Source organism: Anguilla rostrata, chromosome 11, assembly GCF_018555375.3.
Source record: "Anguilla rostrata isolate EN2019 chromosome 11, ASM1855537v3, whole genome shotgun sequence".
In the NCBI taxonomy this organism is placed as follows: Eukaryota; Metazoa; Chordata; class Actinopteri; order Anguilliformes; family Anguillidae; genus Anguilla; species Anguilla rostrata.
The window spans coordinates 37,737,186-37,798,133 of record NC_057943.1 but is presented as its reverse complement, the minus strand read 5'-3'; the positions used below and the strand labels follow the sequence as shown (position 1 = coordinate 37,798,133).

General features: G+C 45.2%; 2 protein-coding genes across 2 annotated transcripts in view; both read right to left on the bottom strand.

The window, feature by feature from the left end:
• Positions 1 to 2,106: 2,106 nt before the first annotated feature.
• Positions 2,107 to 35,263, bottom strand: cry3a (cryptochrome circadian regulator 3a). Its single transcript, XM_064299847.1, has 15 exons — positions 35,104 to 35,263; positions 32,360 to 32,523; positions 17,391 to 17,499; positions 17,047 to 17,189; positions 16,247 to 16,431; positions 15,898 to 15,986; positions 15,318 to 15,458; positions 13,919 to 14,230; positions 12,686 to 12,837; positions 8,007 to 8,209; positions 7,601 to 7,702; positions 7,376 to 7,483; positions 6,157 to 6,237; positions 5,781 to 5,890; positions 2,107 to 4,944 (listed from the first exon to the last, which is right to left on the bottom strand). The coding sequence occupies exons 2-15, from the start codon at positions 32,515 to 32,517 to the stop codon at positions 4,936 to 4,938; spliced, it is 1,902 nt and encodes a 633-aa protein (XP_064155917.1). The 5' UTR covers positions 32,518 to 32,523; positions 35,104 to 35,263; the 3' UTR covers positions 2,107 to 4,935.
• Positions 35,264 to 58,110: 22,847 nt separating this feature from the next.
• The window catches only part of LOC135235088 (uncharacterized), a 7,849-nt gene continuing 5,011 nt past the window's right edge, over positions 58,111 to 60,948 (bottom strand). Inside the window, exons 4-5 of the mRNA XM_064300283.1 lie at positions 59,998 to 60,093; positions 58,111 to 59,574 (exon numbers count right to left, since the gene is read on the bottom strand). Of these exons, the coding sequence (XP_064156353.1) occupies positions 58,111 to 59,574; positions 59,998 to 60,093 (1,560 nt within the window). The remainder of the gene's footprint in view (positions 59,575 to 59,997; positions 60,094 to 60,948) is intronic.

The window sequence follows — 60,948 nt, the reverse complement described above, 5'->3', positions numbered from 1 at the left end:
TAGTAGGGTCACAACCATTGTACTCTGGCTACATTTGCTGAATGAATAAGCCATTTAAAACTGGTGGTAAAATATTGGAGTTGATTTGGATAGTGAATATTGAATTAATTGGTTGTAGTTGTTTTTGAGGCAAATGTGGATGAAAATGTGAAACATTTAATGTGTTTCTTCAGTCCGGTGGGATTTCTGATGATGAGGAGGATGATGAAGTGCCATGATAATGACTGAACACATTCTGTGAATGTTGCCATGTGACAAGATTCCAAGGGCTGCAATGTCATTGACAGTGTGTTAATGAGCTAATTATGAGTCAGTGATTGAATGAGTGAATGAGTCAGTGATTGAACACACTGAAACAGGAGTAGCTTGTAACCTAAATCCAGTAGGACGGCCACATCTCACCTCTCCACACATTTTACCACATTTAACCTGTAGTGCGGATGCCACAATCTCAGTTGAAACTTCTCTCTCGACACATAATTTCATTTCTTCACCATGTTAACACCCGGAAATTTGCTGTACCTAAAATGACAGAGGTTACACGAGTCATGTCTGTTGAGACTTCTCCGGGGGTCCACGTAATCTTGTGTTCCACAGGTCCACAGGAATGGCTGGGTATTGCTATGATGGATCAGTGCCTGTACGTCAGGACCAACGGCTTATGGTCAGGACAGCAGAGCCCATCGTGTGCAACAGCTCAAACCCCACAGTCAGGCAAGCCAGTTTGTGCCGGTGGCTTGTGCGTTCGCACCTGAAGCCTCGTGCCGAACTTCCGTCGGACCCGAGAGGTGCCGACGCCCCGGTACACCCCCCGGCCACACAGCGCATGGTGTACCGTGGGGTGAGAAGAAGGGGCAAAAACTTGGACTCGAAGGGGTGAAACTTGGGCTTTCAAACTCCGCTGAAGTCTGGAAGTGCCCATGATAAAGCAGTAAGCACTGGACACGGCTTTAGCACAGTGAGGCTGGTGAAGTTATTTTTCCTGGTTCCGGCTGGTGGGTACCATGTGCAGCCCAGGGTCTGAAATGAAGCACGTGGCTTCACCACTATGGACTCCCAGACAAGACTGACTCAATACCAACACCAGGATTCTACTACCGGAACACTCTTAATGCAACTGTAAAATGTCAATCAAGCTGCAAACAGCAAGTATGGAGCAGTGTGGAGTGCTCCCCTAACCAGGAAGGATGCCTTACTGCATAGGCAGGCCAAGTGCGGAGGATCACGTGACGCATGGTAACAAGGCACACCTGGGCACATGCACCTGGGTGAGAGATCTCAGGAGAATGCAGCTATGTGCAAACCACTGTGTGTAGCATGATACGCTGTTCAGCTGAACACGTGATGCAAGTTCAGCTGGTGATTCTGAGGTGCTCCAGGAGAGAGGAAGGTGGAGTAGAGAGAGCTGCTTCTCTTTATCTTTTTCGAAAGCCTTTTTCGGAACCTTGCTACAGCTTAAACAACAACAGCCTCACCTACAGACAGCTATGCTTCACCTATAGGGACACGGCTGAGGCTACTATAGGTATACCAGCTAAACCTGCAGACAATCACAGCTGACGCTTCACCTATAGGGGCACAGCTGAGGCTACTATAGGGAGACCAGCTGAACCTGCAGGCAGCGCTGCTGATGCTTCTCCTATAGGGACACAGCTGAGGCTACTATAGGGAGACCAGCTGAACCTGCAGGCAGCGCTGCTGATGCTTCTCCTATAGGGACACAGCTGAGGCTACTATAGGGAGACCAGCTGAACCTGCAGGCAGCATGGCTGAGGTTAAAACGACAGGCAAATTGGCCGTGAGTAACTGCCTTCGTCAAATTGCTGTGAAGGCAGTTTACTCTACCTTTGGAGTGACTCTACACAGATGCATGGTCCAGACCCCCTCTGATATTTGTTTTTCACAAATACTTTCAAAAATACTTTTTTTCTTCTTCTTAGTTTTAGTTGTGGTGTTTTTACCCCAGAAAAGTAGCCATTTCACTGCCCCATTGGTCTTTGTATTCTTCATCAATCACAACTAAGTCCATCCGAAATTGACAAAATCGTGCAATTTGTTATTTTATATTCAGACAAATAAAAGAAAATTGGACAAAGAGCAGATGAATTCGCTGTTGCAACAAATTTATTTTCATGTCCTGTTTAAACACGAGCACGACATCACAGAATAGGGAAGAGAGAGAGTATACCAATAATAACACAGTATATTCGCCTTTCTTAAAGTTCTCCTCAGAAATTAACAGAATTTAAAAGAAAATGAGAAGGAAAAGGAAAAAAAGGTTGGTTCATTTTGTTTGTCATAAAGTACAACTACAATAACAATGTACAGCTTCAATAACACAACATATGCATGTCTACAAATTACAATACAGAAACACCCCATTCTGACAGCCTCTACACCAACTGTACAGACACTCGTATCCCAGGAAACGCACACCAAGCGGAACATTTCCTTAAAGCATCGGACACAAAACAGGGTGGTTGAATTCCACAGCTAAACACGAGAATTCCAACTCCTGATTTGAAAATGAACATGCAGTTGTACAGACAAGAAATGTTTTCAACCGCAGTGATTTCTCGGGAGTTGATAGGATTTCACATATCGCTGCAGTACCAACAGTTTAGGAGCAGTTTGTTTGTTTGTTTTTTTCACCTGCAGTGGTAAAACTAGGAGTTGGACAGTCGCCATTTTGTGCCAGAATAACCTGTAGCTGCCTCGGGTGTTTCACACCGCTTTAACACAGGGCAGTTTAGCTGAACAGCAACTGACAGTTCAGCCAAAATGAATGCGTTTTCCTGAGGGATCATAGGGCAATAAATCTGAGGGAAATACTAAAATGTAATCTTTTGTATTTTGACCACATGTAGTGTAACTATTCCCAGCTATTTTTATATCAAAATATTAAGGTCTACAAGAGTTGGGGGGGGGGGGGTAACTATTTCTTGACAGCAAACAAAGAGACAAAATAGATGCTGGTAACCAAATGAACCATGCACTGCACAGCCTTTTAAAGGGAGGGCAAATTCCCATCAATTCCACTTCCTTTTAAACATACTTAGAACGTAAGGAATGTTTTGTTGTTAAGGGCAACGAGACGCAGCTGTTGCGTTAAGTGTGCTGTGTTTAAAACGATAAAACCTGTCCAATCACATATCTGATACAGATGTAGGAACTAGTGGCTAAAAGGCTCATACACAAAAGTTTTGTTGTCTCAGCTTAATCCCATGTTTTTTCTTTTCCGTTTTTATTAAAAATATTTGTAAAATGTACAGACGTTTTTTTTTTTTTTTGCATTCCCTCGTTGACACTTTGTATCACTCATGAGTATTTGACCACAGTATTAATATGAATAACAGTTTTTTTTTCAGGAAGCTTCTGTTCTCTTGTGCTTCCGCATGAACACGAACAGCAAACGGCCTTTCGGAGAAAGGCGAGAACGAGTTGCTAGCTTTGGACGGGGGCGCGAAACGGGGAGAAACAGACTGCTGGGAAACATAACGAGACCTCACAGAGCCCGTGACGCAAAACAACCTTCACGCCTGACCGCGGAGCAGCTGCTGGCTAAATCTCCGAACAGCCTCGAGCAGTCATCGCCCACCAGTTGCTCCCGGGAGGGAAAACGCATCACAAACCATTTTTATCCAGGTCAGAACGCTGATGGCTGGGATATTAGAAAAGTGTAATCGTCCGGAGTCTTTTGTTAGCGGCTTCGCTGGCGGTACAGTAACTGCACTTTCCTCACTGTTCCTTCAGACAGTAATAATCGAGTGTTAATGCTGCCCAGGCTGTTCCAATGCGGACATGTACGGAACCCCTTCCCTTCCCGGTCAGCAGCTGCAGTTCCTTCATGTCTGCGACAGTGATGAAGCTAATCTACAAAATCACATATAGCCTATGCAGTATCAAAATATATATATATAATAATTAAGATGTATTTTTATGTACAAAAACACTTGCATGAGCTCATGCTAAGTGGACACAATCACGATGTAATGCGAGTCAATATGTAGCCAGTACAATAAAAAAAAAGACTTGGGCACTAGGAGCTATGACGAGGAAAAAAACCAGAACTGAACACCCTGGTATTACTGCAGTGTGCTACTGGACCAGTAGGGGGGCGCCGGTAAGTTACCAGCTGATAATAAGCAGCTTATTCCTACGCGCATTCTGTGGTCTCTGCTTTTACAAAAGCAGCGGTCATAAGAACGTACATGGGAATTAAGGTGCTTATTTTTGAATATTTCTTGATTTTTTTTTTGGGGGGGGGGTGGTTTTGTTCCTAGCACATGGGGGAAAAAAAGACTAAAATGCTAATGACCTTTCTGAGAGAAGCTGCCCATCATCCCGGTACATTCCACACAGTGTCCCAGGGGCCAAGGTTTGGCCAGCATGAAAGGGAAAGTGAACTAACTTCTGATAAGGGCTAAAAGCATGTTGCTTTGATGCAAGTTGTCTCCTATAGGCTTGCAGGTTACAGCTGCCCTGGGTTCGAACCCAGAGGAACAGAACTGGTGAGGGGGAAAGGGAGAGGGGGGTGCTGCAGAGTGGTGGGGTTCAGACTGACCTCTGACCCTGATGACCTCACTCATCTTAAAGTGACCCAGTCAGCTCTGCCACCAGCCCACTATCTGCCCACTAACACCCCCAATTCTCTTCGAGCTGAACCCCCAAGTGTTTTCACCCAACCATCCAAAGCTTAGCCACTCTCACATTTACACCTTTGAATGTGACCGTGAAATCTTCTCGAGATTCACATGGGGCACAAAAGGTTGAATCTTAAGAAACTGTATACACAATCGGCACAGAATAAGAAATGCAAACATTCTCAGTAAAATTAAGGTAGAAAAGTGGATCTTGTGGATCTGTGTCTCCCTGGTGCGCCTTGCGTCCGTGCTGAGCAGGGACTTGGTGAGGTGCGGACCGATCCTGCAGACCCTAGCTCCTCTGTGGGGAAAAAAACACATTATGCGTTCAGCCATTTTATTCCCCCCCCCCCCCCCCCCTATTTCTCCCAAAAGAAATTGGCTTATTGACTTCACACAAAGAGAAAGCAGGACCTGCTCCAGCTAAACCTCTTTATTAGAGAATGTTGACGATGTAAAAACAGTGTTTTCGGCCGCCGTGGGCCTTCCCCAGGTGCACTGTGGGAGTTGTGACTCTTTCCAAGGCAGTGGCAGAAGCAGCAGGGTGACTCAGCTCTGTGTAACTGCAGCCCCTGTGGTTCAGCTGGATGCACTGTGCTCAGGAGTAACCCAGGCTCAGGCTTAATCCTAGGCTCAGGTATAGGCACATCCAGGTGTAACCCTGGTCAGGCTCAGGTATAAACCCTGCTCAGGTATAACCCAGGTTCAGATGTAATCCTAGGCTTAGGTATAAACCCTGCTCAGGTATAGGCTCCTCCAGGTGTAACCCTGGTCAGGCCCAGGTGTAAACCCTGCTCAGGTATAGGCTCCTCCAGGTGTAACCCTGGTCAGGCTCAGGTATAAACCCTGCTCAGGTATAACCCAGGTTCAGATGTAATCCTAGGCTTAGGTATAAACCCTGCTCAGGTATAGGCTCCTCCAGGTGTAACCCTGGTTAGGCCCAGGTGTAAACCCTGCTCAGGTATAGGCTCCTCCAGGTGTAACCCTGGTCAGGCCCAGGTGTAAACCCTGCTCAGGTATAGGCTCCTCCAGGTGTAACCCTGGTCAGGTATAGGCTCCTCCAGGTGTAACCCTGGTCAGGCCCAGGTGTAAACCCTGCTCAGGTATAGGCTCCTCCAGGTGTACCCTGGAACTCACCTCAGTGTTTTGTCGTGGTATTTTGCGTGAGGAGCCCCGTGTTTCGTCTTCCCCTCCAGGCCCACGTTCCGACTCCAGCTCCCTCTTCCCCCCGGGGTGACTCAGACGGCCTGGAGCACAAAACCCACCCAGCGTGAAAAACCCCCACAGCCTGAAATCCCCCACAGTCACTCCATACCATAGACTGCATAAAAATAGCAAATTTATACAAACTCCTGCCCATCTTTCCAGAAACAAAACCCCTGCCCTCTCCTGACCCCCCCGTCCTCCTTCCTGACTCCACCCCCTTCCTCCTTCCCGACTCCGCCCACCTGTCCTCCCTCCTGACTCCGCCCCTGCCCTCCTGACTCTGGCCAGGCAGGCCCCTATCTGGTACCTGGGTGCTGTGGCACAGCAAACTCGTGTGCACTGCCGGGCTGCTGGAGCCGGTGGGCTGGATCCGCCACAGTGGGGAAGCCTGGGGGGACAGACAGGGCCATGGTCAAACAGAGAGAGGGGTACAGAGCAGTCAAACAGAGAGAGGGGTACAGAGTGGTCAAACTGAGAGAGGGGTACAGAGCGGTCAAACAGAGAGAGGGGTACAGAGCGGTCAAACAGAGAGAGGGGTACAGAGCGGTCAAACAGAGAGAGGGGTACAGAGCGGTCAAACTGAGAGAGGGGTACAGAGTGGTCAAAAAGAGAGAGGGGTACAGAGCAGTCATACTGAGAGAGGGGTACGGAGTGGTCAAAAGAGAGAGGGGTACAGAGCGGTCATACAGAGAGAGGGGTACAGAGCAGTCATACTGAGAGAGGGGTACGGAGTGGTCAAAAAGAGAGAGGGGTACAGAGCGGTCAAACTGAGAGAGGGGTACAGAGTGGTCAAAAAGAGAGAGGGGTACAGAGCAGTCATACTGAGAGAGGGGTACGGAGTGGTCAAAAAGAGAGAGGGGTACAGAGCGGTCAAACAGAGAGAGGGGTACAGAGCGGTCAAACAGAGAGGGGTACAGAGTGGTCAAAAAGAGAGAGGGGTACAGAGCAGTCATACTGAGAGAGGGGTACGGAGTGGTCAAAAAGAGAGAGGGGTACAGAGCAGTCATACAGAGAGAGGGGTACAGAGCAGTCATACTGAGAGAGGGGTACGGAGTGGTCAAAAAGAGAGAGGGGTACAGAGCGGTCAAACAGAGAGAGGGGTACAGAGCAGTCAAACTGAGAGAGGGGTACAGAGCGGTCAAACAGAGAGAGGGGTACAGAGCAGTCAAACTGAGAGAGGGGTACAGAGCAGTCAAACTGAGAGAGGGGTACAGAGTGGTCAAAAAGAGAGAGGGGTACAGAGTGGTCAAAAAGAGAGAGGGGTACAGAGCGGTCAAACAGAGAGAGGGGTACAGAGCGGTCAAACAGAGAGAGGGGTACAGAGCAGTCAAACAGAGAGAGGGGTACAGAGCAGTCAAACTGAGAGAGGGGTACGGAGTGGTCAAAAAGAGAGAGTGGTACAGAGCGGTCAAACAGAGAGAGGGGTACAGAGCAGTCAAACAGAGAGAGGGGTACAGAGCAGTCAAACTGAGAGAGGGGTACAGAGTGGTCAAACAGAGAGAGGGGTACAGAGCGGTCACACTCACCATGCTGCTGCACTCTACTTGGTCTCGGCTGATCCTCACTGTCAAAGTTTAATAAGATGCTGCCGCTACCGTTGCCACTGGCAACCTTACTCCCCGATACACCTGTCGCTGTGAGTAGGAAAGGGCAAAGTCAGTGTGCATGTGATATGCAATGTGCAGTGTGTTAGTGTGATGTGTGTAGTGTGTTAGTGTGATGTGTGCGGTGCGTTAGTGTGCTGTACGCACTGGCTGTTGCTGAGGTCCCAGTCTGCTGCTCCCCAGGAGAGTACGCCATCATGGCGCCGTTCCCATTCCCGTTATGATTGGTCGGCACTGAGGCCAGCAAACCTGTTAGAGACGGACACCGTGTCAATAACAAGGTCTTGGAGAAAACTGTCAGAAAGCAGAGACTGAACTGTGACCACGTGGTTTTGAAAGTTCTTTCCTTGGGCACAGACCCTCTGATCAGCCAGTTTCCTGTGATGTCACTTCCTGGACTTAACATCTAACCTACTGACTGCTTTGGGCTAGGACATGCAAGTTCAAGGCATTATGACACTGTGCAAGGCATTAGGGTGCTAGATATTAGAACACTGGCCAGTAGACATTAGGATGCTAGGTGCCAGGTATTAGGACACTAGGGCATGCTTACCTAGTCCCCTGTAGCGGGACAGCTGCTGGTAGATCTGTTTCATCCTCTCTATGTTCAGGCGGCTGGCCTCTGCGTGGTTCACCATGGGCTTGGGGTAGTGGATGCCGATGATGCACTTGGCAGCCGCCTGCACCGAATCCGGGGCGTTCCAGGGGTCGTAGATGTACTTGGCGGGGAAACCTCTGAGAACAGGTAAATATCGTCTGCAAGCAGAGGGAGAGATTAAAGCGCAGAGTCTCGTAATGAATACCAGAGAAGCTAACAGACAAGCTACGAAAACCAGAGAGGCTAACAGACAAGCTGTCCACCAGGGGAGAAGTGCTACTCACAACGCTATAAACACGCTCTCACACACACACTGGACTCACACACTCTCACACCCTGAGAAGCGCTTTAAACACACTCTCACACACACTCTGAGAAGGGACAGATGGCTTTAAACACGCTCTCACACACACTCACACACCCTGAGAAGGGACAGAGGGCTTTAAACACACACACACACACACACCCACACCCTAAGAAGGGACAGAGGGCTTTAAACACACTCTCACACACTCTCACACTCTGAGAAGGTCTTTAAACATGCTCTCACACACTCACACACCCTGAGATGGGACAGAGGGCTTTAAACACACACACACACACACACACACTCACACCCTAAGAAGGGACAGAGGGCTTTAAACATGCTCTCACACACACTCGCACACCCTGAGAAGGGACAGAGGGCTTTAAACACACTCTCACACTCACCCTGAGAAGGGACAGAGGGCCTTAAACACACTCTCACACACTCAGACCCTAAGATGGGACAGAGGGCTTTGAACACACTCTCACACACTCACACCCTGAGATGGGACAGAGGGCTTTAAACACACTCTCACACACTCACACCCTGAGATGGGACAGAGGGCTTTAAAAAAGCTCTCACACACTCACACCCTGAGATGGGACAGAGGGCTTGGTTGCAAAAGGAGTATTTTGAGGACAGTACAGAGGGAATTTACCAGAGAAAGGAATGGGTGGCTGATTGGAGCAAAAGAGAACATTAGCTATGTGTATGTGCAAAAAATGTGTAGTTGGGTTCCAGATATTATTACATGTTTTTCGGAATATGCACAAATCTTAAGAGCAGACAGAATTGTCGGTCCTTGATTTGAATGATACCTTCGTACACGAAGGGCTGGGTATAGGAAGTGAACCTGGACTCTATTCAGGCCAAATCAGATTAAAGAGAAATTAAGATTTTTAAAGGTTTTAAACATGAAGGAGCTTTAACTGTCACAAAAAATCTGATTCTGATCTTGTCTCCCTTTAAAATGCAACTACCTTTTACAGTCATATAACCCTCTGCAAATCTACAACCATAGTTATCACAAGTAATATGAGATTTGCAAACAAACAGTTTCAATTTAGGAGGGAGAGAAATCACGATAAAAAGACTGGTATGCGGTTTTACAAACAAATCAATGGTAGTAAACAAGGATAAAATATTAAACATTTGGCCTTATTATATTACATTCCTACTACAATGGAAAATAAATTGGTTGATACATTTATGCTTTCACCAACTTTTAGAATCCAAGAAAAATTCGGGAAGGTGTTTTTCATGTATTGAGGTGCTTGTGAGTGGCTGCTGTACGCATGCTGGCAGTTTGACTGATTTTAATGATGGAGCGTACTTGTATGGCTCTTGATGCAGCTTTAGTATAAAAGGTCTGTTCCTTCAAGATGGAGCCTGCTCCAGAACTGGTACCTTCCCACAAGAATCATGGTGGAAATTAACAAAGTCAGGAGACTGGAAGTCCACACCACCAGCCAATAGGAGCTCGGCGTGAGGGAGGGGCGGAGCCACACAAACCCAGTGCACAGTGGCCCTCAGCAGGAGCTCTCAGCTTTGGGCGTGTCGTCACATCACGTTGTTTTTTTTTTTCTGTTTTTTTTATTAATTTCCTGGACAGGGAAAGGCCACCTACCTACTTGGTCCACCTTACCAGAGCCGGACAGAGGGTGTGGGGGGCCTGCCGCGGACAGAAGCACTTTTTACCCACGGTCCTGCCAGCTTTGAGGGCTACAGAGATTCCTACTATAACACGCGTTAGAAAGCAGAGGCAGTGACCCCAACCCCCAACCCCGCCCTCCTCCTCCCCCACTCCCACCCTGCCCCAGGACAACCCCTCCCAAGCTGTGGGCTGGATAAGAGGTTCAGGTCCACTCCCTGCCCCTCCGACTGCCATTGGTCGCTTTTGAGACGACAGTGATCCCAAGCCAAAGCAGAGAAACCTGCTAACCGCGGAACGAGCAACCCGGTAATCTGCCGCCTGCGATTGGTTGGCCCCTCGTTTTGCCAAAAGGGACAGCAACCATTTCGCCAGGATGCCTCGCAACCTGCCCACTCAAGCTCTTATGGAGAAAGCTGGGGGGGGGTGTCTGAAAAGGAAGGCAGTCTGCCGTCAGAGAAAAGCGACAGGTCTCTCCCCGAAGTGCTGGATTCCACACCATTTACCTTCCGTTATTGGACATCTCCAGGCAAGAAGGACGTCCTCCACATGCAGTGCGAGTCAAAGGGCTAGTGTTTAATTCTCTTGAAGAGGCAGGGCTGCAGTGAACAGGCAGAATGCCATAAAGCGTTAAAGCAAAAAGGGCTAATGGGAAGTGAAGTCCAGAGCCCATTACACGCATAGTCAGAGCGTCGACTCTGGACTACGCCTCCCATCAGTCTCCTCCGCTAAACGCTCCGTGGTGCTCTGCCCACGGAATGCAGCCCAGGTCAGCACTTCCTTACCAAGCGGTTCAAATCCCTTTTGATGAAATGAGATGCTACCAACTTCAAGAACAGGCCACCGCGCCATGACAACGCCTCCACCCGAATCACAGTTAACAGGGCTCCCAGGTGCTTTGGCTGAGAATGGCTTTCGTCTTAAAAGCAATCAATCGCAATTTACAAAGGGGAGAGGGAAAGCTGAACTTTTCACCCAATCCCCAAACCCCAAACAGAGAGCAAAAAACAGTGCCTGACTGCTGGTACGGGAAAAAAATCACACTCACACACCAATACAAAATCTCCCAGAAGAGACTCACCTCATGAAAACAATCTCACAACAGACAGACAGAGAGGGCTGCACATTAATCAACGATCGACTTCACACAATTAACGGCCAAAGGCCAAAGGTTTACAGAAATTCTCGCTAAAATCAAACTGAAAAGAGTCATTTGTGTCATCATACTACGATACTTAACGAAAGCATAGAGAACACATTTCCCTAGAACAAAATTACGCCCTAGAGTCGACATCCAAAACAACAAAAGAACGTCACAGACACGGCATAAATAAGTCAAGGTGACAAAACAAGATGGAGGCTGGCTCTGTCTCAGGCTTCCCTCTCAAGCTGCAGTGGTCTGGAGCTGCACTTACCGGCAGGTTTGGAGGGTTCCCTCCCTCCCTCTCTTTCTTTCTCCCTGTCGCCCCTGTGGGTCTGCGGCTCTCCTGTGGCGGAGGAAGAAAGGCATGCCCCCTCCCCCTCCCCCTCCCGCCCCCCCCGCCCCGTGTGGTCCTACCCGAGACAAATCCTGCTGAAACTTGCCCCCCCCCCCGTGTGGTCCTACTCGAGACAAACCCTGCTGAAACTGCCCCCTCCCGCCCCCCGCCCCCGCCCGTGTGGTCCTACCCGAGACAAGCCCTACTAATCATATAAATCATATAGCACTGCAAAACCCATCGTGTCTTCTTCCAAAAACATATTATTCTTGTAAAATCCCCAGTTTGAGTTAAATACAAGAAGATTCTGGCTAGCGTAATGTTGCCTTATCTCACTTGCTTAAAACTAAGGAATGCTATCCATTCAAAAACATCTTGCCGTTCGTGTTAATGCTTAAATATGAATTTAACAGTGAGATTACTGAGTATACCTACATGTACATAGCCTGAAGTATAAATTACAATTATATTACATTTAAAAAAATGATAAGGGAAGTGGATCAATGTCGAAAAGTTGTCGCCGTTTTTCTTGAATGTTTGCTAAATTTGCAAATATTCCTTTACAGGAACCATAAATTGTTGTGCTATATTTATAGTCTGATCTCACTGCAAATGCATTGGCTCATTCTCTACTAATTATGAAATTATTATTACTATTGTAATATTACTAATAATATTGCTGCAAATGTCCAGTTACTTATTGTCCAACAGACAACATACAGTATTTCACTGCGGCAACCTCACCAAGAGGTGAAAGGCCAAATATGTTCCAAGTATTTCCCAGACGTACAAACTCAATTATTAAATTGCCATAAAACAATAATAGCTAACTACCAAAAACCTAGAAATTACCGCAAGCATTAGGAAGCAGGATCTTCCCATGCTCGGCACAAGTTTGCCAAAATGAGGCAATTCACACCCCCGTCAGAGACGAAAAAAGCGCTGTCTTCACCCGCTTCTGGAGAAAGGTGTCCCCCGCTAACTGCCTTCCAGGTCAGAAACCTGTCGGTCCCAATCGGTGCGTGTGCTGCGGTGTGCGGGATCAGTGCTGATTGGACGCCCGAAGCCGAGTTCCCGTGAGTTGATTGGCCGACAGAGGTGGAGGTGTGTGAGCGGTGAGTGGCACCCCTGGGGGGTGTGTTTAAGGGGGGGGGTTGGGGGGGGTGGGAGAGGGGAGGTGAGGGCGGGGGACACCCACCTGATGAAGTCGCCGTTGGGGTCGGTGCGGCGACCGAAGCCCACGGGGCAGTAGCAGTGGAAGAACTGCTGGAAGAAGGAGCTGCAGGAGAGCCACATCCAGCTGCCCGCGTTCACGCTCCAGTCTGCGTCCAGCAGCAGCTCCTCAAACACCTGCAGGGGCACATTTCCACGGTCACCACGGGCACAGGCAAGGTCTGGCCACGCCCAAAACAGCTCCCCACTACACTCAGGAAAGCCGGGTCATGAAGGCACACTGAACACAAACCTGCTTGCACTGGGACACAGGCAGAACCCAGAGAACTCAGAACAGTGTAGATAGGGCACACGGCCCTAGCCCTCACCTTCATGCTCTGCTCATGGCCCCTCCCTCCCCATGGCCCTGCCTACCTCATGGCCCCTCCCTCCCCATGGCCCTGCCTACCTCATGGCCCCTCCCTCCCCATGGCCCTGCCTACCTCATGGCCCCTCCCTCCCCATGGCCCCGCCTACCTTATGGCCCCTCCCTCCCCATGGCCCTGCCTACCTCATGGCCCCTCCCTCCCCATGGCCCTGCCTACCTTATGGCTCCTCCTCCCATGGCCCGCCTACCTCATGGCCCCTCCCTCCCCATGGCCCTGCCTACATTATGGCCCGCCCTCCCCACGGCCCCAGCCCTAACCTTCATGCCCTCCTCATGGCCCTCCCTCCCCATGGCCCCGCCTACCTCATGGCTCCTCCCTCCCATGGCCCCGCCTACATTATGGCCCCACCCTTCCCACAGCCCCAGTCCTCACCTTCATGCCTCCTCATGGCCCCTCCCTCCCATGGCCCGCCTACCTCATGGCCCCTCCTCCCCATGGCCTGCCTACATTATGGCCCCGCCTCCCCACGGCCAGCCCTAACCTTCATGCCCTCCTCATGGCCCCTCCCTCCCCATGGCCCGCCTACCTCATGCTCCTCCCTCCCCATGGCCCGCCTACCTTATGGCCCCACCCTTCCCACAGCCCCAGTCCTCACCTTCATGCCCTCCTCATGGCCCCCTCCCTCCCCATGGCCCTGCCTACCTTATGGCTCCTCCCTCCCCATGGCCCCGCCTACATTATGGCCCCACCCTTCCCACAGCCCCAGCCCTAACCTTCATGCCCTCCTCATGGCTCCTCCCTCCCCATGGCCCCGCCTACCTCATGGCTCATCCCTCCCCATGGCCCCGCCTACATTATGGCCCCGCCCTCCCCATGGCCCCAGCCCTCACCTTCATGCCCTCCTCCCAGCTGATCCACAGGTCCCCCCTGGTCAGGAAGCAGGCCACGGCGTGGCGGGCCAGGTGGTGGATCCAGCCCTCCTGCCGCAGCTGGGTCATGATGGCGTCGATCCAGGGGAAGCCGGTCTTGGCCTCGGCCCACTTGGCCAGCGCCTCGGGGTTGCGGTCCCAGGGGATGCGCACGCAGATGGGGTTGCCCTCCATCTTGTCGAAGCGCGGGTTGGTCGTGGCAGCGGTGTAGAAGAACTCGCGCCAGAGCAGCTGGCCGTAAAGCGAGAGGGGCGGGGAGCTGTTCTTCTTCACCTGGGAAATGCAGGTACGGAACAATTCCAATATAGCATTCATCCCCACACCGATTCCTTCAATTCTATTCTCTCCTTAAATCACTCAGATTCAATTAATGGTATTGGGGACAGTTCCACTTCAATTCAGTTCATTGAAAAATCCCTATAGAACATTATGGCCAATAAAAATGTACAGAATTTCAAATTATGACATGGGTTCATTAAATTAAAATGGAAACGGAACCAATGCTGATTCCTACCAACAGTGGTCACGTCAACACAGGGTTCTGTGTTTTTTATACAGAAAAAACAGCCAAAATGCAGGGGGAAAACAAATACACTGCTTTATATATTTTGTGGTCTTACAATGGGTGATGACCTAGACTTGAACCACAACACAATGACTCCTGTTTCTTTGAGACAATCATCTTTCGGTGTCTGACATTTGTGTGGTTTATTGATCATATTTCCACAGCCGTTGGTAGCATCGTGAACGCCAAAACATTATTTGTATTTTATTTCATCCCTTTAATCCTGCTATTTAATCCCACTTCTGTTACAAGTGTCATAATAAAATTATGAATGACAGACATTTATTGTATTATTGTATTACTGAGTTGGCAAAAATAGTTATTTTTGGACTTGATAAATTCCAATTCCAATGTTTAAGACATGAAATAGAATTGTCCCATGAATTTCACAATGGTATGAACCCCAACCCTGCAGCATTTTCAAGATGATCTACACTGGGCCTCTTGTACCTGCAACTCCGTGGTGCCTTACCTCACGCACACTAGTGTGAACCATTCCTTTCAGTTCAAACCACAGGCCATTACCCCTGAGCTCGGGCAGGACGGCTGCAGGCTGGCTGTACGTTGCGGTAGAAGTATGCAAGTTGCGTATCGTGTGGGAGAAGTATGCAAGTTGCGTACCTTCCGAGAGAAGTATGCGAGTTGCGTACCTTGCGAGAGAAGTATGCGAGTTGCGTACCGTGTGGGAGAAGTATGCAAGTTGCGTACCGTGTGGGAGAAGTATGCGAGTTGCATGCCTTATGGGAGAAGTATGCGAGTTGCGTACCTTGCGGGAGAAGTATGCGAGTTGCGTACCTTGCGGTAGAGATCGGTGAGTTTGAAGTAGAAGAGGCGGCAGGACAGACAGCCAAAGCGCAGGTAGGGGCTGAGGCCGGTGGGGCTGGCCAGCAGCGAGTTGGCGTTCATTCTGGGTCTCTCGAAGTTGGCCACCCAAGCCTGACAGACAGACAGACAGAAGGACATAGTCAGCCTGTTGCCTGGACAACACTTAATTCTCTTAGCAACGCAGTATTTAGCAACAGTTAGCTACCTAGTTTTCCATCCAGTAGTCACCCCTATGGATAACTGAGAGTGTGACACTGAGTTGGAAAGTGCATACTGCATTCCATCATATATCGCCAGTCTGGCTCTGATATTTGTTATATTGTTGGTGGCAGACGTGAACTAAAAAAAGTGTAGATAATGTGCTGTCAGTCTGGATCACTCACTTTATAATAACGAAAGCTAGCTAGCTAGCTACAAGTTAAAAAGCACAAGAAATGGGAAGATTGGGGCCCTTCTTGTCCTCTTTATGAAGAAGGAAATGGAAGGCGCTCTGTTCTGTGGTGCCCGCTCTGTTCCGTCCCGTACTGTGCCTGTGAGGAAGACCACTCACCTTCCTCTCGAGGTGCCTCTCTATCCTGGTCAGGGCCTCCGTCTCGCCCCCCGGCCACACGGCAGACGGGAGGCCTTCCGTGTCGAACCCTGATCGGAGTGCAGATACCAAAATTCAGGGGACAAGCAATACCCAGCATGCCTGGCGAAATAATACCTATATGTGCGTGTATGTGTGTGTGCAAGCGCGCGCGTGTTTGTATATGCGTGTCTGTATATGCGTGTCTGTGTATATATGTGTGTGAGTGTGCGTGTACGTGTGTGTGTATATATGTGTGAGTGTGTGTGTGTGTGTGCGAGTGTGTGCGTGCGTGTATATACGTGTGTGTGCGTGTGAGCATGTGTCTTACCCAGCTCTTCCAGCGAGGGCACGCCGTACTTGTCTCCGTGGTCGTCGGCGACGGGCGTGACGCAGCGCCCCATGAAAGAGGCACACAGCGGCTCCACGGGGGGCTCGGGGGGGTCCATGCGGCTGATCAGGGTCTGGAAACGCTTGTAGGTGAGGGGGGGCTGCCCGCCATTGAGCTCGATCACCCTGCAAAAGACAACCCCCCAGGAGAGTGAGCATCAGGACAGTCACTCAGGAGAGTGAGTATCAGGACAGTCACTCAGGAGAGTGAGTATCAGGACAGTCACTCAGGAGAGTGAGTATCAGGACAGTCACTCAGGAGAGTGAGTATCAGGACAGTCACTCAGGAGAGTGAGTATCAGGACAGTCACTCAGGAGAGTGAGAGTGAGTATCAGGACAGTCACTCAGGAGAGTGAGTATCAGGACAGTCACTCAGGAGAGTGAGTATCAGGACAGTCACTCAGGAGAGTGAGAGTGAGTATTAGGACAGCCCCTCAGGAGAGTGAGTAACAGGACAGTCACTCAGGAGAGTGAGTATCAGGACAGTCACTCAGGAGAGTGAGAGTGAGTATTAGGACAGCCCCTCAGGAGAGTGAGTATCAGGACAGTCACTCAGGAGAGTGAGTATCAGGACAGTCACTCAGGAGAGTGAGTAACAGGACAGTCACTCAGGAGAGTGAGAGTGAGTATCAGGACAGTCACTCAGGAGAGTGAGAGTGAGTATCAGGACAGTCACTCAGGAGAGTGAGTATCAGGACAGTCACTCAGGAGAGTGAGAGTAAGTGAGGGGCGTTTCCTACCTGTCCAGATCGTAGAGGGTGTGTGAGGTTTTGACGCAGACTTCCACCCCGGCCTCCATCGCCAGCTTCTTGATAGCAGCATCCCGCTCCTTGCCGAAGGGCTCCGAGTCGTACTCGAAGGTAAGCCGGGAGATCTTCCACTCCTGAGGAGGAGAAACAGAGCCCGTGCATAAGCAGCTGAGCGGCTTCTCAAGTCTGGCCAAGGGAGGTACGGGAAGGAGCGGAGCAAAGGGGCAGTTTTAGGGTGCAGCAGGATGGGGTGGACTAAGGGGGGTGGGGGGGGGGTGTTATGAGGCGGGGAATTGGGAGGCAGACTGTTGAGAAGACTGCGGGACGGGACTCACCTTAAAGAGACGGGGAAAGACGTTGGCAGGCTGGCCACGGACGACAAAGAGTCGGGAGTTGAGCTTGCGGAGGCTGGCGTCAAGATCTTCCAGGCACTGTAAGAGGAACCTGCAGGACAGACAGGAAGTGGCATCACAGTCCACCCACAAACGACGAGAAACACCACATTCCTACAACACGCACTTTCCCGGAGTCAATATAGGGGCACGTGATGCGCATATCCAGAAGGACATAGCTGCCATCCTGTGACAAAGGCCTACCTGGGGGATGTGTTGTTGTTATGTTGCTTTACAGCACATAAGCCTCAACAATAAATCCAGGATTACGTTCACAATAATGTAATTAAGCTACAGTACACGCTCAGCATAGTGGAATTAAGCTATAATTAAATCTGTCGCCACGTTGTGTGGGGTACTTGAAAACAGAGGAGGAGATTTCTTTGATTGTAAAAACAGGACCACAGCAAGGCTAAATAATCCTGCATAGTATGCCTTGAAGATATGAAATAATCCTTTGTCTCAGACAACTTCCACTTTTCAGTATTCGCTACAGAGAAGAGCAGAGGGCGCTAGCCCACCACGGCGAGGACGCTAGCCCACCACGGTACCAATACAGTTGCCAATTTATCGTTCCTACTTCCTCTTTTAATCACAGGGTCAACCCTTGTGAATCTGAATAGGGACACAGCCCCCAACTGGAACTGTTACCTGTATCGGGAGTGTGGGGGTTTGTGTGCGATTCCACTAAAGGGGGCGCTGGGCGGGGGTGTATCGATCTCTCTCTACATCTGTCCTTCAGCGACCACACGCCCTCTACATCCCCCTCTCTCTCTGCATCACTGCCTGTTTTTCCACAGTGACGTCAGTCTATGCTTTTGTGCCGTTTAGTCCACAATGTTCTGCTACATTTACTACGCAGAGTTACCATCACATTGAGCACTAATGGTTTTAATTGGTATGATGTTTATCGTGGCCTTCGGACCACATTAGTAAAACACAGAAGTGGGCTGACCTCATTGTAGCACACCTGCTCGCTGGGGAAAACATCCGTTCTTGATGTAATCACTTTTGGATATGTAACTGGGTTCCAGATAAATGGAAGCGCAAGAAAATTATGCATATCAAAGATGTAACTACTGGGGTGGACTGAGCCGGTTTTGGTTAGGAATATTCAATGAACTGGTCTATTATGCAGAGGATGAGGCCTTTAAACTGCAGCCAATTATGGACAATCATGCACAATATGATGGCCTACTCCCCAGCCTGGCAGAATCAACAATTCCGGCTTCCTGGAACACTGTGAAACCTCTCCGGAAGAGTGAAGCGAAAGGCAGCACACTGTCCTGGGTGAACTTCCCGTTCGGCCCACTGAAAGATCACAGAACGCTAAGGTGTCACAGAACGTTCTGCCTTTTGGATTAGCACTAAGTGAACAAGCTAAATTAGATAAATCTGCCTCAGCACAGTGTGGGCTGACCCACCCAAATCAAGTGTTTCAGAAATGATGACAATATACAAATCGCTTGCCTGACAAACAATACGTGAACAGCAGTGTTTCTGTTCAACTTCCCTGTTAAAATTCCCTGTTTCCTCTCCCAGGCTGAGGGAGGGATCAGATATGTATTCCGATCAGAGTTCATATATTGGTCGCCAGTAGTACCATCCAATCAAAAGGGTATTATAGATTAATTTCTCTGTCAAGCAGCTTATCTATTTGTAATATACCGATTTTATTATGCCGATTATTTTTTCCTGATTTTGGATTTCTCTAGAAATAATAATATGCTTGTTGCAGTCCTAAAATTGTTGTGAGCTTGACACTCAGGGTCCCCCTGCTCGTTAATGCAGATAGCCTGCTTCTCCAAACAGCGAACAGGTGGCCGCAACTCAGTATATACTGTAAAGCATGCAGACATGGAGAAGAGGTTTAGCTGTTGTTTGGCCAAATGTGAGAATGGGCAGGATGGGTGATCTCGGTGACTTTGACCGTGGTGTGATTGCTGGTTCCAGGCAGAATGGTTCCGGTATCTCAGAAACAACTGCCCTCCTGGGATTTACACACACTACACTCTCTAGAGTTTAGAGAGAATGGTGTGATAAACAAAAAACATCCAGTAAGTAGCAGTTCTGAGGGCAAAAACACCATGTTAATCAGAGATGTCAGAGGAGAATGGGCAGGCTTCTTCAAGCTATCAAAAATGCCACAAATGCTCAAATAACAGCTGTTTTGCAACAGTGGTGTGCAGACAAACATCTCTGAATGCACAATACATTGAACCTTGAAGCAGCTGGGCTACCGCAGCAGAAGACCATGCTGGGGTTCCACTCCTGTCAGCTAAGAACATGATGATGAGGCTACAGGGGAGGCATGATCAACCCTGGTCTTGTGAATCTCGATTTCTGCTATGACATACAGGTGGTAAGGTTATAATTTGGTGTAAAGAGCATGAATCCATGGACCCATCCTGCCTTGTGTCAGGCTGGTGCAGGCTGGTGGTGGTGCAATGGCGTGGGGAAGGTAGCCCCCTTAATGGCAACTGAACATCAACGGAATGCCACAGCATACCCAAGTATTGGTGCTGGACACAGTCTACCCTTTTTCAAATGGATACTTCCAGCAAGATAATGGGCTATGTCAGAAATCATGCATCATCTCAAACTGGTTCCACAAACATGACAATGACTTCAATTTACACCACAGTCCCCAGATCTCAATCCAATAGACCACCTTTGGGATGAGGCGGAAAGGGAGGTTCACAGCAAGAATGTGTGGCCGAAACATCAGCAAGAACTACCATTAGAAAGCAAAAGGCACTGTCACATGTCGCTAAAAGCTCTTACGCTGATGTTCTACCCGTCTGTATGTTGCTCTTACACTGATGTTCTACCCGTCAGTACGTTGCTCTTACACTGATGTTCTACCCGTCTGTATGTTGCTCTTACACTGATGTTCCACCCTTCAGTATGTTGCTCTGGATTAGCGTATGCTAAGTGACTGTAATGTGAATGTAATGTTCCCCTGTGCCGTGCCCTTACTCTGCATGTGCGGAACCAGCAGGCCTTCTAGGGTAGGCTTAAGGCAGAGTGGAGGGATGGCAGAGTAACAAACAATGCTGGCTGCTGTCTTCACCACACCTGTGGCTTTCTAACCTCAGAGGCCAATTGCCTCCACCTAAGCACCTGATTAGCTGGTAAAATTAGCCATGCTCTCCATGTTCCATACATATCTCCATCTGTCCTCCCTTCTTGGAATGCTGCCTGGACAAGGTGGCGACCTGATAATGTTGTAGCGGGCCGTGTTGGCTGGCTGCAGAGTCTGACCTGCCTACTTTAAGACACTTTACAGAAAGGTGCTTCTCAATAAGCCGCCCCAGGCAGCTGTAACTCTTCCACCGTTCAGGCTCTTTCCATTCAGGGAGGGGATTAGAGGCTATTTTTGCGGCTCAGACCTCTCCTTCTGTCAGCAGCCAGCTGCAGAGGCATCTGTTGCCCAGCGTTCCTCTGAAACCCCGTCAACAGGCCAGGGGCACCTGTGCTCCATCTTCACCATCCCCAGCTCCCGCCCCCCTCTAGTTCTCTCTCTCCCTTTTGAAGAACACTCACATGAAAATCCATTCAATTCATTCTAGAACATCGCTTCATTGCCATGGCAACTGACGCTTCCCATTCACCCACAAGGGTGTTGTAAAAGCTCTGCTTGTGTCTGGCTAAAAGCCCGTCTCCATGACACCCTTGTGCTACTTCACCGTACTCATTCAGAAGGTCTGCAATTTCACTGGAGTTACAAAACAACATACAACAAAAACAAACCAGCACACGGAAAATGAGCTTGTCTGATTGCTCGGTAATGTTCGGCCTCAATCTGTCAAAGAACTCAAAGGAAGTCGAGCAACATGACCCCAACTCATCTGTTTAAACGTTTTATAACAGTTAAAAAAACTGCAAATGCAATTCCCAGAAATTACAAGGACGCATGGTATGGTCCACCCCGTCCAAGAGGCGAAGACAGCAGGACCTCTGATGAGCCCGTTTATTGATATACATTACATTACATTACATTCATTTGGCAGACGCTTTTATCCAAAGCGACGTACAAAAGTGCATTTTCATGATCGTAGACAACTGCTGAACACGGGTTCAGCAGTTGTCTACGATCATTAAAATGCACTACAAAATGCATATACCTTACAGTCAAACTAGGACACTGACATTGAACCCTTGAGCGAGGTACTTAACCTGCATTGCTTCAGTATGTACCCAGCTGCATAAATGGATCCAAAGTAAATGCTACGTACAACGTTGCTCTGGATAAGAGTGTTTGCTAAATCCCTGTAATGTAAAATGCAATGTAGACAGTGCAGGCTAAATAGCATCCTGGTCTATCCAATCACCTTGGCTGAACCACCACACCCAATTGTGACTACCCACCTAGATAGTTCTGGCCCCAATAGTTCTTTGCTGACTCAACTATATGAATATTTTTGGCTGATATCAATGAAAGAATAAAACTAAATGTTCAGGGCTGAGTTGCAGTACCACAGTACCACTCCCAACCATACAAGCAGAATACCTCTGCAGCCTTCCTATTGTCAATATTGGGGTGTGGAGTGGCATGTTCCTTTACAATGAAGATGAGATAGAGATGCAAACATCACACAAACTAAAAAAAAAAACAAATAAATAAATAAACAAGCTAAAAAACAAAGCCCATTCACACTAAGGAGCGACAGAAGATGTTGTGTACATGAAAAAAACACTGCAATAATTAGCAGCCCCAGTATGAATCCCCCTCATTTTAGCATGACAAACGCTAGCGTGTTTTACTTTGCCTGCGGAGGCACAAAATGCCTCTTGTGTCTGCGCGTTAGAAGAGAGGAGTATCAAACCAATTAGCCTCTTCAGTCATTGTAGAGGATGAGCGTGAGTCAGCAGGCCACTGCTGACGCAGGCAGCCAGCCCAGCTCCCGTCCGCCCACACGCCTCTACACCGCCTGTCCCCAGTTCTCACAAAAACACTCCATGGCTGCCTCCCTTCACACAAGGCCTTTTCCATCACTGGCAAATTGAGCTATTTGAAAATGGACAGTGGCAAAACATTCAGCAGCAGCCAGCTGAGGACAGTTTAAGTTTAATTGGCGTTGAGAATTGCGCCGATTCCACGAATGACGTCTTGACTCAACCACCAGGTCCAATGTGGAAGACAGACAGACGGTGACCGTGGAACAAGACGTCCAATTTCCTCGGCCTGCAGGCACTTCACCTGTCCTACCAATGTGATTTTCCAGCGTGTTCCAGTACCCATCTCACGCTGTAAAACTCCTGTGTTACGCATATGTTACCCACACCTTTGTGTCACAGGAGTTAAGTATCAAAAGGTTCAAGAAGTGCCACAGAAATGCAAGGATATAGTGGAATGTTCAAGATTTTAAAAACCAACCACAGTGAAAATAGAGGTTTTTGGCGGACGCGACGTAGCATGAAAACTGCACGGTCATTGCACAGTTTACCATTGTCTGGCTTTTTGGAATAAAATTTTTTGAAGGCAAAATATGTCTCAAACAGTGTTGTTTTTGCCAACAGTTTCTGATTTAGTCATGGTCTTAAGTCTTTTGACTGAATCTTATTGTAGTTTTAGTAATATTTTAGTCATGTCTTCTCTTCATTTTAGTCAAGCCAAAAATGACTAAAATCATATTTTTTTTATTTGATGAAAACAACCAATTAGTTTAGTCACATTTTAGTCCTAACTTAATGTTTTGCCACATTTAATGCCCTGCCTCAAGAAAATGGCATGACTATAAAAAGACTTTGTAACATACTCAGTGTTTGTGGCAAGACATCAGTTGAGACCGTGTATGTCCCTTTTACATGAGTGAACACTGTTTTACATGCGAATACAGCAATGTCCAGCTGCAGTGTGAACGTCACTGTCACAAAGCAGCGTTACTTAGTGGAAGACAATAAAGACATTAAAGATCAATATAAAACATGAGTTTTATTAAAAAACGCATAGATTTTGTTGATAAAATTTTCTTGACTTAAATAAATAAAGGTAATTGGACAATGTAACTGCATGCATTTGTTTGGACAAACATTATATTTGATGTCATTACAGCAATCCAACCTGAGTAAACTGTATGTGAGTGTGATCTTTGCCGTGAATATTCTCCAAGTGTCAATGTACAGGGTATATGTATCCACAAGTTTACACAATGTTAATGAACACGGACAGTTTTGCAAAAGAGAACCAATCGGCAGGATTTTCTGTGAGCTAGTTAGTTAGCTTGTTTTTGAGCTAGGTTATTTTACGTAATGCTCAAATACTACTTGATTGTCCATGAAACCTTCGTATATTAGGACTGTTTAGTGTCAAAACATTCCCCGATGGACTACAATCTGACTGCAACTTGTGGACATTGTTCTCCATTGACTTGCAAGCAAACGCATCAATTTTCAGTTAATTATCGTCCACCAGGTGAGAGTCTGCGGGCAACATCACAATCACACACTTGTATACTTTAATATTTAAAAACCAAGAGTTTTTTGGAGTAATTGGAATGTTCTAGAATGTAAATGTGTAAACCCACCCCAGATTCCCCCAACTTGCCGGCAACCCCCAGCTCAACAATTCGTCTGGCCGTGCACCCTCCACGAAAAATTTGTCTTTGGCGCATTGTGATTGTGATTGTGATTTTAAAAGCTTTAGATCTGTTACGTGCTCCACCGCTGGCATGGGTGCTGAGACAGACGGGAAGTACTGGAGAAAGGGCACCTGCTGCGCATCACACCTGGAGGTCCCTAATATTCAGACCAGGATCCAGGTACAGCATTTACACGGTAAAGAACGCCTCACCTGCCGCGCATCACACCTGTAGGTCCCTAATATTCATAACAGGACCCACATACAGCATTTACACTCTAATTAACGCTTCACCTGTAGGTCCCTAATATTCATAACAGGACCCACATACAGCATTTACACGCTAATTAACGCTTCACCTGGAGTTCCCTAATATTCATAACAGGATACATGTACAGCATTTACACACTAATGAACGCCACACCTTAGCTCGGCCGGGACGGCTGACTGCGGCCTGACTCGACTCTTTAAGCCTCTCAGTTTTCTTTAGTGGAAAGCGCTTCTCAATAAGCCGCCCCAGGCAGCTGTAACTCTTCCACCGTTCAGGCTCTTTCCATTCAGGGAGGGGATTAGCGGCTATTTCTGCGGCTCAGACCGCTCCTTCTGTCAGCGGCCAGCTGCAGAGGCATCTGCCACCCAGTGTTCCTCAGGCCATTCACCAAAGAGGAGGAGGAGAACCATTCATAAAAAACACTCATTTATGGCACAATTATAAACATGCACTGCCTTCAGAAAGCATTCACTTCCCCAAACACATTTTGCGCCGTTAGACCTTAATGTTTTAATGCATCAAAATGCACCCCCCCCCCCCATCAGCAATACAATAAATCCAACTCTGTCAGTGCTGTAGCTGGTATAACTCTGTCAGTGCTGTCTGTAGCCAGTGTAACTCTGCCAGTGCTGTAGCTGGTGTAACTCTGTCAGTGCTGTCTGTAGCCGGTGTAACTCTGTCAGTGCTGTAGCTGGTGTAACTCTGTCAGTGCTGTAGCCGGTATAATTCTGTCAGTGCTGTCTGTAGCCGGTGTAACTCTGACAGTGTTGTAGCTGGTGTAACTCTGCCAGTGCTGTAGCCGGTGTAACTCTGTCAGTACTGTAGCCGGTGTAACTCTGTCAGTGCTGTCTGTAGCCGGTGTAACTCAGTCAGTGCTGTAGCTGGTATAACTCTTTTAGTGCTGTCTGGAGCCGGTGTAACTCCCAATTCCACTGTAACAAACCTAAACACACACACAAACACACACACGCACAGACCACACACACGCACACGCACACACGCACACAGACTGCACACCTCAAATGCACTCGCTACGCACACAAAATAGGAGTAAACTGCTGTTTACAGGAAGTGACAGGATGTGAGAGAGCCAGGCCCATCCACCTCCGTGTCTGCAGAGATGTGTGCTCTCACAGGCATATTTACATTTGGAGGGGGCGGGACAAACCCAAACAGCCAATTCTCACCAATACAAGTAAATATGCCGTTGCTGACAGTAAGGAACCTGGAACCCTGCCCTCCCACTGATCCCCCAGAGATACACGAGTATGCGGAAGATAACTGCCGGAAACCAGAAGAAATAATCATTAACCCATCCCCCCCCCCACCCGCATCTGCATCCACAGCATGCATGTCTGTGATACCTTCCTGTGTTTCCCGCAAAAGACTCCCCCTACTTGCCGACAGTACCCCTCCACCCCCCCCCCCCTCCCCCCCCTCCCCCAGGGCAGTCTGGGTCAGCGGACCCCCAGTCATGTTCGCTGGCTCTGGGGCCTTATATAAGCATCCTGCCCCAGATCCACGCGCGCATGCGCTGCTCCCAGACGGGGGGAGACCTTTAGCCCAGTAACCTCCTTTCAGCGCAGCAAGACAACACGGCCCAACTGCAGCCACATTTCCCACACGTGCGCCAGAATGTGGACAAGCTTCCGACAGGTTTAACCAGCCTGGAGGACACAGGGACACCAAACGTTGGGGGGTGGGTGGGGGGGGCGGGACGAGACACAGGACAGGTCCAGCAACGCTAACAGACAGACTCCCGCCATGGGCTAGTTCCATTTCTTCAGAAAAACAACAACAACGATAACATCACCAGCACCTCATATTTCAAACATTTTCTATATCAGATCCTCTGGATGGGATGAAAAATAAACCTAACAGTACTTTCATTCATCAGAGGTTGCCTAGCAACATGGTGTTCTTTTGAACCTCTCTGAAAATGATAACAATGATGCAGAAAAAAACTCTAAGATGACACATCGCCAGTCACCACATTTAAAGCAGTGAGAGATTAGAGTACCAGTCACCACATTTAAAGCAGTGAGAGATTAGAGTACCAGTCACCACATTTAAAGCAGTGAGAGATTAGAGTACCAGTCACCACATTTAAAGCAGTGAGAGATTAGAGTACCAGTCACTGCATTTAAAGCAGTGAACTGTCCCACTCACAAAAATGGCCTTCGGACCCCGTCGTTGCTCGTCAGAGGAGTATTCGGGACGTAGACTCTAATGGTCACCCATAAGCGCGCCCTCACAACAAACACATACGTCTGTACAGAGAACCTCCTCACAAACGTACTGTTCATCGCCTTTTTCAAACGGGAACAAAAGACGCCTTTAGACTGACACAACACTACATCCAGCGGGAAACAAAGCAACTTGATGGACGTAGTTCCTGCGGGTGATCCAAAGGCGGTGATTGGAAGTGCTGCCGGTTTTCCCTCCAATAACTGACAGCTGATGGCTGTTCTCTGGCAGCGGAGGGAAGGTGTCAATCTGTCAATCACTCCCACTTGACCAGGATGAACATGGCAAGTGGGAGCCATTACACTTCCCACGTCCACCTCCAGGGCCTTTCCTTTCCCAGTCCTGCACCATGGGAGGCCGTTGAGCAAAGGCACTATTTGCCCAAATTCGGGCTTTACAGGAATCTGTTAAAGGTGAATTCCTTGTAAGAAGGGGTCAGGGCTGGACGACAGTGGGAACTGGATTTTGGGCGCGTAGTCCAAAGACAAGGGGACCAGGGGCTCCCTCTCTTGAGGTGGGGACAGAGCTGTGAAGCTGCAGGGCATCTAAGATGGGCCAGACCTTTTTTCCCACATCCATTGCTCACACGACTCCTCACACGGGCAGCAGAATGTGCCGGAACTGCCAGTGAGTCACAGGGGAGTGGAGCTCAGAGAGCGCGGGCTGTGCTAGGGCTGTGCTAACGCTGTGCTAACACTGTGCTAGCGCTGTGCTAACCGCTAGTGAACCCGCGCAACCTTCCCCAGCATCGCTGCCCTCAAGAGCACAATGCCAAAGGTTGGGACAACTTGGTAAGAAATCAACAAGTCAAAGCCAAATGTATAATTGCCTGAATATGGCAAAGTTTGCCAGTGACATGAAGTGCACTACAAAATAAATATTGAATAGGCCGTAATAACTTTGAACTAAACATTGATACCATCTGGTACCATTAGATATTAAAAAATGTTCAAAATCATTAGATTAAATTAATCATGAGATGAATATCCAGATTAAGCATTCCATTATGAAAGTGAATCTACTACAAACAATAATTAACTGCATAAACAACAGTGACAGATAGCTAGCCATAAAAGTGGAGACATGTCACCACTAGATTACTTGCCTCATCCTTTTAAATGAATGAGATGCCATATAAACTCATTTGGATGGTCTCCAGTCAGTTGTTGCCATGAAAGTTACAACGTCATTGGCTGCAATCTCATGATGTTCTGGTCAAGACTACTACTGTACTAAAGATCTGATTCTACAGTAGAACCATCCGGCATGAACCCCACTTTGTAAGCTTTATTTCTGCTCACACACAACTCAACTATTGTTCTAGCTTAGTGTATCGGAATGAACTGAATTAAGAATTTTCTCTGAATCATCGTTTGCCCAATTGGGCAGGTGGCTGAGTACGTGTACCTGGTTTCACTCACAGTGAACTCTGTCAACAGGCCGCAGGCCGAAAGCCATGACAAGACCTCTCCGTGGAGCAAACAGAGTAACACAATTAGTTGTAGCAAAGCAAGTTGATTCCAGAAGAAATGAAGTCTTTTTGCATGGTCATGATAACGGTCATAGTATGACCTTGAAATAAAACAAAAACAAACGATGGAAATAACTGGACAAACAAACCTACAACGCCAAATGCAAGCCAAGGAACACTGCCCTGAAACTCTTCGTGTGTGCTAAAGGGAGCCGGTTTTCGGACAGGGCTGGTGTGGGCCAGGGGATCTGACGGCGTTCGAGGATTGGCGTGTAAGACCAGCCATCCAGTGGACGGCTGAGCCGCCATTTCCTGCAGAACTAGGCCCACACAGGCAAGCCTGCCTGAAAGTGGGTCATCGCCATGACAACCAGTGACTCATAGAAATCTGATATGGTGGCACACTAACCTACATTCGTCCTATGATGCTGGTTAATTTGGTTGACTTTTTTTCGCAGTTGATTCTTTTTGACAAAATGAGCGGCCTTTCTGTAAGGTATATGTAATTACTGTGGTAAAGGGAAACAATGGCGGACGGATTCGAGTTCAGAAAAAAAAAACCTGCCGTAAGAGCAGACAGAAATATCACATTTTTGTGTGCTCACAGCCCCTAAAATGACTCACAAATCTAACACAACGGATAAGAATTACAGACATTAAGAATCAGAAACTGAACACCACGATCGACAAGTAGTTTGATGATATTTTGCGCATTTAAGAGAAGCTGAGAAAAATGTGGATTTTATGAGAAATTCTAAGAGTAACAAAGATCACAGTCCCCTTAGTGCTCAGTAGCCTGTGAGGAACGTTGCTGATCACCAAACAAACAGCGTGAGGAGCGTTGCTGATCACCAAACGAACAGCATGAGGAACGTTGCTGATCACCAAACGAACAGCGAGAGGAACGTTGCTGATCACCAAACGAACAGTGTGAGGAACATTGCTTAGCGCCACACCATCTGCCCTGTATCACACAGCACTTCCTGAAAGCATATCAATTTAAAACCTGCCAAATGTTTCTCCTTTTCGCCCTCTCAACATCTCAGACAGGTACGGGTGTTTCAATTGATCCTCACCTTACGTGTCATCAAGGTGAGGATCAATTGAAACAAGTTTAATTTTCTGAACCCAGATGTTTTAACTGTTATCACCCTCATTTGACATCCGGCATTCTGAATACTGAACACAAGTGCATCAACAGTTAAAACACCTCACTTATCCAACATGTAAAATGTATTTATATGATTTAATTTGGTAATTATTAATCAAAGATATCAATTATCAATTAAATCGCTGAATTCGGTGATAGGCACAGCAAACTGTTTGGATCAACCTTTGTCAAAATGTACAATTCACAACCATGCAAAATTAAATGTATTAAGTTACAATAAATATTTGCATCTAATTCAAAGATGACGTTCAACTACCTTAAAACAATTAATAAAGGTTACAGACATACAAAACCAAACTATAGCTTATTTGTCCCAAAATAATCCAAAATGCAAAAACCAAAAGACAGCAGAATATTCCAAAAGAACCAGAGATGAAATGTAGAACCACAGACCTAGATGCAGATGCCAACTTCCAACTGTCACAAAACTACTTCTTTCCAAGTTTCCCAAAAACTCACTAACTAAAAGAAAGCTGCATATTTTATGTAGCGAAAAACAAGGGGGGCAGTGGCTTGGAGACACACACACACACACACACACACACACGAACGCAGACACACACATTCACACCCCAGGTGGCTAACCCCCCCAGTTCCTGCCCTGTCTCATCTCCAGGTTATGCTGGCCGAACGCTTTGAGGCTTCCTATGGCTGAGAAAGGCCAAACGGTCAATTACATGTCTTACATACAGTTAGAGAAACCACCCCCCCCCCCCACCCCCCAACGTGAGTGGAGGGCGCAGGCTGAGTCACTGCTCACCGAGCTTTAACCGGGACGTCTGAGCGCGCGCGCGCTCGAATTCGCACCGCCGGTCCCCTGACCCGAGCGAGCGTGCCGTTACGAGGCCCCCGCTTCCCCTTTCGGCGAGACCCCCCGTCGAAAAGCAGGTCAGACCACCCGAAGGTTCGCCTGCTCGGACACCTGCTGCTTTCCCGGGCGGGACATGACCACCCCGCAGGGGGTGTTAAAGCAGCACGGGGCCGTAGAGTTAAACTGAAGGGCCACGCGCTAAAAAGCACAGAGATCCTTCTAGCGCCACTCCAGACAGGGCGCGGACAGGAAGCCGGGATTACAAAGCCCGCTTTTAGATCCCATTTCACTTAAACAGAGCTTTATATAAGAACCCTCACGCTGGGGGTCTCGGCCCATCTGTGTGTTTACACCACAGAGGCCCAGGGCGCCATACGATGCACTTCAGAAAGGGGAAGTGACTCTCAGTTTCACTCGGCTCAGAATACACGGCACTCAGTGCACAATCGATCTCACCTCAAAAGGGATGGGGGTGCAGAACACGAAACAATATGAAAGAAGTACACATACACTCATACACACACACAAACACACATCTACATATACACTCATACACACACACAAACACAAAAATACATACATCTACACATGCACTCATACACACACACATCTACACACACACGCAAACACAAACACACAAACACACATCTACATATACACTCATACACACACACAAACACAAAAATACATACATCTACACATGCACTCATACACACACACATCTACACACACACGCAAACACAAACACAAAAATACATAGGCTACATCTACACATACACTATACACACACACGCAAACACAAAAATACATGCATCTACACATACACTCACACACAAGCACACACACACACACAGTGGTCCATTGACATGTGGAATATTTGATCGAAATGCTATATTGGCCAAAAATGGAACCTCACAAAACATATACTATTTATTTACACATTCTCTCTTTTTGACCAAGCCCCACACACAAGCACACAGCACACACACGTACGCACGCACACACACACACACACCTCCGCCCTTGCCAGTTCCCCCTGTCTAAGCCACTCTCACACAAAGGAATAAGGCCGTGAAATGTGTGACCTGGTAATTTGGAAGGCTCGGGTCCGGTCGGCCGTATATAGCACAAAGTAACACAGTCCTGCCGGGCGTATCACACAGTCTGAAACCCCTTTATAACGCACCATTTATTTACCAGCAACTCACACTGCGTCCGAAGCCTCGGGCGCATCGCCCAGGCAGGTGTATGCTCAGATTAGACCCGGCTCCTTCCTGCTCAAACTCACCGGAACGACCTCGTGACCCCGATCCACAGGCACACGTGCTGATGAGTTTAACACCACGGCAACACACTCAGCGGGTTTACGTGATGCTTGAAAAAGCCGATTTATTGTATTAGTCCGGCTAAAACTGGACTTTCAAAAATCATGTAAACACTGTAGTCTGACTGAAATCGAACTAATTCGAATTTTTCAAAGTCGGACTGACATACCTAGATAATGCAGTTGGGGGTCGATTTACTATGGCATGTATACGCTTCAATAGGCCAAAAATTGGCCTAGCCGTTCTGCACATGTTCCGTAATTTACATAGCAACTACCGTGGTGAAGCGGAATCGATAACGTTTCTGAAAATATATACTTTAAAAGATTTAATTCAACCTTCGACTGGGACTTTTGCCGTTTATTGAGGGTGTGACAGAAAATTTTGGTGACGCTGATTATAATCGAATGTTTTCCACGTACGTTTGATTGAGCAAGTACCATTCAAACTACATTTTTATGGGTTAGTGCTGTCCGATTGTGCTAGCTACTTCACATTAACCTTGTACAGCGATCAATAAAGGCTAACAGCACAGTGCCACTTAATTATTGTCACTTCTATCACCACTGTAATTAACTTTTCTATGAGAAATGCATTGTCGAGCTCACGTACATTCACTGCTGGCGACATACTAAAACTCTGTTTTGCCGTCATGGCATATCATGGCGAAAAAAACACATTTCTGGACGGACGAGGAGACCAACTACATGCTATCGGAACTAAAGTAGTGAAATATCCTAAAATACATGGATGGAAGAAAAACGCGGAATGGAGAACTATTCAAAAAAGTTGCGACAAAATTGGAGGAAGCAGGATTTATAAGAAGCCTTCGTCAGACACACCTCTGGTCAATAAATCGATTCTTTCCGAGTCATGTATATTGGGACAACGACAATAATCCAATTAAATCTCATCTTTGGCCAAATCGAGCTATTAATATAGATCGATTTCAACTGCATGTAAATGCACTGTCTGTCTCCTGGACGCTCCCATAGGTGTGCCAGACTCCTGTACAGAATTCACCAGAACTTACCTCCATCTGTTGACCCCAAGGTTGGAGGAACCAGCGAACCATGGATCTAGGAAGTAGACACATCGTACTGTGCCCGCCCCCCGCACTGCTTCGCGGAGCGCTGGGTTGTCATGGAGTCGCAGACCCTTCCGGAACCAGTGGATGGAATTCGGGGCCATAATCAACTAGGGTGATATCAAAAGAGACAAGTTCTGTCAGCATTAAACAGGCTAAATTAATGTTCCGCTACAAGTTGCACACAATCCACCTACAATTCTGATCCTGACTGAGAGTGCACTGTCTGTTCCTGGAAATCCATTCCCTCCCTAATGGAAGAGAAATATGTTTTTTTGTATGTAAGGAACAGTATAACTTTATAATGTTAATATAGGCTGTGTATAATCAACTCTACAGGACTGCCATTTGAGTTTGGGATGCTAAACAGTTCCCCAAGAAAACTGGGATTCAAATCTAGTCTCAATAAGCAACTGCTGCTTCAAATTGTTCCAGTTACTTTTTAATAGAATATATTCACATAACATGACAAAAATCACAAAATTGCACAGCCAATATTTAAGCTGAAACAAGATTAACTTAATACAAGATAAAATAAAATAAAATAAATGCTCATTTTGATGCCGCTATCTTTTCAATCGGATTGCGAGAGAATTCGAAATAAATAAAATAAAATAAAACACAAATATTCTGTTGAAGGCCAAAAGCGCACACGCACCGAGTAGTGCCTTCAAATGTCGCTAGATGGGGTGCTATAACCAAGCACTGCTCTGGGACCGTTATCCGAAGTAATTTCAAGCAGGATTTCCGGCGAACCGTTGTAAAATAGACTAACCGACTGTTAGTTCTTCCATGAATGTGACAACAGCGCCAAACGGGTTTTTAAACTGTCGGACTAACAACCAATGAGCCAATGATTAAGCCTTGTTTTCATTTCCAAAAATCACTGTATTTTCCTTGCTGATGTCATTTAGCCTAGAGAAGCAACAAGTGACTTGCAGCATCTAGTAGGCTACTAGATACTTGTCCAACTGCCTCACGTGGTACGTAAATATGCAATAGCCAATGCCAAAATACACAATATTTCAGACAGTTAAGTAGGATTACACGTCTTCGTTAGGCTATTAAGAATTTAAAAATATAATTATTAAGGGTGGCGCTGAAACATTTTGGTCATGTCAGACCTGACAGGACCACTACAGAGACAATCTCCTTTTTTTCTTTTTTTCTTTTCATTGCAGTGTAGTCATGTCACCAGCCACTTATCAGTAAATGGCAACCCCGTAAAAAAACAGGAAATTGCAACTCAGTGAAGACATGCTCCTTGTCAGGTCAAGTCGCGCGTTGTTGCGCAAATTGGGCATTATGATATGTACAGTAAAAACACAGTTAACATTCAAAAGTAATCTGTCACTTGTTTTAGATTTCGTTGAAATACTAGCCCTTCACTAGAAATGTTACCAGTGATCTAAAGCATGGTTGCAATCGAATACGATTTTGCATGATGGTTTTCATTTATAAATCCTGTTCGTTAAAATCTACAAATGATTCACAAATATTGAGCACGAAATGAATAATATGCTCCACAAACAATGGTACCCAGTGAGAAATTCTAAGATATTCAGGCTAATTGCGCAACAAACGGTAAGGAACTGGACTTGTAACCGAAAGGTCGCAGGTTCGATTCCCGGGTAGGACACTGCCGTTGTACACTTGAGCAAGGTACTTAACCGAAATTGCTTCAGTATATATCCAGCTGTATAAATGGATGCTATGTAAAAAAAGAGTTGTGTAAGTCGCACTGGATAAGAGCGTCTGCTAAATGCCTGTAATGTAACGCAGTATGCGATTTAATTAGACAGTAGGCTAGATAACGCATTTACATTACATTTCTGTCATATTCAACCTATTACCCGGTTGAACATGTATTAAGTATGACACAGGCAAACAATTTCTTCTCGAATATGAACTTGTACATTCCATCCGGAGAAGACGTTAAGTTCACTAATAAGAAAAACCATGTTTACGTTTGTGATCATATGCACAATAGCCTATTGACAATAGCATTTTGACAGTTTTGAAAGATTTGAAAGTTTTGAAAGATAAAACCAATTTATACCAGCACAGCGATGAAAGTGTTGTATGCACCATTAACAACATTCGCTGAAACACGACCACAGCTTGGCGACTGTCAGTATAATTAATAAATTGAAATGTGTCCCTATATCCCCCATGTACCACATAATATAGTTTTTCCGGAGTTAAGTTATCGAGGTGTTCTTTTTTTCCCTTCTATTTAATAGTAATCATTCATAACATACTCTGACTTATTACGCCCGATCCTCATTTGTATTAAAGACTGAACAAACTATTAACTCGGGAACAGCCTCGGGCACTGTACTACCTACGTCATTGTAAATTACGAAAAGTCAATTCACACACAGCTTCCTGCTTCGAACAGAAATTAGGTCAATCAAACCATTTCGAAATTATATTTGACTATCACTGTATGCATAAACGAGTAGACAGTGATCGGAACAAGATCCTCTCCACGACCAAAATATTCTATTTGTTATAACTGCGTGCCTAACAAGTTTCTATCTAATGCACAAAATTGATCAAAACAGCCATCCATAACCAAAACCGGGTCAGCAGTACGCAGGTTATGTAACTGTAATAATTGCGTTTGTTTTCCACACCTTATTTCTATGAATGAACACATAAAAGACGACAAAATATTTGCAACTTACCTCTAAGAGGCTCACCGGCGGTGATGTTTATGTCATTCCGACAGATATGATCATTTTACCAAGTTGATAGGTGACTGCACCGTCTATGCTCTCTCACTCGCCTTTTTCGCCGGTTTCATAAGACTTTGCTCTACTGCGCCTGCTCCGTTTTGTTGTCGCCCAGTTTACGCTCTAGCATGCACCGCACCGTGCCTTCAAATAGACGTTTATGATTAGTCGGTTCTAGTCACGTGGGGGCCACAGAGTCACGTTTTTGCAGCATGGAATCTTAGTCTTTTTAATTCCTTTTCGATAAGCTTCATTAACCGATAAATTAAAACGTAGCTTTTTTGCAGTTTGTTCTGTTGTTTGCGCAAGGGTAAGAAGACATTATAGACTACACGCTGTGACTAACCATAGATTTCGCGAAGCCCGTCTTGTTTTCCTATTAAAAATAGCATTGTTGCTCACACCGGTTTCCTGGTCGCTATACATATTGCGAACAATGGGTATCACTGTTTTAAGTGGCTGCAGCTAAGTCTGTGTGAATTTAGCACGCTTACCTGTTGTCTTTAATGTTGAATAGGCTATGGAGTATTAACCTGTTGATGTATTCAACCTGCTTTTAATACACAATCGCACCAAATTTAATCTCAACATTCTTTTGAATCTTGACATTTAATCTGGATCAAACTATATTTGTGAGATTTATTTCACTGGAATCTATTGGAGGCAAATTGATAACATTTTTTTTTCTTTTTGTTAACGAAAACAGTGGCCTACATTTTTGTATGAACCTGTAGTCTACATGAGTTGTTTTTAAATGGGAATGGTGGAATTAAGGAGGACAGTAATCCATTAGTTCGAGAGATAGATAAACATTTTCAAGGTGAAAATGTAGAGTTGCACGCGTTTGGCAAGAAGCCCATGAGAACTTCCGGGCGCAAAATAAATTTGTATTTAATTGGATTTTCAACCATAAAGACAAATTTATGTCAATAAGTTTTTATAGAATTTGTTGTACATTGTAGTGTCACTAACTAGCAAGCATCCGGTAGATTGCTTGCTTTAAAATATAAAATAAAAAATCTGCAAATTACATTTATGACTTAAATATTTCATTTCTTTTAATATTAATTTGGCCGAATCTCTGACCAACATTATAATGGAATTAAATGTTATTTTTACTATTTTAAAATGTTTTATTTTTATGTCTCTTTTATTGTAATTTCCCGTTCGCCATAGTTGATAATTTAATTAAGTGAACCACTGAATTTAAGTCAATAAAAAAACGGTATTTAGTGTTGTAAGTAAATGACAGATGCAGTTAATAAAAAAATATAAATATGCAAATATTGGAAGCCAATTGGAACATGATTACATGATTTTCATGAAAATTTTCACGTAGCCTACGTCATTTTCATTTTTTGCGCTATAACAGCAAAGTTGCCCACTTGAAATCTGAAAGTACTGGTTTCAGCTTAAGCATTGTGTAAATATTAAAGTTATATATATGTTCTAATTTTGTCTTCCCTAGTATGACCCTACACCATACTTGGTTTTACACAGGCTTAATAGAATGCAGACTGAATTAAAAATACATGATTCAAAGGGCCACGGATGCGCAACATTTAGTCCCTCTAGCATGCGTTTCTTTTCGCTTGAGTGACGATGTTTTTGAACATTAGAACCAGAACTAGGACGATGATGTCATTTCCTGCGTGATGCTTGCACTGACGGCTGGGTTATTATAGGGTTGCCAGGTTTGTGTAGCTGAACATAACTGGGTATTACTGATGGTTCAAGAACTTAAGGTAGACTATTTCAAATCATTTTGAAAGGAAGATTAAGATGGCGAGACTTGGCACAGTCACTGGGCCATACGTGATTTTCCCCACAGATGTGGGTCTGATCCCCACCATGTCACTTTCTTAGCTGTGGTTCCGTCTCTGTCTGTTATCCTCTCTGCTTTTTACCTGTCTAAATAAACCAAAAGAAGGAGGGCGGACAGTCCTACTCTCCTTTAGTCTTGAAAATTAAGATTGTTACTTCTTTTGTTGTTCTTCCATCATATCTCAGACCATGTATTGGTTTATCTTAAACCAGTGATACTGTGCTGTTTATGTGTAACCCAAATGACTGAAGCTCACATAGTTAGCCAGCAGTGTGATGCACAGATCACTCTTGCAGCCTCCCTATTCATTAATTAGTAGTAATATAAAGTGTGTTCACAATTATGATGACCATGACTAAAAAAATAGACTCTGGACATTTGTATTAGCATTTTAAATCATTGTACTTTTAAACCAGTGCCAGCTAACGGGATGGAATGCTATGCTACCATTGTGTAGCTACTTTCAATTATAAGCAAGCTTGAGATAAATTCCTACATATTTTTCTCACTATGTATGTAATCTTTTGTCAAGGTAATAAAAAAAACCTCCCTCTAGTCTTTGACCCTTCACAACGTACGTTTGACCAATGAGAGGTTCTCAGACTAAACTGTGTACTGTCAAAACATACTTATAATAATTATATAATTATTATAAGTATATATTCTTAGAATTAGGAATAATTTGTCATTTCTGTAATCTTTGATAGGGTTTCAAGAACATTGTAAGGGAATATGTTTTGAATTCCCTAGATTATTTTGATTTGGCAGATTTACAGAAGACATGAATGGCAATCTGGGTAATGTAGTGCAAGGGCTATCGTCAGGAAAATCCTGAAGACAGGATATGGGGAAAATTGGGGGAAATGATGCTATAGACACTTAAACCAGGTTGACTGACTGCAGTGAAACCTACCATAACCAGGTTTATAAAAATGTGGAACAGTGAGAATTCATACATAATTCTACAGCCCCAGGGTAAGCCGAGCCTTAAGCAACATTTAAATAGATGTTTTTCAATAGTCAATAAATTCTATTTTTTTTTTTAAACATTTAGGATTTGTCTGAATTGCCTGGAACACTGCGATGTGAATATAGTCTGAATGTGTGAAGTTTAAGAAGCTTAAGACTTTTTAAAGGAAAGTCGTTAAAAGTGTGTGAAAATCGTCAGAATGAATTACAAAGCATCGCTCCAAGAACGTATTCCAGAAAACACACATTCCAACTTACTGGAATATAAATACTTCAACAAAAAAAAAAAACGAATGACACAGGATCTGAAAATAAACGCTGGGATGATTTTCTTGCTCCGCATCGGGACACAGATGGCGGCACAGTTTCTAGCCGCTCTGCGCGAGCCACTTGCGTAGGCAACTGCCGTTTCAGAGTCCCACGCCTTTCACCAGAGCAGCGCCTTTCAGAGGAAACACGCAAAAACGAGGATACGGCGAGTGGGAGGACTGCTCCGTCCTATCAATAGTGAGTAACAGGACACGTCTGTCGAACCCCCCAGCGAGCCACGAATGGGGTTTCTGGTTCACAGCCTAAAACTGCCCATGAAACCAAAGAGTAGGAATCGATCATGAATCGTATCCATTAACAGTAGCTCATTTTACCCAATGTATACATCAGTTTCTCCCATGTTGGTGAAATATCGAAGCTGCTTTGTACTGCTGAAGTGCTCTATAAAAGACTACAAATGACACGACTTGACAGCTTGCAGAACTTCGACAGGTGTTCCCGAAATCAGAATATAACTGCACAGTGGTGAAAGTAGCAACACTCAGCAGAAGAGTCATGTGACCCTTCCGGCCAAGTGACACAGACGTAACGCCGATTCCACGGGCAGAGGGCTTCATCACCGCGATCCGTCAGCATCACACATCTGTCATCTGTCACCACTCGTCTCTGTCACTGCTCATCTCCGTCACCGCTCATCTCCGTCACCGCTCATCTCTGTCACTGCTCATCTCGCACGCTCATCTCTGCACCGCTCATCTCTGTCACGCTCATCTCTGTCACCGCTCATCTCTGTCACGCTCATCTCTGTCACTGCTCATCTCTGTCACCGTCTCTCTGTCACCGCTCGTCTCTGTCACCGCTCGTCTCGTCACTGCTCATCTCTGTCACCGCTCATCTCTGTCACGCTCAGTCTCGTCACGCTCATCTCGTCACCGCTCATCTCTGTCACGCTCATCTCCGTCACTGCTCATCTCCGTCACGCTCATCTCTGTCACCGCTCATCTCCGTCACCGCTCATCTCTGCCACCACTCTCTCTGTCACTGCTCATCTCCGTCACCGCTCATCTCTGTCACCGCTCATCTCCGTCACTGCTCATCTCCGTCACCGCTCATCTCTGCCACCACTCGTCTCTGTCACTGCTCATCTCCGTCACCGCTCATCTCTGTCACCACTCGTCTCTGTCACTGCTCATCTCTGCCACCACTCGTCTCTGTCACTGCTCATCTCTGTCACCGCTCGTCTCTGTCACTGCTCATCTCCGTCACCGCTCATCTCCGTCACCGCTCATCTCTGTCACTGCTCATCTCCGTCACTGCTCATCTCTGTCACCGCTCATCTCTGTCACCGCTCATCTCCGTCACCGCTCATCTCTGCCACCACTCGTCTCTGTCACTGCTCATCTCTGTCACCGCTCATCTCTGTCACCGCTCGTCTCTGTCACTGCTCATCTCCGTCACCGCTCATCTCTGTCACCGCTCATCTCTGTCACCGCTCATCTCTGTCACTGCCATCCGTCATCGTTTGTCTCCCTGAGTCACTCTTCTGAGCAGCGCTGTGTGCCCAGCTGAATGAGATGGTGACCCCGGAGGGGACCTCACAGGATGCCAATCACCTCACTATGACATCATCATGTGGGAATAAGGAACAGGACCCATAGGGTCAACAGGCACAGCACTTAAAAGCAAATTATTTAGTAACGGCCAATGGAGTGTCATTTCACAGTGACAGCCTCTGACCAATGGGAGGTGGGTTTTCCAATCAGAAGGTCCTACAAGATAGCAATCTCAAAGGAAAATTTTAATGAGTATGTGCAATGCCTATATCACAGGATGACAGGGAGCACTTTCTGAACAACAAAAAAAAAGCAAGTAACTGGAGTTCAGATTTCATGACAGCCAGACTGTGGCATAGGCAATACATCTAGTAAAATAATGTCGGTGACAGTCCACCTGAATAATTTCTTGGTTAGACCTTAAATAGACCCTGTGCATATACAACAAGACAGGTATGGCACTGGATTGGTAAAGTGAAACCTAATTAAGAATCCGATATGAAGGTATTCAGTTTCATTATAGTTTATGAGCTTATAAATGATTTAATGGATATACAACAGTCATTACTTGTGCCATGTCTGACAAGGTAATAGGAACATGTCATCTACCAGTCGGAAGAGTGACACTTCCACACTCAATTTTTATGATTCTCAGTTTATACAAAGATACAGCACTGTCAAGTCCAGAATTATTGGCACCCTTAATAAAGATAGAAAAAAGAACTGAGAGATACTGTAATTTAATCACATGTGGAAATTATTGTACTTTATTAATGATTTAATGGATTTCAACCAAAATTACAGAAACTAGCTTTCAGTTATTGGCACTCGTGAATAATACTTGGCACAGCCTCCAGTGGCAAGGCTAACAGACTTTCCCTGTAATGTTGGATAAGGCTGGAGAACACACTTGGAGGGATCTTAATAGCCCCTCGGCCACTGGCAGTTAACAATCCCAAATCACTTTATTCTACAGTAAGCAATGCAGTACTTTTCCTTTTACGCATCCCTCTTATTATGTTATCAATCATGCTGATGGGTTTACTTGGCCGAAAAGCTCCATTTTGGTCTCGTTATCTGACAATGGGTAAAGGCTTCCCTCGAGCAATCCTTCTGAAGAACCTGCTGGTATGGAGGTGCCATTTTATGGTTGATTCTGAGACTCAAGAACCATGCAGCTCTTGAACTGTGATCCTTGGATGCTTCTTTGCCTCCCTCACCGTCTTCACTATGCACTCCTCCAATTGTAGTGAAGTAAAAGTACAGTTTGTTAGAGCATATGTATTTACATACAGCATATAGCTGATTATCTGTGTTATTTATTTTGTGGCCTTTGATCCCCCGTTTTCAAGAAGATGGGCAGTAATTCTGCACCTGACTGCACTGTGCCCAAATCTCCTGGTTCAGACTTCTGAAAACGTCCAAGTAAAGTAAATACCTTGTGCTTGGCTTTAACATATTCTACAATTCTACAGAACACATAACGGCTCCTGACTCCCCCAGTTCAGTCCCAGTTCCACAGCAGCGTCCATAATTCCTGCTTCCCTTGACACACTATAATAATCATGCAATCATTTCTCAAAATATCTAGTAAAAGCAGAAGTCGGCACTATGCGTTTCAGAGGAGAGTGTGTTCCATAGGTGTACAATCCAAAGAAGGAATGGAAAACAATCACAACGCTAAGTTTCAGTCCTCCTTGCATGGATGAGGCATGATTAGCATTTCCAAAGCAGAGAACTGGGTTTACAGCTCCAAGGCTGTTGGTTTGATCCCCAGGTGGGGCATTGCCAACACACAAAACTAATAACACAAACAATGATTGGGGTAAAACAAATACAATGACTAATCATTGGCCGCGTTATTGGTTTTGCGCATGGTAAAGGTCTTATCAGGCCATATATCTGAATTGCTTCAGTAAATACCTAGCCGTATGAATGGATTGTATGCAAAAAAGAATGTAAGAAAAACAGATCTGATTTAAAATGTGAAGCAGTGGATGGAGTGAATGAAAAGGGGGATCAGCAGCAGCCTTTGGGCTTCTTCCCTGGGTCGTCCAGCTTTATTTGGCCCCTGTCCAGCTCCTGCCGTGACTCTCTCTCGACCGCCAGCATCCTGTCCACCAGGAAACTACAACAAACAGCAACCAGAACCATTACACACGCTTCAATCGCTATTCCGTATATGTACCATCAGAATCCATCACAACTACATTTATCCACAATCAGAACCCATCACAACTCCGTTCATCCACAATCAGAACCCATCACAACTCCGTTCATCCACAATCAGAATCCATCACAATTCCATACATCCAACATCAGAACCATTACACACGCTTCAATCGCTACTCCATACAACCATCGTCAGAATCAACCACAACTTCATGCAATTCATGCAAAAACAGAATCTATCACAACTCCATACATCTACCATTAGAAACATTATACACACACTTGCGTCACCATTCCATACATCCACCATCAGAATCAATAAACACTCTCCAATCACAGCTCCATACATATGTGGGATTGGACAAGTTGTGATTTTGTTATGCTTTAAACACACTTATTCTGTTTATGTAATCATGTCAATAGGGAAGCGTAAAGAAACATTTTTCAGCCAATCCTGATTTTCTGTAGGCTTCATGTAATTTCTTGGCCAGTTACTAATCATATGTGAGGAGGTTTTACCTCTTCTACATCTTTCTATACGTATGTTTAATTCACATTCCATATGTAGATGTTCCAACTGCTTGGGGTTGACTTGCTTTTTCATTGTCTATGAGTCAAACCTGTGAGATAAATAATCAAAATAAGTGTATTTAAAACACTTGACAATACCACAACTTAACCAATCCCACTCAGTTCAGTTAAGCCATGCCATTGCTGTGAATTAATGATTGACCCATGTCTCATAATTTTTCTTTATTTTTTGTTTGAGCAATACTGAGTCATTGTACTGCTGTGAACGGGATTGAATGACCTTCCCTGGTTTTAATTTCTTTAATAATTTTATAATTATTTATTTTCTTTAATTTTTTATTTTGGCTGCACCGCACCTACTGATAATATATTCTGTAAAATCCAGCCCATTTTCCACCACATGCCTTGAGCTGTATACTCCTCGCCTCTGGTCACGAAAATACCAACATTCACTAGCCACGCCCAGTTCACCCACGTTGCTCCACATGTACCGTGCAACGTTGATTCCAGAAAATAGAGCCCTTAAGAGATTTGGATCTTTAATTATAGTACTATAATCAAGCCAGCTGGAAAAATATTCCTTGTGTCTTAGTTTGCACAACATATCTGTTATTGGCAAAAACCTTATGTCTATAGCTTTTACCATCTGACAGAAATTTGCAAAAAGTTTTAGGTAGAACCTGAAGAAAAAAAAAAGATAACAAACCAGTACAAAAAATAGGACATAAATATCTAGCAGTAGAGCTGCAACGCAGCTATAATGAAACTTGACATCATGAGAAACAAATTCATTGTATGTAAGTTCATCTTTAAATTAGTTTAGGTTGTGATAGCCGTGATTATTACATATTTGGATATATCCTCTGCACATAAAAACAAACGTTGGTTAATAGTATTTCTTAATTGTATTTTGCCCCCACAAAATGCCACTCGACCTACCCTGACTCGGACAGCTGGAGCCGGGCCTGACTGAAGCCGTTGGAACCTTTTAAAACATCAGAAAACCCATTTAAAATTGTTGGAAAACAAGGTAAATATCATGAATACTACAATACAAATGAAAAATAATGTTTGAGGTCATTTAAAAAACAAAAATGTTTTCCCTAAAAAATCATGCATTTATTACACCTTTTGTATGGTCATAGGTACACGTGCTACTGGGGACAATTTTTGGTTCATTCAAAATCATTAACAGACCCATGTCCTAACCTTTCTTCAAGCTGCTGAACACAACCGTGAACTTGCCTCAACCCTCAGACTTACCGTTTTCCTAACCCTAACCCTAGCTGAACCCTAGTTTGAACCCTAAACCCTAATTGAAGTCATGGGTACCATTGAAAACATCAGAAAACCCATTTAAAATTGATGGAAAACAAGGTAAATATCATGAATTCTATCATTCAAATGCAAAATTATATGTATGAGGTCATTTAATAAACAAAAATGTTCTCCCTAAAAAAATCATGCATTTATTACACATTTTGTATGGTCATAGGTACACATGCTACTAGAGAATTTTTTTGGTTCATTCAACATCATTAACAAACCCATGTCCTAACCTTTCTTCAAGCTGCTAAACACAACCGTAAACTTGCCTCAACCCTCAGACTTACCGTTTTCCTAACCCTAACCCTAACCCAAACCCTAGCTGTACCCTAGTTTGAGCCCTAAACCCTAATTGATGCCAGTCCCGGCTCCACGGTTGGGCCAGGTTGGACCTGGCCCCACCAATCACATGCTTGGCCCACCCTGGCGATTTGCATATTAACTACAGTGTCTCTCTCTATAATTTTTTTAAAAATTCCCCATATATTTCAGTAATACAAATGCACGACCTAGTAACGACATTGATAACGTTAGCGGCGGGGCTAAAGATGCTCGTCAACCTCGCAGCAGTGGCGCTGCTAATGTCGCCGACGACTTAAACCAAAACAGTGCAAGTCGACCACTTTTAACCCCCGCCGACTAATTAGTGGTAGGGAGAGATGCTTTCAAGCCGCTTGGTATCAGTCCAGACCCTGGCTTGAATATTCCATCAAGAAAGATGCATGCTTTTGTTTTCCCTGTCGTGTTTTTACTAGTCCTCCTGCTAATGACAAGGATAACATGTTCGTCTCTACTGGATTCACAAACTGGAAAATGGCACTCGAACGCGACAGGGGTCCACAAAAGCATGCATCAAGTCAGGGTCATTTGCAAGCTACTTCTGCATAGGTGGAATTTCACAGAAGGCAGGAGAAGGGAGAAATTGTTGGCGTCCTTATTAGGTCCCCAACAAATCAAGAAGAATCGTTACCAGCGTTGCCAGGTGGGAAATATTAAACTATCGTAGCCTACCAGAGGCTTAAAATTATCGGATTTTAAAGAAAATTATCGTACATGGCCAAAAAAGTAAAATCACAGGTGTAAATAACAACCTTGTTTAACACGCCTACTCACATACTTCAGCCAATGAGTGCAATACCAAAGGTCACAAAGGGGAGAAAAACATTTGCCCACCACATACGCTGATATTAACAATTAAAATGTGGAATGTTTATTTTTCATGGAAAACAGCTTCTTCATGCATAGTATGACCTCAAGAGAGAAAGTCTTACTTAAGTAGATATTAAGTGTATAAATAAGAACTATTAATTGCTTATAACTATTCAGCGGTGGCTATTATGGTAGCAACAAAAAACTGCATACAGATTCGGGTCCCCGTGATCAAGTTTGAAAAGTCCTGATGTACTGTATGACACTTGATAATGACATATGGTACAAATTGTGCTTTTAGTCTGTTCAGTTTCTTCATTCTCTTCCTCGTTCTTTCTCAGTCTCTCTCACTGCTTCCTCCATCACGCCCTCCTTTCAGAATCACTTCCTCTTTCATGTTCTGTCACTCTCTTCCCTCTATACCGTTCTCTTCCTTTTTTCTCTATTACTGTCTCCCTCCCACATTCCTCCTCTATTTCTCTTTCTCTCCAGTCTCTCTGCCCTATTTTAAAACAGTGAGCTTGTGTTGCTGAAGCGCATTTGCTCTCTCTGTTGCTGTCTCTCTCCGCCTCTCTCGTCTCCCTTTGTCTCCCTCTGTCTCTCTCCGTCTCTCTCCGTCTCCCTGTCAAATTCAAATTCAAATTGCTTTATTGGCAGGAAATACATAGGTACATAGGTGCCAAAGCATCATAAATCAATTCAAAATACATATTTACAGTGGAATACTAATAATGAACATTCCATTAAAAAAATAAATAAATAAATAAATTAATTAATTAATTAATTAATTAATTAATTAATTAAAAAAATAAAATTCTCTCTGTCTCTCTCCATCTCTCTCCGTCTCCCGTCTCTCTCCGTCTCCCTCCGTCAATTCAATTATTTTTCAATTCAATTCGCTTTATTGGCATGACAAATTTGTACATTTGTATTGCTAAAGCTTGTAAGGTACAGCAATGTATATATATAAAAAAATAATAATAATAATAATTTAAAAAAATTAAAAATAATAATAATAATAAAATAAAAACAATAGAAGTAACAGTGAACAGTAACAATAACTAACAGTAAAAAGTTGCAATAACAATAAATAAAAATAATCAGCATAACATAAGAACACAGTAACAGATGTATTTCTGTGTGTGTACGCATGTGTGTGGGTATGTGTGTGTGTGTGCGTGTGTAAATGTTTGTGTATAGGTAAATATGTGTGGTGTTATGGTTGTATTCCATCACTCACTGTCCCTCAGACTGTGGCAGGCAGCAAGAAACTGTGCTGCAAGTGTAGAGCACTCCGCTTTTCCCCCCAGGAGTAGTTTTAATTTTTCTTGGTCAGGAAGGTCGTTGAAAAATGGGCAGAACCGGTTAAATTTAGGGAAGTAGATTTTTCTGATTTCTTTATATTTTTCACAGTTGGTTGTGAAGTGCAGCTTTGTCTCCACCTCCCTCAGAGAGCAGTGTTGTCACAGCTTTTCTTCGACAGCTAGCCATGATTTGCGGTGGCGGCCTGTCTCAATGGCCAGGCTGTGCTCGCTGAGTCTGTACTTTGTCAAGGTGGTTCTCAATTTTATATCAGTCACCATAGTCAGATAGTCTGCCAGGGTGTACTGTCTGTATAAGGCCAGATAACACTGCATTTTGCTTTGTGTTTGTGTTTTAGTGTCCCAATAGGTGATGTAACTTTGCTTTTGATAGGTTATAATTTGGTTGACTCTAATTGATTTTGTGTCAATGTGCTGGTCCTGGGGCTGTGAGTTGTTAGTACTGGTGAGTGAACTAAGTGTCAGGACCAGCTGATAGAGCTGATAGACTCTTTTCTTTGCTCAACTCTTGGCATTTCAGGGCTTTGTAATGGTATGAGTGGGGGTCACTATTTTTTAAATGTTTCCAAAATTTTATTGCCCTCTTTTGAATTCTGATTAATAATGGATATTGGCCTAATTCTGCCCTGCAGAATTTGTTGTTTTTCTTTGTATACGCAAGATGTTCTTGCAGAACTCTGCATGCAGGGTTTCAGTAGGATGTTTGTCCCATTTTGCAAAGTTTTGATTTGAAAGTGAACCCCACACTTCACTGCCATACAGGGCAATCGGTTCAATTACTGATTCAAATAGTTTAAGCCAAATCCAAATTGGAATTTTAATGTAAATTTGTCATTTTATGGCATAAAAAGCCCTGCGTGCCCAGCTCTCTGTCTCTCTCCGTCTCTCTCCGTCTCCCTCCATCTCTCTCCGTCTCCCTCCTTCTCCCTCTGTCCCTCCCTCTCTCTTTAGTGGCACCCAGTCAGATCCATCATCAATTCCGTCTCCAGTGGTGTGTCTATCTGGGCTCAGAGCCAAGTGGTGAGTGGCATTCAGCCCACTTAAATCACTTTCATTCACAAAAGATAAATCCAATCTTCATCATATTCCTGGAAAAAAGCATCACAGTCGTCTTCTTCTTTCGGCTGTTCCCGTTAGGGGTCGCCACAGTGGATCAGATTTATGATCCGCATATTTGATTTGGCATATGTTTTACGCCGGATGGCCTTCCTGACGCAACCCTCCCCATTTATCCGGGCTTGGGACCAGCACTAGGAATGCACTGACTTGCGCATCCCCGGTGGCTGGGTTTTTTGGGGCATTGGCCGGGATACAAACCCAGGCCGCCGGCGTGGCAGGCGGGAGCTCTTCCCTCTGGGCCACCAATGCCCCGTTGGAAAAAGCATCACAGAATTTTAACAATAATATGAAAGACTGTAAAGCAGAAGATTTAATGCATCTTCACTGGTTCATATTATCTGCAAAATCCTGTTACTGCAGAAACTTACCATACCCACAGCGTAATTATACTTATTGTATGTTATTACAGTGTAAAATATTAATATTTTTGTCAGGAATGTGGATGTGGAATATAAGGAGAGAGAGTCTGAGTTTGACATCGAGGACGAGGACAAGGCCGAACCTGAGCAGTCTGGTATTGCCGCAGGAGGTGATCCTGGGTCAGAATCTAAATCTGGTGCTGAGTTAGAAGGGGATAGGACTGGGGGTGAACCACCTGATCTGGCATCCACTGCCCAGGGCTAAAAGTTCATGGAGTAGACAAGCTGGATACACATAGAGACGCATAGAGACTACACACTTTTTTCAGTGGCAGCAGGTGGTTAACTGTGTTGACTTTGTCTCCATCTAGAGGCTTTTGGGAGCATTACGGGTTAGACAGGGCACTGTGGGATGCTCTGCCACACACACACTGACATTCACACACACGCGCGCGCGCGCACGCACACACACACACACAGGTCAATCCAGTTCTGTCCTTTTATTGATGGTTCTGAATTGTGAACGAGATCAGCTGACCTGAGGGCTGGCATTCTTTCACCACATACAGTACAACTGTGGGGTCCTGGTTACCACAGCAGTGTGTGGGTGTGTGTGCATATGCTTGTGTGTGTGTGTGTGTGTGTCGGTGGGCATGTGCACTCTCGTGCGTGTGTGTGTGGGTGGGTGTGTATGCATATGCATGCATGTGTGTGTGTGGGTGGGTGGGTGTGCACGCTCGTGTGTGTGTCTGTGTGTTTGTGTGTGGGTGTGTTTGTGTGAGTGGGTGCGCGTGCTTGTGTGTGTGTGTGCGATTAAATTCTGGGTTTTTGTTCTAATGACCTTGCCTTTAGCTTCACTTTTTGGCTGTTATCTGCGATAGGATCAGAGGGGGTTTGGTCCAATCAGAGGCCTCCTCTCTGGCCGCTGGGTTTACTGGTCACCCCTGACTCTATCCTAGCTTTAATCGCACAGCTTTTGCCGTTTGCTGTTGATGAATAACATAGCTCAGGAGGTAAGAGTGGTTGTCTGGCAGTCGGAGGGTTGCCGGTTCGATCCCCCGCCCTGGGCGTGTTGACGTGTCCCTGAGCAAGACACCTAACCCCTAATTGCTCCCAATGAGCTGATTGGTACTTTGCATGGCAGCCTTTCACCGTTGGCATGTGAGTGTGTATGTGTGTGTGTGTGTGTGTGTGTGTGTGAATGGGTGAATGAGAGGCATCAATTGTAAAGCGCTTTGGAAAAAAGCGCTACATAAATGCAGTCCGTTTACCATTACCATTCATAAACCAAGCCCAAGCTTTCACAGGTCCTTCTAAAAGCAAAGATGTAACTCACCCAGTCAAATTGTTTCTGCTACTTAACATGCTTCTGCATGTTCTTGTACTTGTATGTGATTGGCTCAGAGCTGTAAATTCTGGTTCCTTGGCTAATCGTAGGCAAGAGGATACTGGAGGAGAAAAGGATACCACCAAGAGTACCTAGGGTGCATTCAAGAGACAACATGGCCATTTGCTTCCTAACAGCTTTACTCTTGTATTGGATTTCCTTGTGCAGTTCTGTTTTAGTAGATTAGGAAAAGGTGTAATACTGAGCGTGAAAGCAGCTCAGTGGATCAAAGTATCCTCGTAAGCATGTTCTGTGAAATCTCTAAAGAAACAGCCGTAGATCATTCAGATCAGTGCCGTGAAAAAGTATCTGCCCCCTTCCTGATTTCCTCTATTATTGCATACTTGTCTCACTGAATGGTGTCAGATCTTTAGGCAAGATATAATATTAGACAAAGGGAACCTGTGTAAACACAAAACACATTTTTAAAATTATTTTTTCATTTATTTAATAAAAATTTATCAAACACCCATATGAAAAAGTAAGTGCTGCCTTAAACTTAATAACTGGTTGCACCACCTTTAGCGGCAAATAACTCAACCAAATGCTTCCTATAATTTGATATCAGTCTTTCACATCGCTATGGAGGATATTTAGCCCACTCTGCTTTGCAGAACTGCTTTAATTCAGAAAGATTGGTACATTTTTGGGCATGGGCTGCTCGTTTCAGTTCCTGCCACAGCACCTCTGTTGGATTCAAGTCAGGACTTTGACTAGGCCACTCCAAAACTTTGATTGTTTTTTTTTCCAGCCATTCAGATGTGGAATTTCTATTGTGTTTTGGATCATTGTCTTGCTGCATAACCCAATTACGTGTCATCTTCAGCTCATGGACAGATGATCAGACATTCTCCTTAAGAATTTTCTGGTGTAAAGCAGAATTCGTGGTTCCTTCAGTAATGGCTATTCGTCCAGGTCCCAATGCAGCAAAGCATCCCCGCACCATTACACTATCACCACCACCACCATGTTTGACTGTTGAATGTTCTTACTGTGACATGCTATTTGCTTATACCTGACATAATGGGATTGGTGTTGTCCAAAAAGTTCCACTTTTGACTCATTTGTTCATAGGACATTTTTTGAAAAAAATGTTTTTCATTAAATAAATTAAATAATAATTTTTTTAAATGTGCTTTGTGCTTTTCCCCGTAGTCTAATATTACATTTTGTGTAAAGGTCTGAAACCATTGAGTGTGACAAATATGCAAGAATAGAAGATATTCGGAGGGGGCCAAATACATTTTCATGGCCGTGTACTTCTGTGCCACAACTGTCACTACGTCAGAACACTGTTGCTGTTTTGACACACTCAAACTATCGCTACAGACAGTGGCCTGAACATATTTGTGGATGGGCTGAAGTTTCATATTTGGCCTGACAAAAGTGCTCTCTGAAACTAATTTTGTGATTTATTCTGCTTATTGAGAAAATAAATAAATAAACATTAAAATGTGAATGTACAAACATTTTTGAGTAAAAAATATTACATTTTGCACATTTGCCGAAATATCGTTCTCAATTGTCAAGATGCAGGAAGATATTTTGCAGTAGATGGCAGCAAAGGACCAGTGGTGTTCCAGCCATGAAGATAAAATTAAGTATGGAAACTGACTGAAGTTAGACAGACATTAAACCATGCTAGTCAGCAGTTATATTTACTTGATTTGCCCTGCACTATAAAGTAAAATATGCACACGGTTAACAAGCCAATCAGAATCAGGAATTCATCCTAGTTGTGGTATGTATACACGTAAGTTCAGTTGCAAGAAGAAGCCTGTGAACCGTTTATAATTACCTGGATTTCTGCATTAATTGTGGTCTGAAGTCACAATAAAAGACAACAGAAGGATAGTAGATCTCCTGGAACTGGGTTGGTTACCGCTGGTGTAGTGTAACCATGTCTATTTGTTTAAAATAGATTTTTGAATATTTTTGTATTTATTTTATTTTTGAAAAATGAAAGAATGTGTATTATATGTGTGTAAATATTCTGTTGTAAGAATGATACTCCTGTCATTGTGCTTCTGTGAGCTTTCTGGTTTTTCCCACATATAGTCCATGGGAAAGGATTTTAAAATGAACGTAATAAAGAAAGAGGAGACAGAATCGGCATGATCACTGCTGAAAAGTGTATTTTTGAAAGGCTGGGCAGCACGGTCAGGCAGGTGGTGCACGATGAAATTACATTCACGTTTTCAAAATTCACTTTCATTGTATTACAAAATGAAGTATAGAGTTAGAGCCCATCCACCCAATATGAGTGTGACATTAACACCAGGGACATCCACCCAATATGAGTGTGACATTAACACCAGGGACATCCACCCAATATGAGTATGACATTAACACCAGAGAGGTGTTTTTGGGGAAGGGATTTAGAGAGCTGTTGGCACCTCTGAGGCCCCACTGTGGACAGGCAGAGAGCCCAGCGACCGGAGTCTTTGGCGTGAGGATTTGGGTACAAACTCAAGTAAATTTTTCAGCTCGACATCCAGCTTGCTCAAACGCGGTTAGGGACTCCTTCTCAAAAAATTCTCAAAAAATACAATTGCAGATTACTAACACAGGGTGGCGCAGAAGAACAAGGAGACTGCAAACAGCCTCCGGATCTGTAGTGTACAGACCCAATGGCGTGAGGAAAAGGAAGGGGAGTCGTTTCATGTGCACAGCAGAGCTCGGTGGACCTTAGCCTTTCGTTTTTTAACCGTTGCTTTGTCCATTTCACGCCGAAGACGACGATTCGGACGAGCGCCCGCTCCAGCTGCTGGCACAAGAACAGAAAGGGATGTTAATCAGGCTTGGGTGGTTCTGCCGATGCATTTCAGACACGTCAGCAGACTGTTCCTGGCATCTGCTTCAACAGGTTTCTGTCTTCAGATAAAGGTGAAAATGGGCATAGCCTTTCTTTGTGCTGTTCAGAACCTTGCTTGTGTTAAGCAGTATCTGTGTTCAACCCACTGAAAAGAGCCCCTAGCATACTCCCTAATACTTTGGCTGATTATTTTTACCAAAACATCGCAAAGAACTAGTTTGTAAGGGTTTATAACTGAAAACATTTTTCACAGGAATCCACTTGCATTATCTAGGTGAGGCACAACACAGTGTTTTATTTTCAGATTTTAAAAAATTATTTCAATCTATGCCCATGTGTTCAACTTGTCAATGAAAACATGGATTTTTTTCTAACGAAGCTTTTTTTTTTTTTTTTAATGGCCAGAACTTTTTTCAGATAAGCTGGTTGCTCAAACACACGTATGTATGGTGAACACATTGTATGTATAGTGTGTCATTATGAATTGCTGTTAATCTTAGGGTCCTCCATACTTGATACCAGTTCTGCTGCTCTCACCAGTTCTACTCTGGTTGTGCAGAATTAAAGATGGGGATGTACAACGTGCGTGCTGCCCCATTTGCAGTTTAATGATACGCAGGCTGAGGCAGAGAAGATCATCAGCCGCTCCACATAGAAGATATTTCAAGTGGCGTAGATGTCCACCATTGTTGTTTTTCTCCTGCTTTTGAGAGCCGCACCGGGCTGCTCTGCATCTAGGTCATGAAGAGCAAAAGCAAAACGACTGGCTGCATGAATGACATTAACACAATGTGTCAGTACCCAGCATGCACTGGTGTCCCAGGGGGCAGCAGCAGGCACGGCAGATGAGGAGACGTGTTGCTGGAAGCAGTAATGGCATCTGTCAGGCGTCCTTTCCGCAGTTGTGGAGGTAAAAATGAGAGAAATTAGACTTGTGCCTTTAACCGTATTACACACAATACCTAGACTCAGAAATCACAAAGAACCAACCAATAAGAGAACATTTTTCAGTTTAACAACACAGTGCCCCTGCACAGTGCGTAGCTCGCTATGTCGAAATGAGCAGAAAGGAGCAGGGGTACTAGACATAACGAAAGGATGTTCACCTGAAGTTATAAAGACCCATTCGCTTCATCAAACTGTCCCAAAAACACATTAATGAGGAAGTGGGGCTCCATCTGGGAATATGTCACAGAATGTTGGATCAGTCCCAAATTCATCATTCTGGCATTAAGACATGACGCAGGAACAACAGATTGTGGACTTTAGAAATATTTTGATTTGCAAATGAAGTATGGACCTTTTTTTCTGAGGTTGGTCTTCACATCTATATATGTTATATAAAAACAGCGTATGCACATTACATTGGTTTGCAGATGAAGCAGAGTATTGTGCATGTTGTAGACTTCTACAACTGTAGCTGCTTCCTGTGTGATGTGACAGTGATTATTCAAACAATCTGATTTCAGCTGCATTTTTAGCATTATTTCACTCAGGCACACACACACACACATACACACACACACATAAGCACATACGCCCAAATGTACACACAAATGTATATACACACACACACACACACACACACACAAGCACACACATGCACACCTACACACACACATGCTCACACACACAGATACACACATGCACGCATACACACATGTACACGCACACGCACACACATACACACACACATAAGCACACACACACACACACAGTCAGCGCTAATTCAATCAGCCACGCACAGTGTCAGGTCAAGCCCACTTTTGGCGCTAGCTCAATGCACCATGCAGTGTTAGCCCTAGCTCAATGAGACATGCACAGTGCTGGCAGTAGATCAATGAGACGCACACTGTTTGCACTAGTTCGATCAGACATGCACAGCGGTGGACCATTTTCTCCTTTAAATGTGTCAAAATTGCGTGCACATTGTATTTAAGGTGGTTTTTTTAACCTACCCACTCTAAGTGACGCAGAGATGAAATTGAATGGCGGCACATGCCTTTTGAAAGTGTCTTAGACACAGGAAGCATTTTTATTAGATAGACAGTGTACACATATTGACACTCATCGTGTGGCTGAACATGTCTAGTTCTCACCCTAATTCAAAATGTCCGATTAACCATTCGCTATTTGCCGCCCGCCCGCCCGCTACGCTCATGCACAATCCCACTGCCGATCGGTGAGATCGTAGACATTTGCGGTTCTCTTCTGAAACACGTGGTGTTACCAGCCTGCTGGTTTTCCCGCTGCAGACCACAGCCAAACTCGCGTGCAATTGAGTCGGAGGACAACGTTCCACGCGTGGCTTTCCCCCGCAGCCTACGGGCGCCTGATTTAAACAGTGAGGGTTTGGCTAGAAAGCCATGAAACACGAACCCCTGACCAACTGAACCCTCCCACTCCCGGGACGATCCAATCACCGATTGGGCGTCACCCCATGGGACTCATCCGTGCACCATGGCATGGTGCCTTAGCCGAATGAGCCACTCAGTGCTTTTCCGTGTGTATCTGCTGACTCAGCTCTACTCCCATGAGGCCACAGTGAGGAGCTCCACCCACAGGTTTGGAATTTCTTATAAAAACCCTTGTAGTGGGGATTACTAAGATTGGGGGGTGGGGGGGGGGGGGTTCATAAGAACAGGTAACCTATAAACAGCCTGTGGTGCTCTTACACTTTGGTTCCCCACAAATAAAAAACAAATGATATCCTGCATCTTTAATATAGTTTTTAAAATCTCATCTTTATTAAAACAACACACATTATTTTCATGTTTTCTTCAAAAATAGAAACAAGCAGTCTAATGGGAGACATCTCATTTACAAAGGACATTGCCATTGGCGTTGGTTGGAGAATGTGAGGTTAACGTGCTGTAGTTTCGAGAAGCATTTACTGTACGTATGACGTGTGGGCGCTCCTGAATCCACATGCACGTGCGTAGGGAACATCAACAATGCTGTATTTACAGTCAAAGTGCACACGTTTCCCACAATGCCCTTGGCTCTGCTGCAGGCACACTACATGTACAGCAATGTTCAGCAGTATGGAATTACTAGATGAGACCTTTTATTTAAATCAGTGATAGAATGTACGGTATGCAAGCTGGACACCAACTATGAACAAGAATAGTGGTACAATTACTGATTGCTGCTGATACTATCAAAGGTTATTTATGTAATAATAATCGATTTTTTAAAATTACTATGTTACTACCGCTGCAATTTGTACTTCATATAGTAATTCCATATTAATGGCACTATACATTAATTCCTACCTTTTGAATCGGCACACAGTATTCCAAATTCAGCACTGTCTCACCAGTTTGAAACAATGTTATTTTTGAGTTGAAAACAGTTTAGCAGTGATACAAAATAGGATATATATATATTAGAACAACAGAGTTCACCTGTGTAGACTTGGGATAATTAAATGGGAATAAGGGCTGTTGTGATATCACCTTTACTCATACAAATGATTTACAATTAAATCAAGACTTACTGGGGGTAATCATAGGCAAAATAACTACAAATAAAAGCGTGATGCTTCCAACGCCATCCCAGATGGTAAGTGCTATGGGTAAAAGTTGGCCATAGACACGGATCTAAGATCAGATACTCCAATCCTGACCTCAATAATTTAGAGAAAGACTTGAAACTGCCATTAGGTCATTAGGTCAGCACCAAGATGAACTACTTTAACCTTGGAAAAGGATGATAAAGATTTTGCAGTCAAGTAGTTATCTCAATGCATTATGTATATTTGTATTATGAGTAATACAAATATACATAATGCTGTATTTTTATTCACATTTAAGATGCATAATCAGCTTGTTTGCTGAGGTTTCCGTTTAAGTTGTTTTTAGCTTGTTTTGGAGTTGAAACCAGAGATTTTATCTGTTGAAACAACTCTTTCATCCCTGGCTGACACAGATTTATATCAATTTATATGAAGACAAAGCAATAATGCTTGATAAACTACGTCTCTCGACGCCACAAAGCCATGTAAACATTTGTTCATCTCACCCTGATGTGTGACAGGTGACCTACCTGTGTCTCATTGGAATGGAACTCATATAGTTTTTAAAAAATATTATTATTTTTTAGAAACACCAAATTTCGGCTAAGCAATAGTGTTCTGTCAAACTTGTATTAAAATATTAATCTGTCTATCTGGAGAAGGAATCTCACTTGTCTCATAACAAGCATAATTTATCTAATGGTGTTCAGTTACTAGTTAGCTACTCTCTACCAAATTGGCCAGACAGGTATATGTCACTGACTTGCAATTTGCTGAAGTCTGTGTGTGCTAACTATCTGTTCAATAAACCAAAGTAGAGAGGTAGGCTGTTATTTCTGACCAAAGTTGGTTTAATGGGGGTGGGTATGCTAGGAGTTTAAAAACATTGCTGTACTGTATAACAAGAGATATGTTTAGGCCACAAAGCTAAAGGCTGTTTGGCCTTTTCCTTTTCAGCCATTTTTAAAAATGAAGTGCCAGTTTTGTGCCAGTTGTGATAGCAAATTTCAACCTGAATTGAAGAGGTGTTGTGTGAAATACTGCTCTTTATCAGGTGTCTCGCACACCTACCAAAAGAGTTCATCTTTCAGACGCTGTCTCAGTGGTGGAAAACCACTCCCTGGGCAGAGATAGTTTTTTTTGCAAAGAATTTACCTTTAATTATCTACGAAGGTAATAACGAGTAGCTAGCTAACGTTAGCCATTTTCTAGCTACCTTCTATAGTGGGTTAGCTGGCTATATATTAAGCATATCTATGTATTTATCATGCCTTGATGATATTAACATACGTGCAGCCATTTTTCTGATATCTAACTTATCTAACTGGATAGATAAATTCCCTAATATGTGTCACTTTCGATACCTGAAAAAATGTCCTTTTTATGTTGTCTTAGGCACAATATCCAGTGTCGTTGACAGTTGGTAGTGCAAGCTCGAGAGCCAAACAAACTTCAGGTGTAGGAATGTTGTCATGGTACCCCAATAACTGTTTCTGCAGTAAGTTATGTTCATAAACAGGTTTATATATGCACAACTTATTAGTAGTACCGAAATTATTGTTGTTGCATTAATTTGTCTCCCTCCTTAAAATGAGCGCCACACACATAGGTTTACTTTGTTATTAGCCTGTGTTTCATGCTAATTACTGCCGGACATGCTTTCTAAAATTCAGTTAGCTTCGAAAAGTTTAGCTCACTATTTAGCTAATTAGCTAGCCAGTCTGACAATGGCAAACAAATGGGAGCTTCAAAAGCTATACTGTATATCAGATGAAGCAAGGATGAAAATATGTCTTCATTCTTTATTTGCTACATTAAAGAATACTGCTGTAAGAATGGTAATGTTCTTCCACTGGAAACTGTAGCAGTGGCTAACGGGCCAGCTAGAACATCGGCAACACACCCTTAGTGAATGCTCATAGACAAGCGTGCTTTAGGATGGTACTCATTGGACAGAACCTTCTGGATGACGAAACCAAATGGCCAAACCACTTATGTAAATGATTACATGAACAAAGCTATAAAGTTAACATTGCAGTTGAATTAGACTAATAATATTTTAAAAGTACAAGGTTTTAAGAGTCAAAACTGCCTGAATATTACATTAGGTATGTTTTTCATTGAAGGTAAGAACTACCAGGCGGTCTCTGTGAGTAAAATAGGCTGGAGTTTTCAATGTTAGAACACAGGATTGGACCATCTCTGTAACTATGTAAAATCTGAGGTGCTATAGTTGCAGCCAAGGTGTTAAATAGACTACTTTATGTAATGGTTGTACATAATAAACTACTTTAGGTTCTGTAATGGTTTTACAGAAGCGAGAACTACAAGGACAACAATCAAGAGAAGTAAATGCATGTGGTGGCCCCTCTACAAAGTTCTAAAATTGTTCCACCTGCAATCTTCTCTGCATTTGAAAAAATGACACAGCCCAGTTATACAGAAGGTGGGATCTGACCCAGAGTGTCCCTCCAAAGTGCTGCAGTCCTGTAATGAAAGCACACCCCCACAACACTACGCACCTCCATGTCTGTGCGCTCCCTAACACGTGTCCGGAGGAGAGATTGCCCCGGACCGGGCAAGCACCAGATTGCTCTCTTCCTCTGGTATGACACCGACACAGTGTGGCCAAACAGCCGGGGACGCTACACGGTGGTGACGGACAACAAGGGGCTGAAGCTGAGGATCTCCTGGCTGCCAGCCCGCGTACCGTGGGTCAGCAGCTCCTCCACGGTGGTCCAGTCATCCAGCAGCTTGCGGTTCCTCAGGAGGCTCAGCTTCCTGTGGCTGAGCTCCAGCACTGTGCTGCAGCTGGCCCCGCCCCCCTGGCAGGCCCCGCCCCCCAGACAGGCCCCACCCCCCTGGCAGGCCCCGCCCTTGGCACCGTTCCTCTTGCGCTGCCGCTGCTCTTGGGCCAGCAGCAGGTGGCGCCGCCGCTCGGCGCGGCTGCAGTAGCGGCCCGTCTGCACCTCGCACGCCTCCTCGTCCGTGGTGTTCTCGCTGCGTTCGTCTGCCAGTCTCAACGCACGCGCCTTCAGTAGCTGGCTCCTTCCCATGCGCACCCTACCAGGGCCCTCGCTGCAGGGGCTCCCCATAGGGCCCAGCGCGCTGCAGGGGCTCCCCATAGGGCCCAGCTCGCTGCAGGGGCTCCCCATAGGGCCCAGCTCGCTGCAGGGGCTCCCCATAGGGGCCAGCGCGCTGCAGGGGCTCCCCATAGGGCCCAGCTCGCTGCAGGGGCTCCCCATAGGACCCAGTGCACTGCAGGGGCTCCCCATAGGGCCCAGTGTGTTGTAGGGGTCCCCTGCAGGTTTGGACCAGGCTTCATGGGCCTCCTGAAGGGGACTGGGTATAAGGCATTGATGTTCCCTCCCTCCCTGCCTCTCCCAGTCCCACTCTGCCATCTCCTTCCTGTCCAGGGCCTCGTGGCCCAGCCTGAACTCTTTGCAGCAAGGCTCTCTGGGTAAAGTGTGGTGCTGTTGCTGTGCGACGTGGGGACAGTCTTGGGCAGGCCGCCAGCGCTGGTGTTCAGAGGGGTGGCTGGCCCGTCTCCGGTCTAAGTTCCGCAGGGAGATGTTCAGGAGCCCCAGAGAGGAGTTATGCTGCTGCAAGGCTGCCCTCCGCAGGCAGGAGGGGGTACTGCAACTGGAAGGTCCAGGCTGCGGGGGGAACAGAGGTCCTGAGGGACACCTGCTGAGTCGAGCGCTTCCTGCCCTCCTGAACTGCAGCGGGCCCATATCTCTGGGTGGGGGGCTGGCTTCAGGGATGGACTGCAGGTCTAAGCGGGCCCCCCCCCTTTCCTGCATCTCTCCACTTGCACACGCTCGGTAGAGACGCATCTTCCTCTCCAGCAGCCTCTGGAAGTGGTGGAAGTCCCCGGCGCTGACGCTGTAGAAGCCGGAGTCGCTGAGCTCGGAGGAGACGAGCGACTGGGAGGACGGCGAGCTGGCTGGGCTGCTCCGGTCTCGGGGGGAACCCAGCTCCACACCCTCCTCTGTCTCTGGCCCCGACAGCTCCCCCTGGTGGAAGCTGCCATCGGTGCAGCCCAACCCGCTGTCTAGCTCGTGGAGCAGGGGCAGATATCCTACAGGCACAGGCTCCTCGTCCTCTGTCTGCAAGACACCCATACACAGGACTTAGGGAGACCCACGCTACGCATTCGGCTGTGCACATTTTAATGTTAGTCACCCTGGAAACAAGACAACTGCAAAGGACATAATTATTAGCCAATAATCCCAATGGTCATGAACTCAGATCAAAATGGTACACAACGAAGCTCATGTCCAGGTCAAATAGCCAGCATTAATGAGTACTGAGCATGGTGTGAAACAGATGTCAGTGTGGGCTGCCTGCTAAAGTCACAGAGACTCTTGAGCTGTGAACCAGCCCATATGAACTGTGACTGAGATCATATTCGCTGTAGACTCAGCCAGCACCACTGGGAAGGACTGTCCAGAACCTTCCGCCATGAAAGGATCTGTTTCCATGACAACCATTCCAGAGGACCTGTCTGGAAGCTTCCGCACCTGTTTTACCTGGCTGAAGAAGCTGCCGGGCTCATCTGTGTTTGTGCCGCAACATCCAAACAGACAGCCTTGTTCTTTTGGTGTACTGCTGGACGGTTCAGGGTCCTAAAGAAGGAGGAAGACTGACTTAATCATGTGAACCACTATCCCACAATGCTCTGGGGCTATGGATGTCTTATCAGTTCATCAGATCAGAGTTCCGGGTGATGCTCCCCTGGATCCACTAATCACAGTGACAGAGGTTTTCCTATCTGGATAGTATTTACGTGAATGGGTCAAATAAAAATCACAATTCCACAGCACAAGCAATTTATAGAAAACTGTGTAATTGTGCATGTAAGCATTCTACAGACAAGTTGAAAATGAGAGACCACGAGAAACTCATTGTCAAAATTAAGTGTGAACTAAGAATTGGAGAAGGTATTTCATTATGGGTATGGCATTGGCTCCAGAGAAGAACTCAAAGCAGTGTGAGAGAGAGAGAGAGAGAGAGAGAGATTTGAGGTGTCATGAGAAGTACAGAGTCCCACAAGGATCAGTGTTAGGTCATCTGGTTTTCCTTATTTCTCTCTACTCTTACAGCTGATGATTTCCCATCTAACTTTGGACCCAAAACAACAGAGATGCAGTATGCCAACACATCTACATAACCAGTAGGCCACAGCTTCAGCACAGTCTCCAGTGCTGATCTCCTGCAGCTCCTAACTTTCAAGCATCAAACTTCTCTCCCCCTTCACCGCATCCCCTCTCCCCTCTGCAGATCTTTGTTCCTGCACTTCAGCCATTAATCTCTTTCATGGTCAGCTGAACACTGAACACTGGCACTGTTCCCAGTGAATTAAAGCAGGCCCAAGTATATAGTATATATAGTTGATATGCTCAAAAAATCAACCTTGGACCCACATGCTATTCAAAACTAACTAGTATCCCTTCTTCCATTCGATTCTAAAACCCATACAT

What these genes read in the sequence shown, in the direction of transcription:
- cry3a (XM_064299847.1), bottom strand. Translation starts at nt 32,517, where the DNA reads ATGGCCCCGAATTCCATCCACTGGTTCCGGAAGGGTCTGCGACTCCAT. An exon ending in ACCCTCTACGATCTGGACAG is followed by an intron (nt 16,432 to 17,046) that starts GTAGGAAACGCC and finishes TGTCTTTTGCAG; the next exon opens with GGTGATCGAGCTCAATGGCG. An exon ending in TCACCGATCTCTACCGCAAG is followed by an intron (nt 14,231 to 15,317) that starts GTACGCAACTCG and finishes TGCATTTCCCAG; the next exon opens with GTGAAGAAGAACAGCTCCCC.